This window comes from Malurus melanocephalus, unplaced genomic scaffold (genome assembly GCF_030028575.1).
Source record: "Malurus melanocephalus ecotype Western Australia unplaced genomic scaffold, MMel_1.1 scaffold_634, whole genome shotgun sequence".
Lineage (NCBI taxonomy): Eukaryota > Metazoa > Chordata > Aves > Passeriformes > Maluridae > Malurus > Malurus melanocephalus.
Genome location: NW_026623866.1, coordinates 61,322 through 133,410, shown reverse-complemented (window position 1 = coordinate 133,410; position 72,089 = coordinate 61,322). Strand labels below are relative to the sequence as shown.

Here is a 72,089-nt window from a genome sequence, read left to right as displayed (position 1 = left end):
ATTATTATGAACCTACAGTTGACTTTGGTTTTTCATAAAGCAACAGGTCATTTTCAGGTGGATTTGATTTACTCAAGTATTAAAGCTTGTATTGGGAAGAAATTTTAAGTGTTCCACTGATTTGGAGACTCCTAAGTTAGTTATTTCCCTGCTGCAGGATAAACAGTGTCAGGGCAGTTGTGCAATTCTGAGTAAATTCACCACAAAATCAAAGCTTTCAGACTGGCCAACACTTCTTGAAAAGTCACTGGATGAAATTTAGTACTATATCAAATAATAATGAGCTCTTTCAATATATGCCTGTATGTGATTGGTTTTTAGCTGCATAATTGTAGAGATCTTTAACAATTTCATAGATTCTTTATGAMTTATATAATTATCTGATTTAGTATGCATGATAAAGATTTGTAGCCATATAATAGTAGATATAGGAGTTTACTGACATCAGGAAATGCTAAATGGTCAAGTTAGACTTAAAAGAGAGAATGCTAAATAGCGCCTTATTTCTGTATCTATGTATAAACTCCCTCCATATATAATGGGGATATAAATCCACAAAATAAATACTTATTTTGGACATACTTCTGAGTTTCTTATCTGTGTTGTATTCAGTAGCAYATCTTGACTAAAACTCTACAAGTGTCCCAGAGGACCTTCAAGTAATTACAGTAGAGAAAGACAATTAAACTAATGCAAAAATACTTCCTTCTTCCTGCCCCCAGATCCTGAACTTGCAATTATTTTCATATAATCAGACTTTGTACTTGGGGAAAATTCAGTAGGACTCATTGTAAGACTGCTTTGTGTATCTTTTTGTTCTCTGTTCCACATAAAATGTAGTGGTGTTACAGAAAGAACAGTGTGTATTCAACACGCTGCCACTCATGGTTTTACAAATCATTAAGACTGTAGTGAGAGTTTCATCCTGTTGCAGAGGGAAGAATCCAGAATGACATTGATTCATGCTACATTACTGGACTTGGAAAATTTGTCTTCATTACTTGTTATGTCCACAAGTTTTGTTTTAGAATCTCTTCAGTGTAACAAAAACATCATCTTTCTCTTAGTGTCCTCTATAGCTAGATTCCTATCTATTAAACTGTGAATCTCCTTTTTCCTCACATAGAGGAGATCCCTGTGCTTTGCCTTGATTTCCTGTAGGTGTCAAGTGTTAGTAGTGTTTTGCCCCATTACACAGGTGATATTGCCATGTCAGTATTCCAAGATAGGAATGAGAGGTTCATAAATCCTGTCCTAATGGAGTTAGGCTATAAACTGCTAGTTCTGTCGAAACATTTCAATATAATTCCTATTTAAGGCATTATATGCCATATGATATCATGTATTCAGTCCACTTACAAAAAGCAGCAGTGGATAAATGAAAGCATTAACGTTTTTCAAAATTAGGAACTGTTTGGGTTCTGGTGTCTTGAAGCTGCTAGAGGATAAGAAGCAAAAAATATGGGCTACTAAGTTTACTGCAGATACCCTAAAATGTCAGGGATGAAATGAAAATCCTGTTTTGGTTTTGGTCTCTGTGTATAGAAAAGTGTCCCTGATGCCAGGCAACAATATTTTCTGTGCAAGTTCTCTACTGTTGCATACTGTATCAGCATTGCCAACTCAATGGTAAAGCGTGTGCAAACTGGTGCCAAAAGAGGGGCAATAGCCTCAGCAGTGTTGCACTGTGCAAAGCATTTTGTGCTTGTGGAACGTTGCCTCCTGAGACAAACTTTCTGCATTCATCACAGTTCCCCTTGCAAAGCACTTAGCTAAGCCTAGATTCACATTTTTCACTCATACTGTATTTGATTTACATCAGCTGAAGGAAATGGTAATGTGCAACAGTGACTCTGGAATTTAAACAGAAACCCACAAGGGATCTCCATGCTGAAGGCCAACTTCCAAATATGGGAGAAGACAAGCAACCGTAGTAGCCTGGGAAGCCATCCTCAGCACAGCAAGGGACAAAATATTTGGAAGTATATGAGCTTTTTGGAATTTGTTCAGAGAGGTAACTGCTGCATGTTTTAGTCAGAAGGATAGAATGAAATACAAATACTGTGATTGCAGAAAGAAGCACTATTGTATGTTAACTGTGTAGAGCCTGAACTACAGAAGTGTAGCTATTTTTTTCAATTCTATTTTTAATTATGTAATAGTGCACTTACTCCAGATCCAAATGTGTATCTAGACTCTGCCAATATTAATTTGTTGGGATCGCAGTTTTATCAGGAAGACTCATAAGAACATTTGTGAGAAAATTAGTGGGGCTCAGTGCCAGGTCTGGTTGAAATTTTGCCAGAACATTTTGTCTCAATAGAAATAAATTCACCAATATTTAGATCCCACATTATGCAAATTCTGATTCAAAGGCTTGAGAAGAGCTGTTAATATACACATATTGTAGCCCTAAAAAGGTAAAGGCTCAATAAATTCTACTTGCTGGTAGATTCACTTGTATTGTATCTGCAGATTTTTGAGGGTTCTGATTTCCATGAGCAGCACAAGCTGTGTGTCAGCCAGGCGCATAGAGAAGCAGTGACCTGCAGGCCAAAGGAGTACAGAGCCAAAGCAGCAAGGGCAACTGAGAGTAGGAGAGTTCAACATGGTTCACATTTCTACTGGGCCACTGTTTACAGAATTCTTTGTAAGTGGTACCGTTGCTGACTGCATTATAGACAAGGCTTATGACCTTTTGTTAGCATGAGGATAAATCTGGCTTTTAGAAACAAACAAGGATAATTAAGCCAAAGTCTTACAAATTGGAATGCCATTAGAAAAGCCTTCCTCTTATGGATATGGGGTTTTTATGAAAGAAAATAATTTGTAGGCTATTTTTCCTACTGATTGTGAAAGAACTATGAATTTTCCAGAATAGCTCAGGCAAGAATGGCTGTGAAAGAGCCAGGGTGCTTCTTGTCCTGGGACACTGTCAAGGTGAAGGTGGGAGCAATAGATTGTATTTTGCTTTTTAAACTGCTTAAAGGAAATATCCTGTGTTCTGTTAGCAAATGAGAATTGATTGCACTGTGTTTCAAACTTCTTGAACTGACTCTGCTGTCTAAACAATAATTGAATTTTAGTTTAAGGTGGTATGGTGGTACATATAAAAGTAGATTTTATATGTCATTAGGTAAAATCATCAACGCTTTTCAGGTTCTAAACAAKTTCTTCTGTGCCTTCGTGCCTTTCCTCTACCACAACTACCACAGTAAAGATACCATGTGCAAGCTATAGTGGAGAGGACTCCTAAATTTCAAGTCACAGGTCTCTCAAATTAGGATTGTATGTTAATGTTGAGTCATAGTGATTCTGCTACTGTGCCATCAATGAAAGRTTTAGTAAGAGTGCTACTAAATGACACCTTTGTCTTTCAGAGCTGTTCAAAATAGAAAATGTGGCAACTTGGATAAAGTGGTTTCTGCCTAACTGAAGAAATTTTGGACTTGATTATGTTAGAAGACATTGCTGTGGCTGCTGTTTGAAAGCTGTACTTTACTCCTCAAAAGGCTTAAACCCCAATGCCTGATTTAGTTCCACCTTTCAGCTTCCATTCCTGTACATGACCATGCAGTTCAAAAATTAGTTTGCAATGTAAAAGATTCCTCCTCCTAGTACATGCTTAAACTGTTCAGACTTTAGTTGGAGAATAATTTATTTTAAAAGTGCTACATGTAGCTGTAAGTTACAAAATAAGGGGTTCTGAATGATAGTGCTTGTAACTTCAGTAGAGGTTTGTTTTCACTATATCATTATCAAAAAAAGTTACTGATTCCAAAAGCTTATATGGAAAAAATCTCAAAAGCTATTTGAACAAATTCACAAATAGGCCTTCAGGGTCTTTTAAACACAGAGACACTATTTCTAGCTCAAGAAGATCCCCAGCTTTAGATTTTCCAGCTGAACATATGTACTTTGGGAATTGTTATTTTTTTATTGCCCCCTTTTTATACTCTTTCATAGACATTTACTGTTGGCCACTGTCAGAGTTGGGGTACTGTGCTAGATGATACACATGGTCTGACTGAGCATCTTCATGTTCCTGTGGAATGGTTCTTCTCTTGAATATCTATTCATGAAAGAAGGACCAAAATTTGCGTCAGTGATACTGTGCCATACAAAAGTAACTTGTTATCTGCTGTTCCTGTTACATCCTCTTTTCTGTRACTGTGCTTTTCCTCTCCTAGAATTGACTCATCTCTGTTGCAACAAAGATACATACTGTATAAACACAGTATGGTTCCCTTTTGATAATTAGCGATAATGTAAGGGAAAACAATGCTGCTGTGTCACCATATCCTGGCACTGTGAGCAACCATGGACACAGTGATCTGAGAAGCACAGCTGTGGATCAGATGATGGAGTGGACTTGCATCTAGTCATGTGGCAGGAATTGCTTGCTGAATAAACCTCTAAATGCCCTGCAGAATTTTGTCACACAAAACATGTGCTGTAAGAAGAGAGTTGCACACATATTGAATATATGCACATTATACATTTCATGTATGTACATAAATATCAATGTAYGTACTCCCATCCACCTGATTTACATGCTTATCACCACCACCTTATATTTACATGCTTGGGTTGGGAAAGAATCCCAGGTGAGGTTATCTGGTCCAACCTATCTGCRCAAGCAGTGTTTTCATAGACCGCATTGTGCAGGATTGCATCCAAATAGTTCTTGTATTTGTGAATCCCTCTCTCCAAGAGGGACACTCCACACCCTCTCTGGGGCATCTGTTCCAGTGCTTGGTCACCTGCATAGTAAAGAAATTTTTCATCATGTTCGGGTAGAACTTCCTGTGCATCAGTTTGTGCCTGTTGCTTCTTGYCCCATTGCCCAGTATCAGTGAGAAGAGCCTGGATCCATCCTTTCGACACCCTCCCTTCACTACTGACAGACATGGATGAGTTCCCCTCTCACTCATCTCTTCTCAAGGCTAATCAGCTCCCTCAGCCTTTCCTCATAAGAGAGATGGTCCCATCCCTCAATCRTCTTTGTCACCCTCTGCTGGACATGCTACAGGAGCTCCATATCTCTTGTGTTCTGAGGAGCCCAGAATCAAATRCAACTCTTCAGATGCCCCTCGCTAGGCTGAGTAGAGGGCCAAAATCACCTCTCTCAACATGCTCTTCCCAATGCACCCAACAATATCCTTGGCTTTCTTATTCACAAGGGCACCCTGATGGCTCCTGAGCAGCTTGTTGTCCGCTGTGATCCCTGAGATCCTTCCCTGCAGAGTTACTTTCCCTCAGATCAGCATCCAGCCTTTACTGGTAACAGTATTTAGGCTACTCTCAATTAAATATTTTCCTTGCATGTCCTTCATGTAAGTTGGGAGTAAGCTTGTGGCACCTCTCTCCCAAAAAACAAGCCTGGAAACAACTTCCCATGGCTTCATGCAAGCCTATTTTCAWTCAAAATGTCTCTAACGAATATAGCCTAAAAATGCCATGTGTCTTTAATTAGGTTTGCATTTCTCTTGGAGACTGGGAGCAAAGGCAGAGAGAACATAATGCAATAGAAACCCAGGGAAAATTAGATCTGAAAATGAGGTAAAGAAAACAGATTCTGAACAGGACTGAGATGGATGAAATTTATTTTGGGAACATCATTTAAGCTTTCTACTGACAGGGCTGCTTTTAGCAGCTGAGAGATTTCTTGGAAGGAGAAGATTATATTTTGTCCATGAAATGACAGTGAACAGAGGCAATGTGCTTTCTGTATTTTAATTTCAGATTAATATTAAAGGAGAGGAAAAACATGGGTTAAAACTGAAGGAAAACATTTTAAGAAATTACACACACATACACATCTGAATACATACAGTTCATGTGTCCATAGCACAAACCCCTTGGGATGTCAGCTTCCTCCTGCTGATGTAGAAAACCAGTTCTTCTACAACTTTCAGGAAGAGTTTAAAATAATATCACTAAGTGTATTTCCAAATGTGAGCTTGAGCAGGGAAGGCCATTTGCTGCACTAGCTGTTGTTCAGGAAAGCTCTGTGCAGGCAATGAGTTTCTGAGGACTGATTCAGATTCTCGGTGTTTCAAAGTGTATCACCATGGCACAGCTGCTTTCCAAAGCTTGCAGCTGAGACAATCCTGGGGTGAACATAGTAACCCCCACTGCTCCAACTGGAATTGCAGGAGGTGCATAAAYGTAAGAACTTGGGAGGTTCAGGAGTAAAACAAGAGGGAATGTGTAAATGCAGGGAGCAGAGAGAGAAATCCCTAGTAAATGCAGGAGTAGAAGAACAACAGCTGCCAGAGGCCAAAGGTTGAGGTGCCTTGTCCCAGAAGAGCTATGTAAAGAATCTTGCTCAGCACCTGCCCATAGCATCTCAGACTTGGTTGTTCTGTGACAGCATCTAAAGCTGTTAATATATACTGGGGAAAAAGGAAAAAAAAAAAAAAAAGAGCAAGAAAAGACCAGAAAAAATAAAAAAAAAAAAAAGGTGGGGGGAAAAAAGGAAAAGAAGACAACAATGATAATGATGACATTACTTTGGTAAGGGTTATGTAGGAAAGATTCACCTCTGGCACAAGCTGAGGCCAAAAAGAAGACCTAAGGACAGGAGTAGCCATTATGATAACATAATTTGGGTTTTTTACTGATAACAAAATGAAAGTGCATGCAAGCATAAACTGAGTTGTACTTAAAATGGTGGTAATTGCCTCCAGTGAACTTTGAGCCTGCAATAAACAGCTTTGAGCCTGTTAAATACTCTGATATTATGGGAACATTTGAACATGTGGAAGAATACCTAATGTAAGCTACTAGTTGTATATATGAATAAGACATAAAAAAATAGTGGAGCTTATACCTCCGTCTTTCATCACTTCTACATAAGCCATTATTTGATCCAGATTCCTTAAATAGTTAGCCCAACTTTGCAAAATTTTATCCAAGTCCTAAGTACTCAAGGAAATATTTGTACTGAAATCCTCATGTCACTGAATTAAGTAATAGAATGCACACATACTGTAATAGAGTGAGGAATTTACCTCTGAATTCCAAAGAACTTCTGTGACTTGGAAAAAAAATCCATAGATTTTTTTCCTGTTTTAGCATTACCAGAAGTAATGCAACAGATTTATATTTTTAGGTATGAGCACATTATTCCCAAACACATTTAGTCTAGACTTAAACACTCTTGACAGCCTAGAGGTGCTCCTGGATATTGCAAAGGGAGCTGTGAAGCAGAGCAGAAGCTCTCCTTGGACTGTGTACATAAACACTTTGGACATTACTTAGTCTGGCTAAAACTAAATCCAACTTCTTAAAGCAAAGAAATTTCTTCTTCTGTAGAAGCTGCAGGTAGTATSTCAGCACTAGATATGGTCAACAGTGTCTGACCACAATAAATAGCGCTATGGTGAACRCAGTGCAAAGAAAACAGCACTGTTTGATGTGCCAAGGTATCTTTGTGAAGAGCCTCAAAGGAATAAGTCATGTATAGSAGGCTTTGCAACTGTGGACGGAAGTTGGGGAGTATCCATTCAGTCATGAGTGTTGCTGTGAGTTTTAACATCTTCCAGAATAACTTCCAGAGCCTGCAGAGCTTTCAGACACCCTGGGAGATGACAAGCAGATCACATAGGCCTCTTGGACAGAATTTATATAGTCTGTGACATTCCAACATGCTTTTTGGTAAAAATAGTCTATTACTGTTACAATACTGCTGCATTCTCCTGAGAGGTGAACATATCCCCTTAATTATGTTTAAATCCCTCATAGGAAGTGCCTCAAGAGCAGTTGAGAGCAGTGCAACCCATTTGCTGACTTTACAGGGTTGTCACAACATACAGAGTAGAGCTGTAAACTTTTCCTAGCAGGTAATTTATTCCCTCTCCCCTAGTAATTCTAGGAATAGTCAGCCYGCTTTGTGTGGGACAATGTTAATTTTCTATTTGCTGAAGAACTGCACATACCAAGTAGCAGACAGAAGGCTAGCAGAAAGACAGATATTTCTTCTTTGCAGTGGAAATTGTATAGTGAATTTCAGTAAAGTCAGTAAGGTGRTGTAAATTATTATTTTATTTACATGTTGTCATTTGTAAAGACACAAAAGTCTTGCCTTTGTTTGGAATTAGATCTGCAGACACTGAAGTAGGGAAACATTACAACTTCCAGTTCTGTAAGAGAAGAGAATAAACAAGTGCTTTTCTTAATCCTGGAGTAATCTCTGCTCACACTRTTTATTGTCCTTGTTTCTTGTGAGTTTACTTTGTGCAGGAACACCAGAAACTGTAACTGCAGTTTACAGACCAACCAATGCCCAAATTTCAAAATGATCTGCAGTGTTGCAGCAACATGATCTAATGACACAAAGTTTTTGAAGAGCAACACCCCAAGGTGTGCAACTCATTGTGAATGAGACGAGAGTTCTCAGTAATTGTATGAAGTAAAGACTTTTAAAAATAAATAAAAATAATTMATGTGTATGAAAGCAAATTTWAAATCCTCTTTCAAAATAGATCACCTTTAATCAGTTTAGAAATACAGTTCATAGCTCTAACTGGAAACTCAGTGACAGRCTCTCTTCATGCCATGTGCATCATCACTCCCATTTAGCCCATGGAGTAATCTACTTGTTAATAGCTCAGTCTGAAACAAATTCATCACCCACATCTCTATTTCTCAGGAGGTAGCTTTCTCCAGGACCTGATAATGGTGGTGCGGAAGAAGCTTTAAAACTGAATACTAATGCAGAAAACTCTTCACACCCACAAGCTCTGGGGTCAGCCAGATCAGCTTAAAAGGAGTTCCCCTATGACCTCAGTGTCTTCAGASACTCAGTAGTGTTTTTTGTTTCATGGCTGGAGTGTTGTTGTCAGGCTTTTCTTTTGAGCGGCACAATTCTATCTGGTTGAAAAAACCTGCTTTCATTACATCAGTTTAGGTAATTTTCTAAGCCCACTTAACATTCAGTGTTTCTGACTGCAATTTCAGTTTTCTTCTTAACATTTGTATTAGTACTACCTGAGCACTAGTTCTTGAGTTCTCTAGTTATTTAATGTCATAAAACCTCTTAATTAATTCCTATATCTCCTTTGGGGAGAAAAGCTGAAAAATGGAGCACTCTAATTCTAAAATTTCAGACAATAGTTCTAGTCACAACCCTTATGAAAACACTGCTGATACTTAGAATACTACATTACTTTTCAGGATCTGACATACTTTCTGTTGCCCTCTTAAATGTGGTAGTTTCTAATGTATGTACTTTGTATTGGGCTAATCTTTATCAGTGGACAGTATGGGCCTAGAAATTCCAAATTTTCTTCTATTTAATGTCAAATATTTTTGTACTGTGGATAATGTCTATAAATCTGTTGTAGGGAAAGTTATTGGTGCTCTGGTGGCTTCTGAGACTTAATAATCTCAAAGATGGTGACTCCTAAAAAATACCTTATTATAGCTTGGAAAATGGACTTTTCAGGGCATAATGCTAAAGTTCCTAATTATGAACTCCTGCAGAAGTTCCTGCCTTTGKTTGGGGCCTTCAAGGTCCTACAGTGCTTCCCTTAACAAGAACTGTCAGAGAAGCTGTATTACCTTCTCCATCTTCAATTTAAAGCTGTGTGATGGCTAAATGGCTAAAATTGCATAAAATATATCMATCATCTTTATTATGGCTTTCAGAAATATTTCTTTGAATTGTCAGGCCACTTGATGGTTGAAAACAATTCATACTTTTTTAAGCACTGTTTTATAGTGTAGTTTGAGTTTCAGAAGGAATTATGGCTTTGGAATGCTTTGGTTTTGCAGATTGGTACCTATCTCAAATCTTAYCTGCTTATAAATAAAATGCTATTTCTGACAGATACTCCTACATATTTTGATTGGAGAGTGAAAGCCAAGAAAGATTTTCTTCCTGTTCCTCGCGGTAAAGAACTCAAGTTAGGAACTCAGATTAGGAAAAATGCAACATGAGGACCTTAATAAAGGCTGTCTGCAGCTTTGATATCCAATCAGCAGCCAGAATAAAGAGAACTTTCCCAGAGAGGCATATGGTGTCCAGGTACTATAGCAGTAAAAGCAGAATATTACAACTTTTCTCACCAGCATTCGCAGATCTGATTGGGAATAGTCCTTAAACAAGCAAAGCAAACCAACCAACAAACAAACCAACCAAACAAACCTCCCCCCCCCCCCCCCCCCCCCCCCCCAAAAAAAAAGACACACACACAAAAAATCCAGCAGATGTGCTTGGGTTTAAACTGGTACTTTCAGAAGGAATTTAAGTCTTAGTACAAAAAAAAACAGGTATCTTTTGCTTGGGACACTGGCTGTAGTGGATACAAATACAACTTTAATCCAGCTTTTGGCTTGAAGCTATCTGAAATAGAGCATCAACAATTAGGAGGCTATTGTATTTTAAATTTTGTGGGATACTGAGTTATTATAGAGAATCCCTAGATTAGTACAATTTTTTGAACAGCCATTGATTCTAGCAGCTTGTGTAGGCAACTCACCAAGTATTTCCTCCAGGTTTCTAGCAAGCTTTGTCCTTATCAACACCACCAACAGTGATAACAACATAATACAGTAGTCAGAAATGTTCTATAGTTCTGAAAGCTGTACATCCACACTTGCTGTCATACACAAAATAGTAAGGCTGAAGATTGCTAAAAAACAAATCAAATCCAGTTTAACAGCAACTAAAGCCMCAAGGTTTTTACTATCAGATGTTTTAAGTTTTAATGGAAAAAAGAGATTTGGGATCTTGCAGCATCAAATCCTAGCTTTTCTTTCCACTAAGTGATCTGTGAAAATACTTTCTGTGATCTAAAACCGGACATGCAGACCGGAAGTATAAAGATATTGTTTTTCTGTGGGAAACCAAATGCAGATACTGAATTCCTTGAGTCACGCTTTTTGCATTGTTTATTTGGAAAGACTGGATTTCAGTTGTTTTGTCGATGTAAGTCATACAAGAAGAAAATTCTTCAATGTGMCAACTACATGGAGAAGAATTCCTTTTTTTTGCTCTGTTTCACTCTGTTGTTACTGGCTGTGTAACTGGCCCACACACAAATGGACTGCCCTGTCCTTGAGAAAAGCCTTGAGGGAATAGCTGCTAGAGATATTCAAATTTTGGTTTGTTCCCRTTTTCCTTTTTCTTTTGACAAAAATATGATGCTTGTATCTCTTTCGGACTAATCTATTAAAGAAATTTCACCAGGGTTTGTTGTTGTGCTGACCTGCTCTGACCCTGTGAAAGAGTACATGTATCAGAACTGAACAATTTTTGAAGTTTTAATTGCTATTTTATATATAAACATATATGAATGCATATACATTTTTATATATACATATATATATATACACACACATATATACACACACATATATACATGTACATACATATATATATATATATATATATGTATATGTATATATACACCTCATACAAATTTAAAACATATTATTTCATTTTCACGAAGAGTCAGCAGCAAATGTGACTATCCCAGTGCTCACTGATATGATCCTGTAATAGCAGGAGGGAGAAGCATGGCTTAAACCTGTACAAACATTTTCTTATCTTTGAGAAAGCAAACTCTCCTGCTCCTATTCTGTGATGTCTTCCTTACAGTGACATATTTTTTGAAATTACTCAGAGAACACCARCATTTCTTTCAGGTAAAATAAAAACCCAGACTCCTGATTTTTTGTTATCTCTTTTCAGCTCCACCTCTGATGTCTATTTTCAGACAAATCTGAGCCTCCATGGCTGAAACAGGTTTAGCATTTACAGAGCTCAGAGCAATGAGTCACATCTTGGTTCTGTCCAGTAAAGAACATAGAGTTCATAATGAAATACAAAGTTATTTCCAGACAGGGCTCCTCTCTGAAAAATGTTAACAGGTGGAAGCCCTAGTAGATAACTTAATGTCTGCTCTTCAAGAGAGGGTTATTTTTACCACCAGCCTGAGTTTGGTGAGTGCAAGTGTACCATGCAATGATATACAGAAAGCATTTATAGCTGGAATGCTCTGGAGTGCYATGTCCCTTCCCAGTTTTAAAGCAGAAGAGGCAAATGGTCTGATAATGTGTATGTATTTGTGTATTCATAACACCTACATAAGAACATGATTTGATTTCTAAGCACAGAATTCATTTGAACTCTTAGACGGAGAACTGGGTTATGAATAGGGAGTACTCAATACCAAGATCATATGCTTTGATGAAAAACAGTGTACAAATTTTTTTTAAATGAAARTGCAGCTTATCTTCATGAYGTTACTGATCACAGTAAGTTTACAGCCATGATATCTAGAAYTTCATATGCTTATATATAAGAAGTCATCTAAGGAAAAAGGTCTTTTTCTCACTTCATTCATTTTTTGCTTAAGGAAAGATTATTAATTTGTACCTTCTCAGAAAATTTTGCTTTTTTCCCAGTGTCTAGCTTTGTTTTTTAACACTTGAAGGAACATGCATGCCCACAAAATTGAGGAACTTTATGAAGAAATTTGTGCTGGTAACTGAGTGCAAAACTCTTGTCTGGTGGCTGCTTAGCTGAGGAAGAAGAGATTTGATGACGTGTGAAATTCCCCCTGCCTCAGCCCACATGGATGGRCAGTGACCTGCATGCTCCCTCTGGTCAAGACTCATCATATTGACTTCAGTGCCTTTTACAGCAGTGTCTGCTGAAGTACTTGAGGCACAGCAGCATCCCATGTGAGTGTAGGATGGTAGTGTCTTATAAAAGTATAATGCATTCCCACTGTGCTCAAGAAAGGAATACAGCTTTGTTCAGGTCCAGCTCTGTGGGAAAGGACTGTAGAAAACAGGGCTCCCAGCAACAATGCAAAATGATAAGTCACGTTACGGTGTAAACAGAGATTAGGTTTAGAAATTAAGAATGCAGCGGTGAATCACATGAACTCTCCTTCCCATTTACTGAGTGCATGTTTTTAGAAAATTCTACATTAGTAATACTATAAAAATCTGGTTTTATTGGATTGTGTAWTGTTTTCCTTATCCACAATTGAAAAAGGGATGCTGTGCTCCCCACATGYTTCTAGCTAGGCCACTAATACCTCTTATTGTAAGATAACTGTTCTGTATATTTTAATTTCTTGGTCTTTTCTGAAACCCAGTTTGCCAGAATGCCAAATAGAGGCATGGTTTTGATGAGTATCTGTTCTTTAGAAAATGGGCTGAGAGCCACAGACTTGCTTCCAGTGAACCACCAAACCTTTTAATTTGATGACCTCAGTTACTGTTGTATTTGGATGAACTCAGATAAGTTTATATGTGARAGTGCCTGTCTTTCATTGCTAATCCTTTGAGCTATTCAGTCTTTTTAATTCCTTCTCTTTTTAGGCTTAAAAGGGTTACATCTCTATCCAGACACTTTCAATGTTGTCTTTTCAGGTCTTAAAAAAGCATTTCAAGGCTCTTCCTGTATTTAAGATGATACTGATAATTGCAAAGAATTTTTTTAAGCAAAGAKTTTTGCAACATCAGCCAGCATACARTAGTATTTTTATTGAAGTATAGATGTGCTTAATTAACKAAAGAATATTGTTTGCATATATTAAATCATATTTTCTAGGAAAAGACATGAAGCATGAAGTCAGTTATCTTATGTCTCACTTAAAAAAATTCTCCACCAAYAAAACCTGGACTGGACATGGACTTGCCAAATGTACTTCCAAGAAAGGAGAAATAATTTAATGAATTTCAAGGTTGCATAACTAGAGGTTGGAATACAGGACAATAGCAATGAAATGGAATAATGTGCCTGACTTCAGAACAGTCAATGCTTCATATAAATAGGCTTTGAGATGGGTAGAAGAGGTTCTGTGTCATGGGCTCCCAGAGGCTAGGCAGACTTTGGCACTGTATTCTTCTTTCCAAACCTAGGCATTCGTAGGGGTCACCACTTCTGTACTGACACTGCAGAGAAGTGAGAGTTCTATGAACCCAGCTACTTCAAGCTCTAAGTGTCTAAACTTCTCAAAAGTTACTTCTCTGTTTATGATTAGCTTTTTTTTCTATTTTCAGTTCTTATTTTGTTTTAATTTGAAAGCAAGACCTTTGATGTTTCAACAGCCAAAAAAAGTATAAACAAAGAAAGTGTAAGTAGGGTTATTAAATCTGGGAAGTTCTACAGAGTTTCACTGATACTTAATATGTTCTGGCAAGTATTCACATCTTTATCTTAAAGCTTGAATCAAGATGGTGATAATTGACTCAGCTGAATTTTAAAATAGATAAAGACATGAAAGGGGTTATTTTCTTCCTTTGTTTTTCTTGGTTTTAGTTAAAATCAAGAACATCACAGAACATCATATATATTTTCATTAAGTTCTCAACAGCGAAAATTGCCATCATTTACTGAACAAACTACAGATTTCAGCTATTCATAGAAATTACTCATGGAAATGTAATACATTTCTAAKGTCATGGAGAGCCAAATGTAATCAATTATCCTGGAAATAGTATCTGAGAGAATCTGAAATTGTCTGACTTTGTCAGCATAAGGAACTCTGTGCTTGTTTGGTGTGAAATAAAAATATTCACAGCTATTATGAACAGTAGGAGCTGGAAGATACTTAATTTTTTTCTAAACTTCATAAAGTGTTTTRAAGCACTCATATAGGTGCTGTACTCTGATAAAGTGGCATGGTGGTAGCATTTAGTAATCCTAATCTGATCCTAAGTTATTAGCTAAACACACTCTTATGCCTTACCAGATACTAAAAAGGTATCCAGAAACATCAAAGCTAGGAAGCAGTTCAGCCTTCAACAGAGTGGGCCTGCATTTTYCTGTGGGGGAAATCAAGGGTTCAAAGAAATTACCCTTAACCTTTTTGATTCCAGAAAGAACTTCACTGAACATGGACATGCTTTAGTTTTAAATCCCTTCTCTGACAACTGCCCCTCCTACTACAGTGCATAATGATGCTTGCAGGTCCAAAAGCTTCAATATGCTTTACATCCTGAAACAATCCTCTATGCTTGCTGTCGGCTCTATCACGGAGACGGATGCTAAAAAACTTGACACTTTCCTCTCTGTGAAACACACTATTTTAAATAAAAGAGAATAGTTCCATTTCAGGCTTGCTAACAGATACAAACAAATGCCTGTGAAGCAGAGCATGACCTCTGTAGTGTGTTTTTTTATTTCCTGTGTCTTATTCCACAAACTTTGAGAAAAAGCTTCCACTTATCACAAAGCCTCCCTTGTACAGATGAGGAGGGAATGCCCTGGTTTCCATGCACCCTGAGGGGCTCCCTGAAACACCCCTGTGTTGCCCTGTCTCTCTGGTGCCCTGGAGCAGCCCGACTAAGCAGAACATCGGATTTGTTCCAGGCACTGCTGGCTGCCAGCACAKTGTAGGACTAACTTGCAAGGAATGTTCCCCTTGGCAGGCAGCCTCCTCCTGGCATCAGTGCCAAATGATATCAACCATAATTGTTGCTATTTATGATTTTTTTTGTTGCTTTTATGAATCACAGCTAAGATGGGTAGGTTATACCATAGTTTTGAACAATTCATACAGTGGGAAACCTGGTAATAGGTAGAGGATAGTATGAATTATTTAGAATTGATTCTACAATTTTTTGACTGGAGAGATTAAAGCATATTCTCCTTGAGCTGGGAGCTCCAAATTAAAAAAAAAAAAGTGCTGAGTCTTAGGAGTCCAGCATTGACACTGTCTCACTATGTGCCTTGGAGAAGTTTCTTGAATGTCTCTCTTTGTTTTCTTTTACTTGTCTCTATTTTCTGTTAATTTGCACTTTTTTTTCAGCTGATTTTAAACTAATGTAAGCAAGCAGACTGACATGTAAATAAATATTCCAGCACTGAAGATAMTATCACCTGTGTGCAATAGGTTTGAAAGTGTGTAAAACCCTGAGCTTCTTGCTGTATGKATGAGATATATAGATAAAAATGGTAATTCTATTTCTGACTGAAACTAACACACAATTAAAAATATAACAACTCTGTCCTATTTTGCTTTTCCCAAGTAAGAAAAATGCAAATATGTATTAAATTCCTGAGGTGAACAATGCTGCAAGTGCCCAACAGTTCTGATTCAGGTTTGTACTTCCAGAAGCCCTGGGCATGCTGTCATAGGCATTCTGGAAAATGTTGAGTGAAACAGCTAYGCATGCACAGTAATTCTGGCATGCCCAAAAAGCAGGTGACTACTGTGCAAGTACAGTGTCATATGAATGAAGGCAATTTTTATCAGGAAATCCCAAGCAGAATTTTTGGTGTTGAAGAATAACCTCCTGTAGCACACATTGRGTAGTAGAGACTTCTCTGGAAGTACTTGAAGGATGCTTTAAGTTCTAATCAAGGAGGCTTGTGGTTTTTTTCCTGTGGTTGACCATGGGAGAATATTGTATCCATCTTTTCTTCCATTTMCAGTGTGTTTAATGCCTCTGCAATGATGTTAAATGAATAATATTTCTTTTTTTAAACTTCTGTGCTGTTGCCAATAATACTCGTGACAGAGTTTGAGTTTTTCATTGCTTTTAGTTGCTATTATRCATTTAATTGTAAATGYYGTACTACATATTTCATTTTGYAAATGAGAAACAACTATCRAACATCACTGTTTATAATGGCAAACTTATAAAACATGCTATTCAAGCAAAATATAATGCTTTTTTAAAGTTTGAGATATCACGGGAGGGCAAATTGTAACATGGGCATATAATGCAACTGCATATATCCCCAAATATGTGCATTTTCATGAGGTTACCCTTGGCTATATGAGGAAATGGGTTGTGAGTCAGTGTAACGGACAGACCACAAATACATCTGGAGATCCAAGCAAGGCACCACGACTGCTTTATGCCATCAGGGCTCATGGAGCTGGTACGGAAGTAGAAGGGCTGGTGCTTGGAAACAAGAGGCAGAAGGTTTGAGCTGATTAGGGATGCCCAGCCAATGCCAGTGCTTCCTCTTGCCTTCAGACAGGCATTATGTCAGAGCAGGGGCAATGCTTATCCTGTGTAGAAACACAGGCTATTTCTTAGTACAGAGAGACGTGGAAAAGTGTTGAGGTGTGGGGTGACACTGTGTAGGTCACTCACTCCAAGAAAAGGATAGGGTAACTTTTTCAGTGTCTCAAATAGAAGACCGACTCTGGGGAAGCCACTAAGATGCTCTGAATGCCTACACTGAGGCAGCAAGTATCAGCATTAGAGAGTGACCCCTTGCTCCTGGTGTCCAATGCAGCAATCTCCAGCGCACATTGCCAAAGATGTACAAGTTCAGTTATTTGCTGTCCTGAACCAAGCACATAAATGCACAGAAATAGTTTTCATAACTTGTTTACTTTATTCTGAACTCAAATTTAGTGCAAAACTCTGACAACACCATTTTAGGGACAACCAATGAGATGCTTTACTATGATGCAGTTTCAGAGACAAGAATCAAAGGACTTTGTGGTGTAATCCTGCTTAGAAAAAGTTGTATCACAACTTGGGAAATCTTGTTGTATCACAACTGGGAAATCTTCATGTTTTGTAAACATGAACAGCAGAAACAAGAACCACTGCTTTAGGTTTGAGGCTATTCAGAATGAATGGATCTAGACATACTGGCATTTTAAGTAGTAACCAACCACAAGCTTGGTTTTAGTTGGTCAGGTTCCTCCTTCTTCTTTTTTTTTTAATCTTAGTAATTCTTAGAAAACAGAATGCAGCCAGGGGAAGGATGGCAGGGAAGTAGTGGTTCCTTTGGTCAAYGCTACATTGAAATGTTTTTTTCTGTCTTTCTAGTGAAGAGAAGGCTTTTCCAGAATGTTTCCCCCCCACCCCTGTAGTAAAGTTTCAATTTAATTACCATGTATGTTAAATTTCAGCAGTTGTCTGGCCATCCAGGAATGTGAGTCTTACATCTTCCCACTGATAAAATCTTAGAGCTAAAACTCTTCCATGTTTTAATGACATTATCAAAGTGTGTCTGTGTTGTATCAAACTGCAGATCTATTGAARTGTCAACCATCTAATTATGACTAGTTCTGATTTATTAATTGTTACTTTAAATGTTTTGTCTTCAATTAACTTTCCTCTGCCCTGAGGACAACATTTCCCAGATTACAAGGTGTTGGCTGTGTGATGTTTTTCACTGTCTGTTTGGGTGTCTCTTTTTCCCTCATGAAAAGAGTCTTTCTGCTGCTTTAGACCTTGGATGTTCTGTGCTGGTCATTGTGACAGTTTTGAATGTACCTGGAAGGCAGWGGCCAGAGCGATGATTTTGCTTTAATGGTGTATTTCTCAAAAGCCATCCAAATGCTATAGTGATGGRCAGCTTTGAAATATATACTTAAGCATATAAACTTTTAATTAAAGAGCCTATCTGTTATTTCAGAGCAAGAGAGAAGCTTTAGAAATCAATGGTAGCAAAGTAAAGGTTTTGATTTATTAGCCTTTCTCCCTTCTGCCTCCATTCCCTCGTATGTGGTTCCTAGTGACCAGACTATAACACAACATAATGTTCTTTTTTAAATTATTACTATTTTGGTTTTTCTTGAACTATTGTGTTCTTTACAGAACTCTGACTGTATTCTTTTCCTAATTTTTTCACTAATATAATTTCCTTTTGTGTAGTATTTCACAATATCTGACCTGAAGTCAATGAGGAGGCAAAATCTGAAGTTTATTGGTGCCAAAGTGCAAGATGGTTAGAGCTGTATTGAAAAATATGCAGCCCAGAGCACTRCTGAAAAGCAAATCAAAAAGGTCAAAATTAGAGCATGGATTACAAGGCACAGAATTCCAGCCTGGAATATCTGGCTGATAAATTATGTTGTACACTAATTAGCATGTCATCGTGCTCAATGGCAAATGCCAGGCAACTCTAAAGCAAATACAACATTATTTCTGTTTCTCCAGCCAGAGCACTATCTGCACAGTTATTTGCTTCTGCACCCAGTTAGCTGTAATTTCCTAGTTATCTGGAGAAAGATACAATTACCAATAGGAAGAGTGATTCTGAGGGGAGAAATCTGAGCTAGTTTGGACATTGTAATCTGAAAATTTTCAAAATAGTGTTCATAATTTGGGAAAGATGTTTTTTATCTTGATTAGAATATAATGTTTTTTACATTGTTGAGACAGCATAGAAACTCCAAGTGGAATTGTCTTCTAGATCTTCAGAATCAAGTTATGATGTGGTTATTGTCTGAATAGATGCTTGCTTGGTGCTTGTAGAAGCATCTCTACTTCCATTTCATACAGAAAGTCCAGCATCAGACAGCATGAAAGTGTGTGTAGCACTTGCACATGAAAGATGTGCCTGTACACAGATATCAGATTAAAGCAGGTGGATAAGATCAGTAAAGATGGCTAACAAAAACCARCTAGCAGTGAAACAGAGCTGCGGTTTGTTGTTTTTCTTCATGATTTTTGTTGCTTCCAATGGCTAAAGATTTCTTGCTGTGTCAGGTGCTAGTCCTGGCAAAAAGGAAGAGCTTCTATAGCCCTTTAGTTGCTGGGTGCTCTTAGAGTACTGGTGCAGGTTGTGACCTGTAGAATACAATGTTTCAGTTCTGATTGTAGGAAAAGGACAGAGTTCAATTAGTCAGCTCTGATTTTATATTTTGCCTGGTAATGGGCCATTGTGTTTTTCAGCCACTCAGCAGTGCAATGCTAATTCTGGATGATTGATGAGCAATGCTAGCTCATGTAGCAAAGTTTACAATGATTTTATGCTGAGCTGGGGCTTTCTAGGCAGTAGCAGAACTCCTTTTTGTTGCTGCCTTGTTTACATGCTGCTAGGCAGCAGCAGCACCAAATTTCAGATTTAAAGCTGTACCCACTGAAACACAAGTAAGGAGTGGAAGTCCGAAAGACTGAACGAGGGAGTGTTTTCAGTTTTTGAGAAACTTTACTGTCTCCTTCAATTCTTTTTCTGTTGGTTCTGAAAATTGTTGCGAGCGCTTCTGTTACATGGATCTATCCTGTTGGTAAGGCACAAGCTTGTAAGGAAATAACTAAGCCATATGGTGGCTGGTTGATTGCTGTGGTTAAAGGTGGTGCTGTGTGGATGGGAATTCACGGAAGTACWGCACACAGCTGAGCCCATTGTGGCCTGCAGCTTAATGTCAAAGGCAATACGTGTCAATCTGCTGAAGGACATATAATGAAGACATGTTCATCAGAGATACTGTATTTGTAAAAAAGAATCATAATTGACATTTTGTTTGTCTAACCTTGCCTTCAYTTGCCTTCATTTTGAAATCTCTGAATGGAACTTCCCAGTAAAATCCATTCCATAACTGTTGACGCACATAGATTTATTTTAGATTTTCAGATTTTTTGCTTGTGCTGCCTTAAGTGTGAATCCATAAGCAATAGCTACACCATGGCAGTAGAGGAGAGGAAATGAATTCACTTCAATAGATAATTCTGGCCCTATAAGAATTTTCTTATTTAAGGTATGAGTCACACCACATTGACACAATTACTTGCTCAGCTCAGTGGTTCAGCTACTATTATGTCTGATTTTGAGTGTTGCAATGTCTAATTTAGGGGGGAAAAAGCATTACACTCATTCATGTGTAGGAAATTATTTATGAGGCAACAATACTATGGAGCCTGATCTGAGCTTTCAGGAACACTCTTTAACTTCAAGGACTACAAACATTTGCAAATGTACTTTATAAAAATAATTTGGAAACATGGTTGTCAATGAGACAAAGAAACACTATAAAATTTACTTCAAATCAAGATTCTACCACTGAATTTGTAACTAGACACTCCTTAAAGCTACATCCRTGGAATCTATGTTGTTTCTCTCATAGGGATCTTCAGCAATCACAAGGGATTACTTCAGGGTGAGCTAAAAAATGTTCCTGCATTATTTACCAATGACTCATTTGTAACCATCTGCCACTCCTCTTCCTTGAGTAAATATTGGCAAATGTTATTGCTGCTAAAACAACAGTCAGCTCTACAYCACAGCTTTCTCAGATACTGGCACAATGGCTGTTCCAGGATAAGGGAAAGTGCTTCTCTGGAAGCTGTAAAAACCATCTGGGGCTTTCTCACATAATGCCAGTCAGAGTGACCCGAAAACTGTGCCATCTAATGATGGGAAAATCAGGACTGAGGTCAAGAAATCACAAAGAATCGATCTCTCCGTTGTTTCAGTTGTRCCAGAGGACTTAACCTTGGCTAAGAACAGTTTTATGGCTGGAAGAAAAGAGCAGGGGCAGATGATTGTTCTGATRAATCCATTTGGATTCTCATGTCTGGGAGAAGTTTTTGGAGGCTAATGGTGTTCTTGCCTTCTTCAGCAGGGCCATGAAAGAGGAAAGACCCCTCATSTACATTACTTCCATGCTGTGCGATGCAGTTGCATTTAATTTCTATGTTTTCAGCTTCTCCTTCATTTTCATTGTAGAATTATGAAATCCTGTATGACCTGATTCTGTATATAAATTACTCAAAAAGTAGCATCTTGGTATAAAACAGCAGATAGTACTTGTCCCCTAGTTCTAAGAATTTGTCTGTTTTTTTCAAAAATTACTGGAATATCTTTGCTGCATTCTTCCTCAGTGATCTAAAATTATATCTTCATTGATTTGGCACTTACCAGCTTTCCCAAATAAGACATTGCAAGATCCTTAATGGATGTACTTTTGTGGCTTAATAGTGGACTGGCTTCTGCTATTTGCTTTCAAGGTAACCTTTCATACTTGCTACRTTTTTAGAATACTTTGACTATGTGCCTAAAACCTCCAGAGACATTCATCCTGCCCCATCTAACTGCAAAAGCTATTTCAGCCACTCTCATAAGCAAGTGAGGTTGTAATAAGAGGAAGATTTATCTAAGTGGTTTCTTCCTCTCTACACTGGTACTTTACTCAGTGCACACCAAGTCCTGCGCAGTGCAGCATGGAGTTTGTCCTGCTGGGCAATTCAGCTTGGCTGCTGGAAGCAGTGCAGTTGTATGAGTGTTGTCTTCACCTTGGCTAAAATTCTCAACMTCCTGTTCGGCCTGGTCATTCTGAATAGAGTGGCATTCAAATGAAATGCTGCCTAGGCAGCAAGAGGAAAGAAAATACATTACTTTTTCATATTTTCATGTGTTATCCTGGTGGATTCTGATGGTTGGATGCTGGGTCCTTCCAAACTGGTTTTTCAATTAAGAAGGAACCAGTGAGRAAGTCTACAACATTCTCCTTGCTGCATACAAGCCTAGAAAATAAGGCTTGTATGGCTTTTCTTCTAAGACTTAAAACTTGCTTCTACATAAAGAAAATAGATTTTTAAAACACAGCAGWAATATTGCTGGGTAATATGTAGACTTAGTTTGTATAAATTAGTTCTTCAGTAGAATTTTTGGTTAATGTGAAAATTCTTAGAAATAGGCAGGAGATATTTAAAGACTGAGTTATAGCCTGCTGGTTGACTGCAGTTTGAAAAGTAGGGCTACTGACACAGTGTGTGAAAAAGCCCATTTAAAACCACCTTCTACCAAATTTAGAATTGTGTAGGATGAAAATTCACAATAAATATTCAAAATCTATGTTTAAATATTAGAGCAGGGACTTAGATTGTCTTGAACCCTGGCATTGTTACAAAAATATGGAAATTATTTTTCTGCTTTCRCTGTAGATGGAAAATAACACTAATTTTGGGAGATTGAAAGATTCTGTTGGACAGAATTAAGATATRCTGCWCTAGTTCTGTGGKTTTTTTTTATTTTGGTCAGCATGTGAAAGTGAAATGCAAATGTTAGCAATCTGAGAGCCACTCACAGATTTGTCTTCTGTTTGCTTAGGCTTCCCTGTGGATGACCTTTAAAATAAATTGCATTGCAAATACAGTTATACAGGGTTCAAGTATGGTAATATTGTGCAAATCCCTTCTCTCCCATTTCCCACCATCCTGTAAAATCATGGGCTTTTTTGTGTGTGATCCATGGACATTTTTTCATTTATTTCTTTCTGTTGTTTAAGGAAGCACCTGAGTCATGCTTTTACTTTTTCTCTCCAGCTATGAGGAAATACGATTTTTCTTGTGGATGAAAACTTTGACTCTGAGGTCTGAGCAAAACAACATATATCATTACAAGTTCTCATAGCTTTCGTTATTCTGCTTTGGATGAATGATATTATTTCTAACTAAAGACACTGCTAAATATCATTGGTATTTCACAAAAAAACTATTTATCTTGTTCTGCAATACAGAATTCTTGTTGACCAGGTGCTTGCTTTAAATCTTATCTAAGGCTATGAAAGAGGTGCTGAAGTTAAAGAAGACAAGAACATTGAAGGTTCAAAATGGGGACCTAATTTTAAAGTTATTTTCTATATTTGACACGCAAGCCCTGGGTGAGAAATATAGTTCAGTTGATTTAATTGCTGTGCCATGATCTTTGTCAGTGGGGTAATAAGCATTTAGCAGCTTGGTGACACCCTCATAAAGTTATGTCAGGAAGGACTCCAAGGTTTCCTTTATCAGGGTCAGGGATGCAGAAGCATCTTTTCACCTCTTTGTACACTGAGAATAGCAAAAAGAACCATATATTTGCTGCATATCATTTCTGACATCAACATCTGCCTGTCCTGTGATCATGAAGGTTTGCATCACAGCCATTTCCCAAAGCTGTCATTATTCTAAGTCCACTGAGATCAATGTCTGTGAAAGGAAAGACAACTTTCACACTCAGAAGTTGCCTTGATTGTTGGCATGAAGTCTTGCTGTCTCTACACAAGAATAACCACTCATGAAATCTAAATACCTCATATACCTTATTCCTTTTGGTTTATATAGGTTTTAGCTGTTTTTTTTATTTAAAAATATGTCACTAGTGGCTAACTGTGTCAGAATGTCTTTATATGAACATCTATCTTCACAACCAATATACTATTTTTAACACATTAACTGCAAATTAACTGCATTAACTTACAGTTTCCAAGTGAACACTCATCTCCATGCCCATTTCCTTTGTGTTGGAATTACCTGTTCTAGTGAGTTTTCTGTCTTTATACATCACTAAGCTTAGTTTCTTTTTGAACATAAGCAGCCATCTAGGTACCAAATACATGACATTGTAATGTTGTTCATTTCGATTAGTAGTACAGCTTTTGCAGAAAATTCAATCAAATGATCAATTTTAAGCTCTGTTGATGATAATAAATTCCCTATTTATTGGAATTTATACTTTGATACTTTTTCACATGACATTTTAATTAATCAGTATAAGTGCTAATGAAATAATGAAGTGGTTCGAGCCATAGAAAATAACTATCATGTGCTAAATACGATGTAAGAAACTATAGCTGGACTTACCAGATGGATGTATAAATTAATGTGGCTTCCCTGAGTTTATGATTTTCAGCTTTTTTAATTTTTTATTTCCGTTTGTCCGAGAAATGTGTCACACAATGAAGTAACATACAGCATGGAAGACCAATGCGGCAAGTTAACACGTAAGTTGTGTAATTACAGTCAGTAAAGGATGTGATTAGATTTGTAAGTATGATTAATTCTTTCTGAATAGTCTTCTGCCATGCCTTGAAATGGGAGTCTAGTCCAAATGRGAGTAAAGATGAGAACCTAGACAAGATGTAGCCCTTTGATTCAGTCATGGTTTTGAGAAACAGAGATGATGTGCAGGGCTTCTACTCTCCGTCAGTCTCAGAAGCAAAGCTGGAACCACAGGCATTCCTCCCTCAGGAGTTCAGTGACTGAACTCCATTTGTTGCTTAGAGCAGGAGAAAGTTGCAGTCAAGTTGGTGACTTGTTACCAGTCTGCATGAATCTGGCAGTGTTGGCTTTTTACTTCTGGTAGGCTCCAGTTGAGTGCAAGCACTGTCTAATTAGACATGAAGAGATTTGTTGAATTATATTCCCTTTGCTCACTCGGTCGATGCTCTGAGCATGAATCTTTTAGCAGATGCTGCTGCTGACTCATGGAACTCCAGCTGATGGAGGAGAAGGTTGTGCGTCTGGCATGCTCAAGGTCGTGTCATGGGTTTGTGGGAAAGCACAGAGCTGCAGGCAGCTGCCCGGAAAATGTGCACTGTGCCACGTGTGCTCCTGCTGGAACACCGTGAGCAAGGCACAGCGAAGATCTAGAGGAGAATCCCAGCCCTGCCAATCCCTGGAATGCAGACTGAGGCACAAGTGTGGAAGTGCATAAGCTGAGGTCTAATTGAGTGAGTCATCTACTCAGAGCAATGAGACTTGACAGCTCTAAGTGAGGAGAGGCCCGGAGGGGCACTTCAGAGAGAGAGCACTATTGCTGCTACAGTTCAGTTCCTTGTCAGCCTCTTGCTAGAGCTGCAGCCTAGCCTTGAAACTATGACTTGCAAATGTTTGCAAAATATAAACTGCATAAGAAACTCATACTTAGGCATTTTGTAGTTCTGAATCTCATGAGTGAGTGTTGTCCTTGCAGGAGTTTGATCTTGCTGCTGTATATTTTTGTTTCACAACAAACTGTACTTTAGRGTAAAAGCAAGTTGCCAGATTCTGCCTCTGGAAAGAGTGCATGGTGCCTGTCAGATTCTGTGGGAGCTGCTGTCTTTGAGGGCTGAATATTTGGGCTTGATCCTGAAAAACAATTTCAAGTCCTGCTGTTTTATTCATTRGGACATAATCTAGACAAACAGGATTTGCAGAGGATTTTATTTTTTATTTCATGTGGGATTCTTTATGATGTATTTTATATTTGGTAAAGTAGTTGTTTGAAAAAATATGTGCAACATAAATACCATTTCTGAATTTGGCTCCAGCTGAGGGAGACACATGCAGAGGAGATGGAAAAATTGCATAATGAGGAATTTGACCTTAACCTACTCCCTTGCTGGGTTCATGCTCTTTAACTCAAGAGATACCCATAAGTAATAAAATTTTAAAAACATTTAACTTACATTTTTTAAACRCTTAACTTAAATCACCATGCATTTGAATAAATATGTTCAGCCAATTCTTTTCAACTAAAGACTGCCATGGTGTTTGGTTCCCGAACACTGCTGTTAAAGCTATTGCAGGCTAATTTATTCTACACCTACCTGAGTCTTGTCAGTTCTGAGTAGTCAAGCAAGTCAACAACTTAATTTTATTCCTTTCCTGTCACAGAGACAGAGAAATAGCCCTGCTGCTGGTCTTGATGTATCTGCTCTGGAGTCTCTTTAATATAGYGAATCAATATGTTCTCCTGAACTGGCATGTTTTATGTACTTAGTCTCTGCTCCCTAGGACCATGCTATTGTTTAGGAATCAAATCTACCCAGCAAACTAAAATTAAGTAATTCCCCCCCCCCCCCTTATATATTTTTCTAGCTAAAAAGTATTCCAAGCAACATTCTAAATTATTCAAAACTCTGTAGCCTGTGGAATTTTCAATCTGATGGAAACAGCTGAAAAATAAAAACCACATGCTCCACTGGCTYTGCATACAAGAGTCTGCATTTTAATCCAGAGCTGCTGCAGACACTGTAGCATGTGCCTCTATCATTTGGTGTTGACATCTGCATTATGATGAGGGGAATTATTCAAAGCCAAATTACTATTCAGGGTGGTAGTGTGAAACAATGAAAATGAGATTGCTAGAGGGGAAAATATATGCAACAGTTTGTATAGCTAGGAAAGAAAATTGGATTCATTTGCTKAAGTACTGCTTTCCTCTTTAGCAGAGTTTAGAACAGCTAAAATCAAGCTGTGAAATATTTCATGACAAAATTCAAGTACTTTTTCAAGTGATACAGTTGTAATATTTATGGACCTAATCAGAAAATGTCCTATAAGGTAGTAAATCCTTGTTTAGACACAAYGCTACACTTCGTTGGAACAGTGGGAATAATTTGCATAAAGACAGTGAATAACCAGATTTTTTGAAAAATCTTCTATTCATGTGTAGCACCTTTTCTTCTAATGGAATTCTGCCCTTTCTTTGGAATTTTGCAGCTTCCTTGCAAGGGGAAGCAGAAGGACAGGCACTGATCTCTTCTCTCTGGTAGGAGACTGCCAGTGATGAGACCCAAGGCAGTGGCATGGAATTGTGTTGGATGAGGTTTAGGTTGGATATTAGGAAAAGGTTCTTCACCYAGAGAGTGGTTCCCCAGGGAAGTGGTCATAGCACCAAACCTGCCAAAGTTCAAGAAGTGCTTAGACAATGCTCTAGGGCACATGGTGGGATTGTTGGGGCTGTTATGTGCAGGCCCAGGAGTTGGACTTTGATGATCCTTGTRGGTCCCTTCCAACTCAAGATATTCTGTGATTCTATGACTGTAGCAAGAAAATCTATTCTATATATATTTGCATGATATGCCTCTTCATGTAAGGTGGACATACTTACCCAGTGAATAGAGAAATGATTCAACTGTTAAAACCTATTTTTTGAGCTGGACAAACACAGAAGCAGAAAGGGAACACACAAGTTAGAGTAGGTTCTGTGGTGARGAAACCAGGAATTCATGCCAAAGAGTGCAGGAAATACACCCCTGGCTCTTGTGGTGGCTGTAACTACTCTTAGACTGAACATCTGATGCTGAGATTTGAGAACTGAATGTTTAATAGGTGAAGAGTGATGTATCTGCACTGTGTCGCAAAAGATCTGAAGAAGTTATCAGCTATGTCTGTGCTTTGAAAGGCYCAATAAGCTTTGGTTTCAGAGAATTAAAAAATCAGGTGCTGTCCATAATGAAAGACACTGATGGGAGTCAATAAATGTGTGTTTGCACTAAGGTGCAGAAATCTGTACATTCATACATACACTAGAAGATATCTGTTCTCTGCCCCATGTTCATCCCAGTGATACATGTTAMATATCTCCCATTGCTGTGCCTTTAATAACCTTCCTGCATATRTTGGAAGGCTGCCACACAGAGTGCAGCCCGGGCAGTAACAGTAGGAGCTTCTTCATTAAATTCCCTTCTCCAGCAGGGCCTGGAAATGACAGCTAGTTAATTCCCATCTTTTGCGTGAAAGATTTTTCCTGCAAATGCAATCTTGAGTTTATGTAGCATAAGTTAATAGGTCAAATGAATCTTGTTGAGGAAATTGATTAYTTGACTGTTGGCTTTCACTTAATTCATAACTGAATGCCCTAGAAAGATTTCTTCTATTCTGCATTATCTTCACTTTCTCAGCTAGAATTTATCCCTTAAGCAAAAATAAAAAAAACCCTACTTATCCTTAGCATTTAAATCACCAATTTTTGCAAAAGGTATGAATTCTGCAAATGATTTTTGAAATCCCTGAAGATTATGCCATTTATTTACCTCCTCTAACATGTGAATCAGTACTGATTGCTGCAGCTTAACCTCACTTGCTCTCAAAATGGGGTACAGCATATATCTGTAGCAGAAATAACTATCAAAGGAGTGGAGAATTTGGCATCATTTTAGAATTCARTGATCTGTAAGGAAGATCATAGTGACCTCAAAACAGAGTACTTTTATGTGCTGTGCTCTTGTAATAGTCCAACAGAGTAAGTAATAAACCTATTTAAATGTCACAAAACCCATTTCTAATGAGGGTGAGTAATTTGTGAGAAATACAGAATATCTGAGCATTCTGACTGATGTCATGGTTCCTTGACATCTGCAGAATGAAATTAAATAAGTGTTCAGTTTTTCCCATTTGCTTCTTTAAGTGATATTGAGGATCATTCATGTGTCAAGGAGAAAATAATCTTTAAAGTGCTCTTTAATGGCATGATGAATTAGGATTCCTTATCATTGTCTTTTATCTTATATTTCTTAAAAATATGTTAATTTGATAATTCAGAGCCTGAAGAAGTTTCTTAATCTTACAGTTTTCAAGTCACAGTTGCTTTAACAGCTTCCTGTTTCCAATGTTCGGAATGATAAGGTTTGGGTCATGGTCTTCCTGAAATTTGGAAGTAATATCAGTAAGTGATAACACAAATCAGGCAACTCTAGAGCAAAGGGGTGTGCAGACTTATTTGTTAAACACATTCAAGTGCTCTCTGGCTGGATGCTCTGCTAATCTTTGTACTACACCTATTTTGATATTCTAATGTCATTTTTACTTTCAGAATGGGACATCTTCTTGAACAAATTAATAAGATTTGTAATTTTAGCTGCGCATTGATGCCTGAATAGATGACAATAATTRGTCAATATAAGATCAGTTGTGTTCGGAAAATGTTGATGCAGCCTCTGGTGGCAGCACGTTGTCAAAAATCACTTAACTGTGCTTCGCTTCCTTGCCAGGTCAGATGCGAAGACYCATGAAAAGTAAATTATAAACAAACTTCTGCCTGTCACTTGAGTGTGTTTGCATTACCGTAAGAAAGGAGTTAAGGACTGAGTTTCCCCAAGCATTTCTAGAAACTTTGTGTGCATTGACTTGAAGTTAAGACTTCAAACATCCAAAATCCAAGTGATGAAACCAATTCAAAGCAAATTGCGCTATGTTGTTCTAACTCGGGTACAGCAAAGTACTTGTCTTTGTGTGTACCATGTGACAGAAGCGGTTTGGAGAAGACTCTGCAGCTCTCAGGCCAGAGCAGCCAGCTGGTTCACACTTAGAGGTGGCCACAGAGCCTGAAGTTAATATTTTAATAATAATATGAAAATTGCTATTTGCATAAGASGTGGGTACAGTGTCGCAGCGCTGCGGGTGCCTTGGGGAAGGCACCATCCCCTGTCCGCGGGGTTTGTATTACAACAAATATGCCCGGCCAGCCAGCCAGAGCCTGGGCCGCCCGGCTCTGTCTCGCACGTTCCGCGGGCCGGGGACTTCCTGCCGGAGCCGTCCCCATCCCCGCCGTCCCCATCCCGGCTGCCCCGGTCCCGCCGKCCCCATCCCCGCYGTCCCCATCCCKGCTGYCCCGGTCCCGCCGKCCCCATCCCCGCTGTCCCCATCCCTGCTATCCCGGTCCCGCTGGCGCAAGGCGCGGGCGCCCCCAGCGGAGCCGTCAGCGCTGGTGCTCGCAGCTGACGAAGCTGGAGGAAGATGCTCGCAGCAAATGCTCTCAAGCGGCAGCAGTTGGAAGGCACGTTTTAATGATCCAGCGCTTTAGAGCGGCTCAGGGAGGATTTCTGTCAGCGCTCCCACTTAACACAATTATAACTGTTACTCTTCTTAGGTAAGATTTAGTATTACCGCGTTTGCTCGTAGTTTGTGTGCCAGTTTATCTTTTCCGGTGCTATTTCAGTCGAATTCATGCTTTGTTGGAAGAAAGCGGTTATGTGGTGTACAGCGCTGTTTCAGGTTCTTAAACRCTTTCCCCGATGTTTCCATGCCTTCCACAATTTCCTGTGAACGCGACATGAAATAACTTGCTTTTGTTTGGTTTTGGCTGGTTTTGGTTGTTGGGGGCTTTGTTTGGATTTTTTTTTTTTTTTCCGTTTGTATGGTTGTTTTCTCGTTTACGAAGTAACTGTCTTTGTTGTGGCAAGRGGTTCTCATAAGGACAGCATTCTGTCCATTCTGCTGCTGTAAAGTGCACTAGCATTACCTGAAGTCTAGCTAGGTCAGGAAAACGCAAGATTATAAATGTCAGMGAGGAATCACAGACTTGTCCGGCAGGGTCACAGTTAGAAGTGCCGGGTTCTATACGTAAATGCCTGAGTAACTACTGTTTATCCCACGCTCACCTTTTTATAAGTACTAGGGTGGAAGGGGGGCAAAGGTTACGCTATAAATAAAAGCACTTCACTGKGATTTACGTGCTCAGTGCCCGTGCATTGGCTGCGAGCTACAGCATCTCCTTTTCCGAGGCTGCTCCCCCATCTAGCGGCAGCTCTGCAGCTCGGCTGCCTCCAGAGGGATGGAGATGCTGGCGCCTCGCTGCCCGTCCCAGGCACATAACCCACACGTGGATTTGAACAAAAGCAAGTGTGGCTCATCAAAGTTTGAATGTATCTAGACCAATCAATAAAAGACATGCTTACTTTTTCTTCACATTTCCATAAAAGTTTTAACAGAGAATAATGTGATTTAAATCAGGGAAGCTRCTTTGTCTGCTGGGAGCTTTGTAGGTGTGAGATTATTTCATGTAAAATAAGGTTGGCCCAAAGACGTAGTACTAAATCTGGAAATAAGAATTCAATCACTCTAGTACATAATTCAGTATAAGAATTCAATTGCTCTTGTAGATCATTCAGTTTTGAAGATGTGCTTGTCAGTGMTGTATTTACATTTTTCCTTTAAAACACTATCTCTCTAATAGCTCACAGGTTTCCAAACTGATCTGATTACCCATATCTTTCAACTGAAGGCTTAAATTTCTTTTCTGTTGCTTAATCTATAAAGTTCAATGTGTAAAGCCTGTCTTGATGCATTCTTGTTTCCATGGCAAGATTCTATAACTAAAAATACAAGACTAAAAGTTCTGTTTGGCAGTGGGTTTATTATTAATAAAAAATGGCTCCTGTACAATGATACCAACAACAAGGTTGGGTTACTGGTAATCGTCTGTGAAAGCTCCTTCAGAAATACTCTTTGCCATTGGAAGAGCCCACAGACTGTAATTTTAATTGTAGTGTCCAGGCAAGTTTAACAGATACCATTCAAAGAATAAATTTTGCTTTTAAGCTTTGCAGTTCAAAGTGCTCATAAGCTAGCATCATAAGTTACAGGATATAAAACAATTCTCTGATTTGTCTACCCAGGTAATAAACAAAAGATGTCTTGRTGCTGTATGTATTAAAACGAACCCATTGTAAATAGATGATATAGTTAATGTAAGACAGTGTTCTTAGAGGGCAAAAGATTTAATGTGTGAGRTAAATCTAATTGCAGTTATTTTAGATGAAACTGGGTTGTTCTGGAAAAATATTTTTAATTTATCTCTGTGTGTACAGTTTGAAATTAAATTAGCTATTGTTTGTTCTTAAAGAGGATACAGAAAATGTGATTCTGTAATCAAATACACCTGATCCCAAATGCAAGGTGTCTAAGGTAAATAATTTCTGATCAATTTTAAATGGCAGCTACTTAAAGCCCTTGCTGTCCTGCAATGTTGGCTCAGGGACTGTCTAGCTAGTTCTAGAGCTTTTATCTGAGATGGTTGCAGGYACATGTTCAAGCCATTTCTTCACATGGCTGGGCTGCTGTTAATATAGTACACAAGCATGTTTAAAAATAAAAGTATTATCTAACCACACAAATTTGCAATATGTCAGACTTTGCAGGTGCATTTGAAGATGAAGGAGTTGGAACATGAGTGAAGATTTTTTTATCATGGGTGCTGATGTGCTGTACTAGTGCCAAGTACAGGCTGTGATCTTCATGGAACAGCTGCAATTTCAACAGCTGTAGTGATGTTCTGATTTAAGTCACTTGGGGATGCTTTGTTTTAACTTAGGCTAAACTTCGGTACCACAAGGCAAGAAAATTTAGGGAAGAATTAGTGGTAAGTACTTCTTAACTTCTGTTGTGGTTACTAATTTACTGCATTAGAACATCCCACCTGTAACCAGCAGAGATACTTTGGTTCAGTTCTGATAAATGTGAAACTGCCTGTGGATCTGTAAATGTGTCCATCTGGTTTTTCAGCAAAAAGGCATCAAATCCCAATTTACAATTGGCATTGCAAATCTTGTGGTTGCCCGTGATTTYCATCTTCTTTTGTGATTGGCTCCTTACGCTAAAATTGTGCTTTGGGAGATTTTAGCACTCCCCGAGGCCTCTAGCTCGAAGYGTACTGAGGTAATTCATGTATATGATGCCAAATCATAACATTACATACAAACCACTTCCCAGTTATTCAGYAGAAAAATAACATTTCCACTATCCAATAGGGGATAATAATTTTACTCACTTGCCAGCTGCACATGTTCTTCGTTGATATTATTTTGCCCAGTGGGACATGGATACAATTAATTGGATTCTAGTCCTTTCTGGAATATTTTTTTTGTTAAAAGTCACTGAAAAGTTTGCTCAAAACTCTTTGTAGTTATTAATCTACCATTAAGAGATTTGCCTTTAATTGTTAAATCAGAAATACAGACTATTTTCTCTCATAGGAGCCACTTTTAAAAAAGTTGGGTTAACTGTGTAATACTATTTCCAAATATCCCTGTAATGTCTGTATTTTCAYGCAGACATCTCAGTCACTGAGCATGTTCATTGATTTCATAATAAAACCTGAGGGAACCTGAGGTTAGATGATTTCTCAAAATATCTTTCACTTGCATTGCAAGAGCCCAAACCAACTATTTTATTATGTTTACATTTTTTTCTGAAAAAATCCAGTGGATAAGGCTCACCACCACTCGATTTCATTTATTTTGTGCTTCTCTGCTTTTACCAGTAGGGAAATTTCATAATATTTCAGTTCAACTTCCCTTCCTGCCACCAAGTTTATTGCTTTTTACCCCATCTCCGGAAGACGCAGAGAACAATTTATTCCCTTCTCAGCTTCGGCTGTTTCCCTTTTGAAGAAAATGTCCCTTGTAGATGTTGCTTCTCTAGATAAAATAAACTATTTTCAGTTTTTTATCCCTGTCATGTTCTAGACCACTGATTACTGTTGTCTTCTCATCAAGAAGAATGACACTCAAAACAAAACACAGCTGAGTGTTTGCCTTGTCCCGAGGTTTGCAAACTGTGCTCTGATGTATGTGTCAGTATGTTTACAGTTTTTTACTCAATACCCTTGACTTAAATCCAGCCTATGGTCTGCAATGCCTTCTGTGTCTGTTTYAATACCAGTCATCATTCATCTACTTCTCTGTGTTCTGTTATGACTGTGTTCATTTTGATGACTCTGGATTGCTTTGCTCACTCTGAATTCTGTTTGGATGCTGGTACACTCACAGCCCTTTCCAGCTTCAAAGATCATTGGTGTATCCTACCAGACAGAGGCAGCCTAAGTCTGAGCTTGTTGGCTGTAGCTCTGGAACTGGACACAGGAACTGAGCACACTGCTCATGGGGGACTGCATGTGTTTTCATGCTTGACTTGTGGGTCTGCATCTCATTTTGTTGTTCATTAAGTACATAGTCCTTGTTCCTTCAAATTCATGCATTTCCACTTCTTATAGCTCCATTTAATTTACTTGCCAAAAGATTAAACACAASCCAAATTCTGGACAGATTTGTATACTGCATGAGATGTGATGGATTTGGAAGGGTTATGTCAGACCAACTTTGAACCCAGACTTTTTCTTACATGAATATGTAGTGTTTCAAGTATGCCACTTTTTTTACTTCAGTTTAAGATAGAGGTATCTGAAATTTGAAATTACAAGATTGGTGAACACAGAAAGATTTTATTCTCTTTTTATGAATAAGTTCTGTACTCACTAGGCCTAAAAGAAGATCTGTGGTTAGGTGTCAGAAGTGAGCCAAAAGCTTAGTGACCAAATAGTCATGTTGGGTTTTAGTTTAGGTTTCAATATGCACAAATGAAATCCTCTCATGCATACATTTCAACATGGAAGTGGTGCAACAAATAGCTGACAATGTACTACATTGCCTCATCCCTTAGTTTATTTTAAATAGATTTTATTTTTAAGTACTTTGAGTCACATTTCAGTTTCACTTCCATGAATAAAGCTCCAGCTATATAAGGTCAAGTGGCCTGTTCATCCAGGATGCATCACTTCCTTCTAAGAGCTGACAGGTTAAACAAGCTTCCTATGTGTTCTGGATGCATCAGATAATGCTTTGTCCTCTTTACTTAGTGTGTTTCTTCTGTGGAAGTATTGAAGATAAGTAGGAACTTGAATTCATGTTAGTCATGCTTCTAAGGCTTCCGAGAGGATGATCTCTTCACTTGGGCTGATGCYCACTTCTCAGCTGTTTCTAAATACTTGTAGGACTCCTATTCTACTCCTTGCTGTTGCCAGCAAACACCTGAAATCAATGAACAATATCAAGTAAGCCTAGCTTTATGATACCAGATTTTTGCATTTATCCAATATCTTCCAAAACCATTCTCTCTCTGGCCATTCTCTTATCATTCTGCAGGGGTGGTTTGCCAGCCTCCATGCACAGCTCTCTAGGCTGCATCTCTTCATCTTCACCAGCACCTCAATCTGGATCAACATCTGCTCACTCTCTGTGACAGGGAAAGAGAATGTATCCTGTGGATTCTGTTGCAGAAAGAGGAAGTTTTGCACAACTGCGCTCTCATCTTCTGCCCTTAATTTTCCCAGGCCTGGTAACAGTCAGGCAGATGATATTGTAGCTGTGAGGCCAAAGTCATGCAGAGAACATTGAAAGAGACTATATGAAATTGTATAGCCAACATAGCAGAGGTGTATGTATACTGTATGTTAGCTAAAAGATTTCATTTTTGCTGGAATAGCTTATCCAGCATAACCAAAAGAACGAATAAGATTGCAGACCCCAAACATCATGGGGGTCAATGTCCAAACGTTGATGCTCTTTGGTTTCCAGATCYTTTATTTATTTATATTTTGTCTAGAGTTTCCTAGACTTCAAACAAAATGAGACCTAAAAGCAAGTTTCATTTATCACTCCTTCTCATTCTTATATTCATAATAATGGAAGTAAGTTAAAATAACATTGTATTGACTGCCTGCATTAAAAAAGCCTAGAGAAGTCAATGACAAAKGTGCTGTTCATGCAATGAAAAACAAAAGCAATTGCCCTGAAGGTATTTAAATTCTCCACCTGTTGAAGATTTGTCGATTTGAGTATTTTGATAAGTGTTGAAGTGAAATACTGTAGTATGCCAAAAGAGATTCTTAAAACCTCATATATTTTTGTCTAAACCTCTATTACCCTTGCTTACTTTGGGCCTGAAGTCTTCTCTGCTAGCACTGTTGCAGCTGTCCGAGTAGTTGCTATCAAAATTAGTACTGAGGAGGTGTGTTCCTTCTCCCACAGTCTCCAGCCTCCCACTCTTTCACCTGAGATCTCCAACTCATTCTCCAGAAATCATGCAATTGTAACTAACTCTCTCCACCAACTTTGATCAGAAGTCCAGAAACTTGCCMTGACTAATTCTAGCACCTGCAGTGGTTAACTCTGCTCATAAATTTCTTTGCAGATCTCAGCCACAAATTGTATTGCCTAACAGTTTGCAATCCAGCACTGTTGGTAATCATTTAATGTTGAAGTAGTGCTTAGTATCCCTGTCCATGTCTGGAATGTTGGGACATTAGTCACAGTAGAGTCACATGGCTGTCAACTCTCGCTCCTGCCAACTCATAGCCAGCCAGAGCTGTGGGAAAAGGGAAGTATTGTTGAAAGGGTATTGAAGTGTAAGGACAAGTGACTTAACAGTAACAGCACTGTCAACAGGAGAGATGGTACCTGCTTCACTCTTGAGGCTCAAGGACCAGCCTTGATCAAGATTCATTCCATCACCCATGGGCAAGTTGCATATACCCAGACTACACCAAGCTACAGTTGGCATAGGCTTTTAATGAAGGTGTAAGTGTTTTTAAAAAAAGAAAAATTAGCTTATGCATATCAAATATTTCAGTAATTGGGAAGGTCAAATATTTATGCCGTACTAACGAAGGTTGTCACATTAGAACTTAATGGCAATTCTCTTTTCAGTCATACCCTTCTATTTTCCAAAAAGCAAAAACAAACACATAAGAAGAAGGTGTTTTTAATGTTATTTAACATCCATAATACAAAGAATAAGTTAAATACAGTAAAAATAATTAAATAAAGCTTGAGGTTCCAGCCCTCATACAAATAATTCAAATCTATAAAATAATTCACATCTACAAAACAAAGACAAGTTTAAAAAATAAAACCAGAATAAGTCTTGGGGAGAAAGAAGTCACTTCCATATAATAKCAGTTAAATGAATTTCTGACTTTTGACACCTGCACCATTCAAGGAGTGCACAGGTAGATGAAGAGAGATCACATAATCAGACTTTCCAGGGGACTCATCTTCACCTGTGATCTGGAAGTCCACTTTACCTTTTTGCAGCACATTAAGAGTTTGTAAAGCTGACTCAGCTACTACCTTCTTTTCCTCCACTTTTTGATGCCAAGTCTGATCACTCAGTACTGATCTTACCGGGTTTGTAGGACTTGAATCTTAGTATTAGTCAGTAAAATGAGGGGAGATTTTAAGACTCAGGTCCATGTATAAAATGAATACTTGAGTTAAGTAAGTTGAAACTGTATCACTACTTCCAGAGCAAATGCTGGTCCATAAATGAAGTGGACAGATAACTTGCTATGCATAGTATCGTGCATGGGAATACTCATTTAAATGTTAAATATTTTAGCTTCCCAACTGAGTGGTTTTCCAGGTAATTCATAGTAAGATAATATATCAACCATCTCTCTGTCTCATGCCTCAGGAACACCAATGTGAGTGACTGACCACACAAGCATTTAAAATGAAGCCTCTCATGACATTCAGGTCTTCACTGTCCTGGTGTCAGCACAGCTGTATCTTGTTCATTTCAGTCCAGCTGTAGAAAAAAGGTCACTTTGGTTCAGGAAGAAAACGACTCTTGGCAAGTAGCCCATTCATGTTGGAGTCAATCCAGTTAAGGTATTGAGTAACTCTGGTGTAAACACCAGGCTTGTTTTCCTTTGCACAGCCATCTCCCCAGCTGACAATCCCATAAACCATCATCCTGCCATTGTGCTCACAGACCATGGGGCCACCGGAATCTCCCTGACAACAGAAAGAGAACATATTAGGTCATTTTCTGCAGATGGAGCCTGTGATTGTTTTTCTAGAGTTAAATCAGCTTGTAAGGAGCTATGAGCTAAAGCTTTGATCTTGGAGAGCATTGCTTAGATGGAACAGAAGGCTTGGCATCTGCTGTGACTTGAACAGTCTCTAAAGCTAAGGAGTTCTCTAGTTCCTTCTATCAGGATACAGGGAGAATAGTTGCCTTGGAAGACAACCCTCCATCTTCATACTTCTTGCACCTCCAGGAAGGGCTGGAGGGAGAGGGGGTAAAACCTAACTCTTGCTTCCTMCTTTATTCCAGATGTTTGGCCACACTACAGGCCAACTCCATTTGATATAGGAATTTCCAGTTACATAACAGACTCTTGTGACTAGTGGAACTACAAGATGCCAACAACAGATCCATATAGTGTACATGCATTTAAAATTATTTTAAAAATAAACCAAACCAATTTTACCTTGCATGCATCAATCTGCCATGTGGGATCTCCAGCACAGACCATGTTGTCAGTAACTCTAATACTGTCATAGTATTCATATTTGCATTTTCTCTGTGATATTAAGTTCACAGGGGCTGACATCAATCTCTGAGCATARAAGATGTCATCTGGAAATAAAGGAGTATTGAATTATTTTCACCATCCAAGACCAAAAAAGAAGAAACCACTCATAACACAATTTCTGCACTTAGCATAACCATTCCAGTTCTGCATTGAGGTTCTCATTTCCATCTTATGCGGTATTGGTTTGCTTCTACTATTAATAAATAAGTTTCAAAGGGGAAAACATATGTTCCAAATACAAAATRTAACTTTGAAATGATTTTTGAAAGAAATTCTGCACAAATGCAATCCTTTGCTAATCCTCCCACATGGCTTTAATTTTTTTCACTCATCACATCAGGAATGATAAAAATTGTGTTTTACTTTGTATGGTTGACAAGTGATAGAAGCATCAGATAGGAAATGCCATGGGCAACTAGAGAAGATGACAGCAAAGATCATCTTCAAGAGATGCACATGGAATATATACAATAGAAAGGAATTAATTTTTTAATACTTCATAGATGATGGTGTGAAAATCATCCCATTTCCACCATTGTGGAAGACCAACTTTGGAAAGAGAAGTCATTCACTTACAAAAATCTTGTTTTCCATAGCCAGCTATTTCACAATAGGTATTGTCTTTTAAGTAAAGGTTCCTCTCTGGCAGGCAGACAGTTCTGACATACTTGGATTCTACTGCACACTGTCCAGAAGTTGTCCTTATCCTTATCAAAGCTATAAAACAAGTCAGAAAACAYACAATTAGATTTGTAAAGCAAGTTTTCCCCCTCAAGTTCTGACAATAGGAGTATTTGGTACTTSATAATAAATGGGAATAACTGCAATTATCTCTGGTTCTGGTTACACCTGACTCCCCTCATTGCCTTTGGAATGACTATCTTTACTTAATACCAACAACATTTATTTCCCAAMACTAAATTTCCAATTTGAACTTGCTTTCTCAAAGGATAGGGGCTGATAGCTCAGGGAACAGAGTCTGCTGCAAGAATATCTTCAGGTGTTTCAAAGAATGAACTTTCTAACTGGCTATAGAGGGTGGCATCCATCACCCTGAATGGATTGCAAAGCTATTCTAGGATTTTCTTTAACAGCAGCAGCAGGAGGAATGTGGAAGGGGTGGTAGAGTTCTCAGTGTCAACTGCAAGAGTAGCAAATCTGTTCTGTGCAAGATGCAAAAACCCATCTCTGACTTAGGTGCTTTAGGAGTAGGCTTGTGAAACCCAGACTTTTATAAAAGTCTGAATTAATTCAGGATAACCTTCAGCTAATGTGGTGCCTGATATGGCATTCCAATTCTGTATGATTAAACCTACTGTGCATGCATCACTTACAATAGATACAGTGTGATCTGTGTAGACACATCATAAAATGGCAGAAATGCAATGCTGCCACCAGTGCTTATGGAAAAGCCATGTCTTCCACAGGTCCAGAGACTGCCTGCCAGGTAACCCATCTGATATGTGCCMCAACCATAATTTATACAAGTGCAAAAACTGTCAGCACAGGCCTGATTTTCAGGCTGTTTTTGTTTACTTCATCTAGAAGTATTTAGTTCCTATTCCCTTCCTTCCCATCTCTGGTTCCAATTCTTTTAGAAGATGTATGTCCCAATTATGTAGCATTCACCTATCCCAGTTTTTAAAGGCTCATATTAAGATGACACTTACCAATATCATTCTCATTGCCACCTGTGTCATCTGTAAAGTCAGGGTGAGAGATGATCTCATCAACCATGAATACTTGTTCCTTATCATCAGTAACATTCAGTATGGACTTTCCAAGGAAGACTTTGTAGACAGATTTGTTTATTGGTCTTCTTGATCTGAATGAGATTAAATAGACTGATTAAGACTACTGATTTCAGAGAGTAAGGTYAACAACTGAGATCCAGTCCCAGTTATGTTTCATATTTATTTTGATGCTGATAAGGAAAACTTAGTCAGCTTTGAAAGTTAATCCAATATTCTGAAGGAAAGCACCCTGATTTTCCCTTTGAAGGGATTAAGATAAATATTCAGACATTTTAAAACACGCCTAGCTAGTTGCTACTAATGCAAGGCGTTGGTCTCAAGAATCCTCTGCAGGATGCCAAAAGGATCAACTTGCCACAGAAAAGCCAACAAAAACCACTCATAAACGTGTTCTACAGCTCATCACCATCAGTACAATTATTAAGTTTGGGGGATGGTTAAGGTAAAAATGAAATCCTGGCACCAATATACATTAAATTGTTTAAATTGCATCCCACCCAACTGTCCACATCTTGCTAGCTCATTCTGCTAGATGAGGACTCCCAGAGGCACAATTTTTTCTGGCTGCTCTTCTTGTTTTGTTCAGGCAAAAGAACATTCTTAATCTGGTGCATTTTGACGGGTTGCTCAGTGAGCATTGCACTAAGAAATCAGTTGAAAAAAGCTGCAAATAAGCCCATGGAACTGGAAACTTACGGAGTGTGGAAACAGTGAGCTGCTGTGAGCACCCAGCAAGGGTCGATGAGGCTGCCACCGCACAGGAACTGATCCATGCCCCTTACATTTTGGAAGATGCCAGCTATCCAAGGCTGAGACTCAACCTCTGCCTGCCTTCCACCAACAATCTTGAAATTCTTGCTGATACTTCTTTGACCACATGTGGGCCCTGAAAAAAGAAAAATTTTGTTCAGACATTCTTACAAATGCACAGCAACCTCATGCTATTAAAAATAAAATTAAAAAATCAACCAAGCAAAAACAAACCCAATTGTGTTGAAACTAATAATACTTACCACACTTCTCTATGTTGCAAGGTGTTTCTTGAATGGTATATCCCCTTTTGGTGTAACACCAGGGCCTGCTCCTTCCATTTGGGTTTCTAAAACATAAAGAAAGTGTTTCTTTCATAAAGGCCATCTTAAAAACTTATAGTATCTTAAAACTCTAAGTGATCTGAAAAAAAACCAAAACATTTTGTTGCAAGATATATCAGAAAAAATAATTAACAACTGACTACTACTGTTCAATATTGTGMATTTTTGCAGCATGATCAGCTTCAGTGGGTCCCATTCCAAATATTTTTAGTCAGTAATTCAGCTCTCTAATGTTATTTGTTTAGAACATGTTTCTCACTGAAGCACCTCTGGGGCTGTGATAATAGAAGTCAGCACAGGAAGAGCAATGCTTTTCTTACCTGCAGTAGCTGTGYTTGCCCAGTCCAAGCTGCAAAGCATTCTCTGAGTAAGCATGGTAACGATCCCTYCTGATCAATGAGGGCAAGTTCCATGGCAGACATTTGTCCTCTGTTGCCATCCCTCTGTAGTCCTTCCCATTTTCAGTATAGCAGGTGCTTTCAGTATCTGAGAAAATAAATAATTTATTAGCAGCATGTTCTTGTTTATAATTATTCTGTGACAGGGACAAATCCTTCTAATGAGGAAAAAGTTCTTGCATTACACACAAAAACAGATGCAAAATCTGGACTGATGAGATATTCTTATTAAATTTRCTCTATGTGAATGATGTGCATCAAGTCTCTTACACTTTAAAGAATATGTATTAATGCTTTAACAGTTTAAGTGAACTTCTAAATATAATAAATTCTGCTTCTCAACACTCACAAACTAGGTCATTTTTTTCCACTCCAAAATAAAAGTAAGGTTGAGGTAARCAACCTTAGTGAGGAGACAGGGACAAGAAAAATTAAGACATCCTGATTTTGCACCAACATTTACTTGTTTCTCCTCATTTAGGCTAGTAGCATAAACTACGAAAGGCTATCCAGTCATGTTTATAAGTAATAACTTTCACTTGGAATTTCATATTAATTCTTTGACTATCTTTTAGACCTTTCCAACAAATTTAGTGAGCATTAAGGAAGATAAATACTCTACCTAGTTCACAGTGAATCCCCATGTATYTGTCTGGACATATGCAACGACCAATTCCACTGAAGAGGTAATAGGTAACGCATGTTCCTCCATTCAAACAAGTGCAATCTGCAAGTAGAAGACATCACCAATTATAGGCAAAATATTTGAACACTGAGGTGAAATGTAATTGCAAATTTTTAGGTGTTTAAGTATCATTAAGGGTCTTCCTTCTAGCATAAAGGTATAATTACAGGATAATAAGTTCTTTTTAGGTTCAAATAGAACAGGCAGATGCTTACCCTTGTAATCTGATCTGCGTTTATATGGCCTGTAGTACTTCCAGCTATAAATCTAAAGGAAAAGAAAAAAAGGATTTTAAGGAAGCGGCTCCTTTTATGTGGTTTGATSATCTTTTACATGCCCAAATTCTGTTCCCTACTGCATACATTCAACAGTTTTGTTTTTCTGCATGTAGCTACCAGCCGAACCTGCTCTGTGTAATCTGTGTATGAATGAAAAGTGGAGCTCTAATGAAGCAAAGCAGAATAGGGAAGGAAAAACATCCATGTATCATGCAAAAAATAACCCCAAAAAAAAAAAAAACCCAAATCTCAGAAAAGCCTCACTTAGCTGTGCCACAGCATCAGGTCAACATGGCAATTATTTCTGCTGTAACAACTGAAGCTCTTAATGGTCACTGTCCCTAAAACAGGGAAAGAACTTCACCCTCTCCACCAAGCAGTGCAGCAAAGACGCAGTATTCATCAGCTGCCCCTGTCATTTTGGTGACCTTGGTGCTTCACATTTGTGCCACAGAATAAAAGTCAGTAAATTCATACAATGGGTTCTTGTTCTGTCCTTCAAGGCATTCTCCCTGCTTTGCAGGCTGGATAKGCCTTTCTCCATTAAACAAGATTAGGCATTTGAAATACTTAAAAACTTACAGACTCTAGTCCCGTGACAAGWGTGCCCAAGGTTACTGTGAAGAAGATGAGTAACTTCATGCTGTTAGTTCACTTCTCTCTTTGCTCTTCTTCTATCTGTATTATTTGATTCTGAAAATAAAAGAGAAATTTAATGTCATGCCATAGCTTGCAGTGTCAGTTTTCTTGCTTCTATTGTCTTCAGTTGGTTTCAAAATAAATCACAACAAAACTGATGAATTAAGCATTTAATTATAGTACATTGCTTATTATTTCCATATATTAAATTAGAAGTTATACTTTGTAGGTTTTTTTTTTTGTACAATCAGCAATACAAGCAAATTTTTTTAAAGATTGTAAATGAAGCAGGGAAAGATAAATTGGAAAAATCCATACTCAGTTTTTGCACTATGGACTAAAAGTTGGAAATTGGCAGATGTATTTTAGCTGCTGTGCAGCTGTTTGTGCCTATTTAACTGATTGTTCCTACCTTCAAGGAAAGCACTGAGCACGTGGCTTCGGGGTATGAAAGAGAAAGTTCCTTGTTTCAGTACCTCTGTAGTTACCAGCTGCACCCTGTTGATGCTCAGCACTTAGGTAAGACCAGATGCCTAAACCAAGTGCCTCTGACCATTGCAAACTCTAGAAAGTCTGCTCATGATGCTGCCTCACTTATTTACAATATTAGAGGCTTACAACATATTCTGTCTTATTTTCTTACATGCAGCTGGGTCTTGTAGCCAAGTATGAATAGCAATCTTACCAATGGTAAATAATTATCTTATAACAACAAGGGGGAGTACAGCAGAGTCCTGTGTGTCTTTTCTTTAAATTACAATGCAARTCATGGGAGTGTTTTTAAAACCATTCTCACTTCTAGAAAACAGTAAAACTTGATTTCTAAAAGATTCTACAGGGATCTCAATTATACTTACTTTGGCAAAAGAGAGAGGAAAAATAAAAAAAAACAAAAAAACAAAAAAACATTACAGTAGAAGAGATGTAGATAACTAAGCTGGTACTGAAGAYCTGTTCCACACTGTACCTGTTTCAGGTTTCTACACTGGACTATGTCCAGTTCGGTCCTGCAGACTTAATGTCTGCTGATATGTGGAATGCACCTTACAGTTAAGCTTTCTTTGGAAGAAATGGAGTGCAAGTACTCTATAGGTTGTTGTTGAACACTCTAAGATTTACACTCTGGTGTGTAACAAAACACAGGGTAAAGAGAAGATCACTGAATTGATTTGGAAAATAGACATTATTGACCATTATACAAATGAAAACGCTAACGTAGATGCATTAACAGCAATTAACCACCTTGTAAGGGTGTCCTAATGCAAGAAAACAAATTATGGCTCAAGYACTAAGCTGTGCACACTTTTCAGATTGCAATGCAATTTCAGCAGATATACTTCCCTTAACCATTATTAAGAMAATTATTTTTAGTATTTTTGGCAGTAATGCAAGTAATGTATTCTTTGGCGCTATAAATAGTTTCTTAGGCCCAGCCTTCGCATCACAAACAGCAATACTACTGATTCCTTTAAAAATTCTGACACACCGTAGCAAGTGTGACCTTCCCCACTGCTGCGGTACTGCAGTACAGTAGATTTAAATTTAAAAAAATAAAACAAAACATAAAATATTAACGTAATTTAAAGAGCAAATGCTTCATCCCGATCGACTCAGAGGCGGCACTTGTGCCCGTGGSTGCCCGTCGGGTGTCGAAGGCACGGCACTTACCGAGAGCAAAGCGGCGGTGCCCGGGTCCGGGGCTGCGGCGGTGCCGGGGCCAGCGCGGTGCGGGCTCTATAAAGGCCGAGCCGGGGCGGGGCCGCCGCCGCTGCCTCCCTGGGGCGGCTCCGCACCGCCCCCTCGGCGCTCCAGAGCGCTGCAAACAAAGCTGCTGCCGTGACTCAAAGAGGAAATTTCTTGGGCTGCTTCTTAGTTTCGGGGAAGGGGGGTACAGTCAGGGCGTACGGGGTAAGATTTTGTGAAGGGGCTCTCTGGCTTTCCCGCGGCAGTCGGCAATTCCTTAAGGGTATTAATAAAAACAAAAGAGAAATCAGTGAGAGCTATGAAAGGAATGAGTAGAAAGGTGCCTGGAGTCATGACAGAATGATAACAGGGGTAGCATGTATGTATATCCATCAGCAATAAACACAGAGTGACTATGAAGCATGCCTGGAGATACAAGCAAATGTGATGYATTTTATTCATATGGTGCTACTTGGAGAATTATAAGTGATTTTTTAATTAATAGAGGATTAAATTCTTTCAGGTGTGGGTTAAACATAGCCCGCTGGGAGGGAGTATTGGGCCAGAATGTGCGCTTGAAGCACTGGGTGTGTTTTCAGAGAGCTGAAACACAGGACATTGATTGGGGCGAGTAGGACGCAGTTCTCACGCCAGCTGGAATCTATTAAGACACAGGGCTTACAGCAGGTGCTAAACTCATCTGCCTCAAATTACTTACAGCTCTCTTGCCCTTGAGCAATCTTCAGCTCATGAGAAATTGGTCATGGTTTTCTTATAATTCCTGYCTTCCAAAGAAGTATTCAAAGCAGTTCATTTCATGACATGACGTTGGAGATGTGAACTGACATATATCTAGGAATGCAGACCCAGCACAATAGTCTTTCCCAGGCCAGCTGAATGTGATATTTTCCACATTATGCTGCAGTATTACAGCATGGCAGTGAATAACAGCAAACCAGTATATGATATTTGTGGGTGTATTCATAGGGTTTAGCTTCAGGTAGTGCAGGTCACTAAGGTGAGGTAGGTGTCCACAGGCTGTGTAGCTGATGAAGAGGAGTTTCTTTAGAGGTCAGGTCAGAGAAGGAGTTGACCTGAAATTCCCTCAAGAGAAAAGTTTTCATAGCTTGATAATTCAATGCTTAAGAAGACCACCTTTCCATGTTTGCCATGTAACAACCAGTGTGATCATGTATGGCTCAGCTTTCTTCTTTCCTCCCCACCTTTTATTTTGTCAAGTCTGGGGTATAACCATATCTTTGTTTAGGTAGTGTCTGCATACATTCTCTATTCATTTCTGTTCAGATTTTCAGGCTCCAGTCAGAACAGATCTCATGTTTGCTGGAAGCACACTGAGTTCATTGAATGGGAGAAACTGAGTCAAGAGAAACAGCTCAAGCTGGAAGTCTATATGTGAATGTAGGTAAGGAACAAGCCTTTCTGAATTTCAGGAGAGAAATTTGTCTCACATTCTGTGGTAACTTAATATGTCAACATCACAAGCAATTAGATCCTCTAAGAAACAGGGCAGAAAATATCGAGGTAGATATGACACTCTCTTCCTTTCAGAGGAACAGCTATTGATTAAACTTATCCTAAGGAATCAGTTCTGGAGAGAGGGGAATAATCTAGATTTTAAAAGCAGTCTGGACCATTTACTCAATTAATTTTAATACACCAACCTTACATATAATAAATGAAGAAAAAGGTCATGGTTTGATTCAGCTGGGAGAACAGGAAAAAGCTTGGATGCAGGAAGAGGAGGGCTCCTCAGGCCTGAATAGAACCTCTCCTTCCTCCTCCAGGCTCCCAAGGAAGAGGCTCTAGCCCCTCCTCAAACTCTCCTTCTGGAAAAAGAGTCAACCCTAGAGGAACTGTGTTTCCTCTTTCCCATTTCTTGTTCCCTGAGAAGCGTGATCAGTTATCCTCTCCCTGACCCTTTGACAATGTTGTGCAGGTGCCCTCCGTTCCTCATTTGCCTCCTAAAACCTGAAGGTTCATACTTGTTTTTCAGATTTAAGAGCCAAAAACTTTTGCTGTCTTCATTCAGCCACAAGATACAGCAAGATTCAAATCTCCCTTTTTCTATCATTTGCCATATACTCAGATCTTACTGGAATACTATACTTCTCAAGTACATCTAGTAGACCACCAGATGAAGTGACTTGGGCTGTGGTGTCCCTCTGTTTCAATGGTGGCAGCTACTGATCAGAAATTCTGACATGTTTGCAGTGCTGCTTTAGAGTTATCAAATTCCTTTGGTCTGAATATTTGTACTACCTACATAGGCAAATGAATTACAGTTGAAACTGAACTGGACTGAACTGAAAATGTGGTTTAGTAGAAAGACATCCAAGCCAGCTGCAAATGAGTTTGTTTTGGTATTCCAAGTAATCTCACAGCTGCATCATCTCTATGAGCATCAAGTGACTCCTAGGGAAACAGAAATGCATGAGATAATTTCCAGTGCCTGGATTCACTGAGCTGGCTAATGGCTGACACAACAAGATCTGAAGTTTCAGGTGAAATAGATCCTTGGACCCTTGTTATGTGCACTGCTTAAGGCAGAGACCTTGGAAAATTGTAGCATGGCACTTCTGCCATGTCCTCCATCTGACCTCAGAGCTGGACCTGCCTKCACAGATGGGAAATGCACAGGCTCAGGGAGTGGGAGGGATGATACAGGACTGGTTCTGCTACCAAGGGATTTCTGGTTGCTTCAGGGTCAGCATTTTTTCACTATTGCATGAGTGAAAGAGTTTAGAAGGGCCTTGTTTTAAGTCATGTCTTCTCTCCAGAAGATTATGATAGGACAGAGGAAAAGCAGGTCTATGTCACTCAAAATCAAAGTTGTTTGGGAGAAACAGTGAATAAAGTTAAATGCCTACTGCAAGACTCTCAGTGGAACTTACTTGCCCATAGATRTTAAGTATGAGAAGCCATGAGGCTTAAGAGAGAAATATTTGTACAGACTCATGGACAAGTTTTGTATTTTGAGAGCCACTTCGTGCTTTCCACTGTTTATYTCCTTTTCCTTATACATGGCTGTGGTTTCATCACTTTGGGCACTTACCAAAATTTGGATGAGGTGTAGGCAAGATGGAAGAGGAAAGACTTCTGACGAAAAAGAGGTGGTCTGGGAAACGGTCAAGGGACTTGTAGAATACATTTTACCTGTTTTGTAGGAGTACAGTGTCTACATTAGAAAACACTGCTCTCAAAATCTCAAGTCATTTGCTCATTTTTGTAGTCATGGCTATTAATAATAGGGCTTTATATACTTCTCTTGTCTGCACCTGGATTATAGCACAGAGTAAAAAAAATTATACACCTATTATGAGCTGCTCATGTGATTTGAGTCTGCAGTCATATAGTTCTTATCTAAAATAGGAGTCAGATGCAGTGGATCCAGCCCTGAAGAGCAAGTAGTATCAGACCCAAAGCCAGGCTGTTCTTGGGTTTCTGTGAATTTTTGTTTTAGTTTTCAGTTCCATATAAAAATCTTGCTGATTCTTTAAATTTATAGTTGAAGTAACTTGAATGTTTCAGACTAATCAGCCAGCCTGACTTRGCAAATTTAGGAAAGATAACATTCCATTCCAAATAGATGAGAACACTGACCCTCAGAGAAATACAGGGGGTTGGTTTATCTCATGGTGGTACACTGAAAGAGACTGTGAGGTTTGCATTGTTCTGCAGAAGTTGCTGGGGTGGAGGTATTATTAGTTACAGTGTTCATTTTCACAGCTGATGATAAAATATTAAAAYTCAAGAGAAATACCATCCACCACTCTGGTGGTCCATTAGTAAATCCCAAACTCACAGGGAGTTAAATAAACCTACAAATATTAATAAAAATTACAGCTAAAGAAATGCTKTTCTGTAAGAAAAAATTATGCCTGAGGCTTTATATTGGTCATGTGGTGCACGTTTTGGTTTATATCATGTATAAGTAACATCGGAATTAGTGCTTTAGCTAGTAAAATGTCTGGTTTGCCAACATGACTTACCATGAAAAAGAAAAATCATTTTCAAATCCTCTCTACTCATCGTTTAATATGAATGGAGAAGTTTAAATTTGCATATGAGCAGTATGTGTGCTTAAACCTCTGTCATCTCAAATGAAAGAGCAGGGTTAAGCCACATGTTGACTGTTTTGATAGTGATTAAGAGTACAAAAGCTAAGAAAACACCTGAAAGTCATGCCAAAAGATTGACATGACCTGTCATCTCTTTAATGGTAATAGCTTATTGTTGTTAGGTTTTTTTTTWAAATAAATTAGTTTGTCATCAAATTAAGTGGCCCTGGCAATGGTTATAGAGTTGAAAGAATATAGCTACATTTATAACTGCTTTGTGTATTGGCAGCTTCAAACACAAACTGTGTTGGGTTAATTTTGGATTGTAACAGAAGGGATTTTAAGGCAGTCAGAAAATGTGTTACAAGTTTAAGGGAAATTTTCCACTATAAAGTTGGTTTAGATTATTTTATCTTCCTCTTGAAAAACATGGGTACTTTTACAGTAAAACATTTTGTATTCTCTCTCTGATGTTATCCAAGTCAAATTTTTTAATCAATTTACTTCTAGCTCTTGAGATAATAACAGGAATGATTGAATAAACCATTAGATACTGAAATGTAAACAAATAGATTTCAAATGTTACATTATCACTGTTCATAAAGTTAAAAATATAAAGTCACTCTTTAATCTTATTCCCTCAAATTACAGTTTGTATGAGTCCCAGGAATTTCCAGAGTAGCTGATTTTAAGTTGAATGTGATTCATGAAAATTCTTGCAGTTTAATGACTCTTGATTACTTGTCAGTTGTTTGTGGTTGGAATCTGAAGCAAACAGTGATCTCATTTCCTTTAGGTACAATTCAGCTACTCAGGTTTCTTTATTTATTTATTTTTCCTTTTCCTTGCTGCCTACTGCTTTTGCTCTGCTCTGTGTTATCTGTGTGCGTAGAAGCAGCTGAGCATTATCACTTGAGGGCYGCTGGACTCTCTCGGATGCTTGTGGGCACTACTTGTGGCTTTGCAAGCAGCAGGAGTAGCCAGGCTTTATCTCTGAGCTAAGCCAGTGTCACCTTGAGTGCCTGTGAAATCCCCGGCCACTGGGCCTTTCTCATTTGTGCGTAGAAAGCAGCACAAGGCTTCTTYTTCTTGTATACAATGATTTGTTGTTTCAGTGAGCTGTCCGGATACGGATATTTTTGAGAACAGCGATGATCACATCTGAGCATTTCTTCATCAGCTTGATGTGCACCTGCTTCTACACGATGCTTTGTATCTTGTTTAGCATTTATGAGAATTCATTGATTATGAAAATTAGCAATCTCTTTGGCATTTGTTCAGATTACTCATTTGAGACAGCGGTTATCTAAAATCTAAAGATTAGTTGAGCTATGGATCTTCCATCCAGATTGTAAATAGTTGAAAATTAAGTTTGTGTTTCCGTTTAAGCCTGTCTTTAGTCAGAATCAATGTGCTGGTAGCACTAGGGCGAACACAGAAAAGGTCTGTGAGTCTGAAAATAGAAGGCAGAAAACAAATACCAAGGGTTCTTAGGGATTCAGTTGTGCTTCWTTTGATGATCTTAAATCCTGGAGTAGAATGTTTTTCAAGGGAACCCTTTTTCTACCCTACCATTTACTGGTCTGGAATAGCACAGTGAAATCCAACATTGGAAATTTTCAGAAACTGATTTGGACTATTATTTCTGCAGTGCATCAGTCAATCAGATGTACATTCCACAGGAAAACCAACAAACTGAGAGCACGCCAGTTAGCATATTTCTAAGAGAAAAAGGATTTGCTACAATCTTGGAAGAAAGCAAATTTTAGGGTTGACCTCTGAAAGCTGTGTTTTACTGATGGCTTATCCAAGGAAGCARCATACCCTAAACCCCATGTGCAATACAGCCCAGGAGGGAAAATTGGCTCCGCTCATCTCTGTGAAAGGCTGYCTGGAAAGATCATTTAGGATTCCACTCCCTCTAAAGCAGTGACTGTCTAAATAAATGCAAGCTATAAGAAAAATTACTCTCAAATCTTGGCATTAATGACATTAGTAATGGACTGTTCCATGAAGTACTCAAGACATTCTGAAGAGCAAAAGTGAATTTATAGTTGAAGGAAAAGGTTACCAAATGCAGAAAAATGCTAAAGAGCCCATAAAGCAGTACTGCCCAGTGTGTRAGGCACTCTCAGTAGACTTGCAAGTGAACAGCTGTTGACCAATTCAAAGGATTAAGAGTTTTAAGGAGAAAAAAGAAGTTGCTTCCTGGGTGCTGTTGAATAAYAGCATTCTTCCTGCATAAGGTCATAAAGAAACTGTGCTGGGAAGAAAGGAGAAGCAGAATAAACTTGGGTAGTCTTGGCTAATAATACTTTGTATCTCGGGTACTCTAATAATAGTACTTATCTTCCCCCCACCACCACTCCTTTGGATGTTTTGGCTACATTCTTCCTTATTTTCTGGTTTGCTTCCTGTAACTTATTTCTAATATGGGCACTGTGCTACTTTCCCTAATCTTTGTTTGCTGATTGTTGTTTCAAGTTTATAGGTTTTAAGTAAATACATCTCTAAAGAAAGCTATGCTTGCTCCCCTTATCCTTTCTAGAGCAGTTGCAGATTTTATGGACAAACAAGGAAAACAAAAAAAAAAAAAAATAAAAAGAAAAAGGGAGATTGCAGAGCCTTCTCATATATCATAAGCCCAACAGAAAAACAAAATTTTAAAAATGTTTTGTTTGTAAAATCATCATCCTTTTGCTGAGTCTTCCAGAGGGAGGTTCTGACAGAGTAACCTATCATCAGTACCACCAGGAGTATTCCTGCCAGAAAACAGAAATACTTTCTGTCTTCCCCATCTCCATGGCTTTTTCTTGGCCAAACTGACTACTTATGCCATTCTGTGATTTTGGTTAGAACTGTTGGAAATGACAATGTTTTCTTTCTTTTGAAATCTATGTGTGGTTTTGTCCAAAATATCTCAAGTTTAGATAAAGTCTCCATCATAGAGAGTTTTGGAGTGAGTCTTCCCATTGTTCCTCAAGAGATGCCAGGAGTATGCTCACTTCTTTCTAAGGATCAAGCAGTGAGGGAGAATCATTTACATGGGAACTGAAGGCAAGGTGGAGAGCAGACTGTCTGCTGATAAATGTGTAAGGCTCAGCATCCTGGGCTGCAAGCTGGGACTGTTGTAGTCATGATCAGAAAGGTAGGGAGGGAAGTGGGGAGATGGGGAAAGAGGCAGTGTTAATGTGGRGAAAAGGGTAAAAAAACGTGTTGTTGTCAGAAGTGGAAGAGCTCACTGCTGTAAAAAATTGAAAGATACTTATTCATGGAATTAATATCAGAAAAATTATTATGTGGACAATATGGGTTGGGCACATGAGTTATTCAGGAGGACTCAGCAAAGGATGAATGTGAGAGGATAGGCATAGAAGGCATAGGTCATGAAGTGCTCTGAGAGTGAAAACAAATTATGGATAGTTGACTCAGTAAAGAACAGGCAGAAAATTCAGGATGATTTGATCAAAGAGAATTCCACAAAAGATGCCTTTGCAGAAGCTTTTCTGAGTCCAGACAAAAGAAGAGTAATTGTAATTTTCAAGGCTTCTCTCAGGCAAAAAAAGTTGCATTTTTTTCAATGACAGCAAGAGAAAGTGGAAGACACTCATTTGGGACCCAAAAGGAAAGATGGAGCTCTGTTATAACTGAGTTGGGTATTATGAAACATCTTACAAAAAGGTGGTACGAGAGAGATGTTTGAATTTAGTCTTTGAYGGAGTTCACAGAAAGTTTACAGTAGAGGTGTAACATTACCCACATAGAGATAGCAAATCAGTTTGTGTTTCAAAGTGGAAAAAAAAAGGAAACCAGAAGAGAGACATTTCCAAGTTAGGAGAGATTCAGTGAAGAAGAGAATTGTGGAATGTGGCCAGTGTAAAGGAAGCTTCCCAAGCCCAGAAAAACAAGGACAGATCTCTGCCTCTGGGCTGTTCTGGTGAGAATRGTTTGCACTCCACGCAAAGGACAGATGATGATTGGAGGAAGCCTGAAGTGGAGCTGGAGGAGAAATTCCACTGCTAAGTTTGTATTTGGTGAGCTCTGAAGAGATCACTATGTGAAGGAATTGCAAGTAGAGAATACAGTGGGATATTGTTAAGGTAGGACTTATAGGAAAGAACTGGATTTTCCCTCATGGCACCTGGTGATGAACATTCACRTTGCCATCCAATAGGAAGCTTTTGTAGCCCATGTGAATTCCCCTGAGATGAATGGAAATTTCTAACATAGCCTGTGTAATACAATTCATTATATGGAACTGCTTCTATGAATAAGCATTACTCAGTGGGAGTAAGGAGCATCAGGGCAAATCCTGGGCTACTGTATTATGCTGTACTGAATATTACTTAAAATCACCTTGYGCTGTGCTGAATATTGTTTAAAAGAAAAATAGCTTAGGGAGATGCTTGTTTTCTGCTCTTTTCAATGGAATGGGTCCAGGTACCGAAATATCTGCTAAACCAGAGGTCTGAACTCTCTTCTGAAATACGTGTCTATGAGCTCAATTGCTCCATAACTTCTTTATACCGCTCTAACAGGGATCAGCATTTTGCCTGCAATAACTCACATTGTTTTTCATATCCACCAAATTATACAAAAAGTCCAGTGGGGAACATAGGTTCCAGTGGAACAGCTCTTGCTGAAAGCTACCTGGTTATTCATTGTCTCCCGGGCCTCCAATTTGTTTCTCTCTGTAAGGTCTCATCAGAAAAAGGTGGAGATTGACTCCTGCCCTACACCACCCTTTTCACAAAAGCAACTTTTTTTTAATGTTTCCATCCCTAAGTTTGATACATTTAGAGTAATGTCTCCTACAAGTGATGATTTTCAAGCTAAAGTCCAATAAAGACAATGTGGGCTACTAGGTCACTTGCTTCAGATAGTTTWAGGTGATTAATTGCTGTTCCTCTGTCTTTCATTCTTCCCCTTGTGWGATTCATAATGAAAAAGGAATTTATCTTGTCTTTCACAGTATGGTGATACATTAGTAGGTGATTCCACAACAGCATTCAGTGCCAGGCAGAGGTGTTTCCTTTGATCCCCAGAGCATGCTACCACATTAACATGAGATAATCCCTTAAAGTGAGCTTTATTAAACTTACACTGCTGCCAGTTGTGGTTTCACAGATCTCAGTAATTTGGCACACTTGGACCTCTGTGTTTCTCTGCCTTGACTTCTATAGGCATGTTTGATATTTTCTCTCTAGCTGTGCAGACTGATTCCTAAAAACAAAAAAAATAAAAAATAAATTTAAAAAAAATTAAAAAAAGAGAGAAAATACAGAAAAAGAGGAAAGACAGTCATTTAAGGAACATAAGAAAACCACAGTTTGAACATGTGACATTCTAGTCTGTGCAAGCATATAAATGCTATAAATTGAAACAGCTTGTGTAAGTAACTTCAGACTAGACRAGGGCAAACTTTACCTTTAGCATCTTCAAAAAGACCCTATTAAACTATTAAAATATAAGTATAAGCTCTAATACAAATATATAAAATACAGACAATTCAAAAGGCAAGAGAAATATTATAAGCTATGTTTCACTTGTTAAAAAAATGACATGGAAATTTTACAGCATTTTCATATTTTTGAAAATATGACATTTTTCATACAAATGAAAATAAGAGTAGATACCTAAATATCTGATGTGACTCGTGTTATGAGAGGATTTCTTCAGGTGTCAACTGGACCAATGCTATTAGAGCCAGCAGAGTCCAGGAGCTGTGACTCATCAGGAGTGCTGAGAAACCTTTGATTTGACARGTCTTTCTCTGAATCTTAAAATTACCTTCTGAAACTCCTTTTAARGAAGCCTTTCTAGAAAAAGGAGGCAAAAAGCTAAACAGCTGGAAGTCACATCGTATTTCCTCTTTAGCTTTTGATAAAGTATCTATAAGCACTACTTTGAAACAGGTGATTGACAATAGGAGTATGTCCTTACTTGTCCATCTCTTTCAAAGCCTTGGGATGGTAGATCTTATGGATGGCTGAAGGAAGCAGTGAGCTCCTGAGTTCATGTAAAGTGTGATTGTCATCTCACCACTACTGAAACCTTAATTCTGCAGCAGGGAAAATATTTGCAGCACCATGTTAGGTTGTGGCTWTGGGAAATTCCACAGTAAATACTTTTGGATGTATAGGAATATTGGGAATCCTGTGATCTATTTGGGGTGCCTGTGTAAGTTTACATTACATTAAATTCAAAAGATTTGGTTCAAYTGTTAGTTCCTGGCACATATGCAGCTCATCTTATGTCATCTGAGRATTTCTGATTTGAATATTCAAGTTTCCCAGTGGTTTTTACTTTCATCATTCAGGTACAGAATAAGGTGCCAGTGCTGTTGCTCTACTGGCAAAAATCCTAGTTCCTCGTGCATTGAATTTCAGAAAAATCTGAATGTGTTAGCAATTCATTGTTAGGCTTATACAATTGTTAGGCTTATACAATTTTCTCATTCCACTGCTCTCATTTCAGACAAGCTTCTTCAGAAGTCTAGTAGTTAATTGAGAATCAAGACCAGTTAAGCCTTCAGTCCATTTCAGAACGAAAAGTGACTTACTGCAGATTAAAGAAGATGTGAAATATTGGCTACTTTGGCAGACATGCAAGTAGTCAGATATATTTTAAACAAGCTCTCAAAGGAGAGCTTACAACTGCGCTAACAGTGARAAATCTAAACTGAAGTGTCCATTACTTACAGCATTATTTCTTGCRTATGCCTAGGACTTGACAAACATCTAAGCACAACTTGCCAAAACCTTTGGTAATGGAAATCATAGCAGGAGAGTCACAAAACTGTAGGAGAGTGCCTAAGCGTGGCAGAAACAGTGCTGCTGTCCCATGTGGGAAAGCTGAAGTGGTTTGGACTGGCACGCAGGTATGACCTCATKATAAACTCACTGATCCTCACTAGGAATTAATCATTTGGCTGCTTGCAGCCAACAGTCTACCAACAAGAGGAAGAGACTGCTATCTTCCTYTTGCATATCGTAAGGGCGAATACATTTATCAGCACTGTTGGCCAGAGACTTAGCAATGATTTTATGAGCTGATTTCYGTAATTTCTGATAATAGTACCATGTAAAATTTCCCCACTGGTAATTTATTTGTTTTGAAGATGTGTAATATTACTGTGATTTAAGAGTTGCTTGTTTTGGTTTCTAGAAGTGTACAGCTGAAGATATGGAACTCTGATTCTCAGAAAGTTTGAGCTATSATGACTTCCTGATAAGGAAAAATTATCCTATTCAATAAGATGCCAATTCTCTTATAATGAAATGCTTTCTTGTGCCATTGAAGAAGGACRTAAAGCAAGAGAAGCATAAAGATAGACATGCTTTCTCAGTTTTCTTTTGAAATCAAACCCTTATCTTCCTGAGAAAAATTAGCATATAACACTTACGAAATGCTACTGCATTTGARTAACCTCATTCAAAGACTGTGGGATGGAGCAGTGTGTTTTGAGCAAATGCTACATAAACGGTGTGTGTTCTGCAATGTTGTTGTCTTCAGTTGTGAGACTGATTTTCAACCAGCCAAGTAGTCCTTGGAAATACTACAGGCAGAAAAAGTCCCGGAGGAAGTGGTATTTGTGAATCAGTCAGCGGCACCTTGCCCACTGAGTCAGTGTTGAGCCAGGGTCCAAAAGCATTTCTAGAGTGTGGAATATAAAACTGAAGTCATGACTGCTGCAGCCACTGGGAAATTCACTGAACTATTGACGAGAACAGGGATGTTAACCACAACATCCCAGATTCCAGACAGGGATAATGAAAACTTTCCCCCACTTACCTCAGTGGGAGAATTTTCTCTAATTTTCTCTTTTTTTGCACTTAACAGATCACCATCTTCTAGGCATGTTGGAAAGATGAGTGCCACAACTTGGATGTGTAGTCTGTCTGTCTGTGGGCACTGCTGGAAATGCCCGGTGTGGCACCTGCAGTTTTGCAGTTCCATCACTTATCCCACTTGGAGAGTTCAATAGACACAATCATTGTAACCTGCCTGAGCTTTTCCAGCTAATTCAGTTTTTTTAGCTAAAGGGATGTGCTGAGGCATTTGSAGTACATTTCTTCTTCAAGCTCATGACCCAGTAGATGTGCACAATGACTCAGAGCAGCCTTTTCTCAATTCAGTCTTAATTCATGGRTAGGAATTGAACAAACCTCAGCTAAGTTTAAACTGAAGATGCTCTGCATATGTGATCTTTCCTACTGGCTTTCACATGTCCAGTACAGAACTGTTCTTCATTCATTAAGTTTTCTGATGCTTTCTCTTTTTTTWAWYMMAWTKKTWWWWWAAMYTTWAAAWTKWAMMMAAAAAAAGTYTTCAAAACAGATGTTTAAAGTCATCCACACACTAATTTATGTGAGGGTTTGTGGCAATAAATTTTGGCATCCACATTTCCAAAACAACACCAGAAGAGTCTGTGAAAAATCACAACTACAAATCTGGAGTTGTCCAACAGGGGGATGAAGTGCTGTGACCCTGCATGTAGCTGATGTCATAGTGCTTTGAATTGTAAATATTTTTCATGTCCGTTGTTCCCAGGAATATTTTTATCCTTTTCCTGATACTCTTTTTTTGTCATTACAAAATAATATCTACCTGCTTTTGATTTAGAGAAAAATCAGTAGGAGTTTTGGTAATGCTTGTTTTGGACGTGCTAACATTTGGGTTAAAATCATTACTTGCTACATGCAAATGGGTCAAATTTTGTAGCAGGTAGATGTGGTTTGGAACATTTAGTTAGATGCTGCAATTTGTATGTAATGGCAAATCAATTTCTAGGGTTATGGGACATAATAAATGTTAGGCAGCTCCTTTAGCAGGGGGATAAATTTGTGGATATGTGAGTTCCTCCAGTAAAGTTGGGAATGTGTTTCAGTGTTACATGTATCATCTTGACTAGAAGCACCTCACCAATGGGTGATGCAGCAGCTTCCACAGCAGAAAAKGGACCAAAGCATGCAAAATTCACTTCCCTGGACATAGCAGTACTAACTCTGAGCACCTGCTGGATCTGGATTTGCAGGTCCAAGCCTCTTTGTTCTTCATTCCATTGGAGTGAGCAACAGAGGATTATTCAATGTGAGAATGAGTGACCAGATTTCACTCTGAAACATGATCAAGAATTTCATCTGGTGTAGAATGAAGAACACAAAGATCATTCATAGTGCACTGATCAACCCTGGTCTCTCCCCTTCTCCTTCCTTTATCTTTCCCCCACTCTCAGAATCAAATTTTTCTGCTTGGTCATGAAGGAAGGGAGRGACCCGGGATGCTACAGGATGCCCAGGAGAGAAAGCTGGAGGAAGGGCTGGGTGACTTAGTCAAGCGAAGGGGAGGAGAAGGAAATGGTCATTGAAAAAATAAGGTTCTAAATACAGGGCTTTGCATAAGAAATATGTGGAAACACATCTTTAGAAGTAAGGAATGGGAATAATATAGGCAAAACAATTTAATCATATGCAATTAGTAAAGAGAGATTTCAAGGCCTGTGGTTTTGTGTGAGACCAACCACCAGGAACATGAATTTAGAATGTCAGTTCTCACTATCTATTGTACAAGAAATGCCTATTTCTATGCAATTCCTGGTACCACTTGGCCCCTGTAGCCTACCCACATAAAAGTCTGTTTGACCATAACTCCATTTTGACTGGAATCCTTGGTGATGCCTTTACCTGTCKTATCCTGCCTGTTGCAGCACCTTTCTTTGTGGCTTCTCTTCTCTCTCAGATAAGATGATTTTGGCTGTCCACATTCTAACACTTAAAAAACCCTCAACAATGCAAGAAACCAATTGTGTCATATCCAGTTACCTTATTGGTGTACTTTGCATATGTCTGTTAATATYGGTTTAATTAGAAAATCAAATAACTATTGGTGTTTGTCCTATGCTAATATACACTAATGTATTTCATGTTAGCCCATCCTAAGTTTTTTTTTTTTTCCCCTCTTTTTCAGATCTTGCTTGGCTTGAGTGTTGTTATTAAAATATTCCTTCAACTAGCACATCTTCTGTAGTTATGTGAGCATCTATAGAAGCCAGGCAAGCTGCTTGTGAGCATGCTGGKCTTTTGGAGGTGCATTGCTCTCATTTTATAATGCTGAAAAGACTTGCAAAGTGCAGAAAATGAAAAGCCTTTACAAGTTCTTCAGTCAGAAATGCTGGTATCCTACACCTGTATTGCCATAGGATGGAAGCTCACAGAGTGCAGCTGATGAGTTGGGTTAGTTGGCAGGAACTGTGGGATCACAGCCAGTGGAGCCCCTTTGCGAGCATGCAGACTTCCGGACAATCTCTGCTCTTAGGAGCTGGCAGAARAGAACTGAAAAAATAGTAACATTGTTGGTTTTAGATTTCATTGCTTGACTACCTCATTCTTATCCTGAGCTTCCTTTCGGATATCCTGTCACATCCTGAGCTGCATCAAAAGYGGTGTGGGCAGGAAGTCGAGGGAGGTGATTGCCCCTCTCTAGTCTACTCTGGTGAGACTGCACTTGGAATGCTGTGTCCAGCCCTGGGGTGCCCAGCAAGGGCAGGACATGGACCTGTTGGAGCAAGTCCAGAGKACGAACACCAAGGTCATTRGAGGGATGAAGTGTCTATGAGGCAAGGCTGAGGAAACTGGGATTGTTTAGCTTTTCAAAAAGAGGAGACCTAATTATGGCCTGCCAGTACCTGAGGGGGTCCATAAGAAACATRGAGAGGGACTTTTTTAAGACYATGTAGTGACAGAATAAAGGGGAATGGCTTCAAGTTGAGAGTAAGTTTAGATTAGACAGTAGGAAGAACTTCTTTACTGTGAGGGTGGTGAGGCACTGGCACAGGTTGCCCACTGTAGCTGTGGGTGACCCATCCCTGGTAGTGTTCAAGGCCAGGCTGGATGGGGCTCTGAGCAATCTGATCTGGTGATCAGTGTCACAGCCCATGACAGTGGGGCTGGAAAAAGATGATTTTCAAGGTCCTTTCCAAGCCAAACCATTCTATAATTCCTAGCCTTTGGGGAGCTGTGAAGGTATCGATACGTGCTGAAGTAGTTCAAGTTGCTGGGAAGAGTTAGTAGTTGAAGATATTATGGGAAAGTTCTTGCATTGCCAAGTAGCTAAGGCTCAGTCACTTTAGGGAGAGTTTTTACTGTGTATCAGTGAAAAGTCATGGAGTGAACAAAATGYGTTGTCCTTTCCTGTACTAGGCCAGGCTCATGAACAGGATTTTTTGCCACTTCCTGCACCCTGCTGAGCCTCATGGTGTTATGAACAGGCAAAACTGTTGTTTTCTGCTTAAGAATTGAAAGGGCAGAATTATTTCACCCTCCCCTTGGAAATTCGTTGAAGATAAAATGTTAAGAATATATAAGATGAAGAGCAGGCACTACTTTTTGATGTCTGTTTACACTGCACTTATGTAACTGATTTTCTTACAGTGGGCTTCTTCACTTTGCCCAGCCTGATCAGCAAGCAAARATTAGGTGCTGTCTCCCCTAACTCTAAGATTATTAGCCAGGGTATTAGCTCCCTGTAATRAAGATTAAGACAGGCTGAAAGTCAATATTGAAGAGAAACAAGTCTCTGACCCACAGATTTTTTTAGGTATATCAGGACAATTTCCCCATTTCCTTCAGACACATAAATAAGAACACCATTTTTACTAGCAGCAGGAAATTAGTTTCTTTCACTTCCTGGGAAAGTATTTTTCTTAATTCTTGTTTTCCTGTCCTAAACAAAGCTCAGCAGATTTGTCCCCAGTGGTTCAGCCTGGTGACAAATGATTGTCAGCTCACTCCCTGAAAGCAGCTAATAGAGTKGTTTCCAGGTGCAGGAAGATACTACATTTTCACAAGTCCCATTCTARCAGCGAGATTTCTTTCTGAAGTGTTTGGCAGTAGGCATAGCCATCACATGAAGAGCTCTTTCAGATGCAGGCTCAGTACACCTGGACATTATCTGTCAACTGAAGATGTTCATACCACAGCATCTTGCCTGTCTATGCCTCACACATTCATTTRGCTTAACTTCTTACCTGTAAATGCAGGGGGAAAGTAAAGTAAGTTTTTCAAGGTCATAAGCATTCAGATTGAAGAGCAGGACAGAGACCTGCCCATTATTCTTGTGCTTGAATTTTAAGCCAAACGTTTCCCAAACTGCTGCCTGGAGAGGGCTGGGTTATTATTTAGTATGAGTCCTCATTCTGCTATTTCCGGTGATCTAAAAAAACCCTTAAACTTTTTGACACTTAGCAGTGTGCAAACATACAGAGCAGTCAAAGAAGAAGAAACACTCAACATCTCCCCTCCAGCCTTCCAGGGAGAAGTAAAGTAATTTTCAGGCCCTCTGGGTCAATGYACCCATCAGCAATTTTCAGGAGTACCACAGACAGCCAAGACTGATGCTGGGAACAATCATATCTTTAGCATTACGGCCAATTATTCATATAAATTTCTAAACTTCCCTACTATTTTTTGAGTTTCCATGGCTTGCTAGCAAGGTCACGAATGTAAATGATAGGTGGGCATGTGTTTGCAGCTATGAAAGAAAGTAATGTAGGGCAAGCTTCCTGTCTAAGCATGAGTCACTTGATCAGGGTATTTCTGAAGAGTTTTTTGTCTGTGTTTCATGGACAAAAAMCCAAATACCTTAGAATGGATGATATTAAATGTTAAGACAAGATCACTGTCTCAAATGGAACTTCATACAAATTTAGTTCCTTTTCATTGTTCCTGTTTCAAAATAAAATGTTAGAAATGAAAGTCCAGGTTCAACTCTGTTTCTCTGATTTGGAAGAATTGAGTTCTGTTTTCCAAGTTGCGTTTTTAAATGCTTAGGAACAGTCAGCTTCAAAACATGAGAACAAAAAGTTGATAGTTATGACCTTATAAGAACTAGGATGTACCAGACATGCTAAAGTAGGATCTTTGGGGAGGAAGTGCCTTTTCTTGGAGTTACAGATAAATCAGTAAACCAGTTCTTACCTGAAAGTAAGGTGCAGCTGGATATTGTCACTCAAGCAATAAATGAAACAAGTTTATCTTTCCCATATTAATTCTAGAATTTATCTGACATGATAGAGTGATAGGTTGAAATGGCATTATGTCCTCACAGGGAAAAAATTCTGTGTTACTGCAAAGATATGCAGAAAGCAGGGTTTCTGTAATACGTTTTAAAGGTCTCTGTGATAACAGAATAAAAGAAATTGTCAAACTCTAAAGCAAGGGACTTAATTACCTGATGTTGTATTGAAAACCAAGGTGTGCTGCATATTCTTTTCTGTCCTGTTACAGAAACTTTATTTTCACTCTTCCAAAGGAGCCAAAATACATATGTTTCAGGGAATGCTAACAGTATGATTTTCTCAATAAAATGCCTTGTGTGTCATCACTGCTAATCTGCAACATTGTAGAATTCACCGGTACATCCTGCTGCATGAAATTGCATGGGCATTTGTATTTGAACTAATTTGGGATGAACAAGAGGAGGCTGTTCAGTTTTGTTTAATTTTAAAAGATTTTTTTAAAGTGTGATAAAAATAGTCGAGTGTGTTGAAATAAATTCCTTGTGGAGTTCAAAATCATTATCGGCTTTTCTTGTAATCTGGAATTGATCCCGACGAGAAGTATGTAAACACAGCTGAAATGGATTAAGATATTTTCTTGGGTGAAAAAAGGAAAGAATAAGGTTTGGGTTGGCTTTTAAAAATATTTTTGAAATAAAATAGTAGCAAACAAAAGAGTTCTTAAAATGGTTTAATTAGTAGCTGAATAACCAAAGTGACCATTTAAATATAAGAAAATTGAGGCAGGTAAATTCTTTAGTATTGTGAAAAGTAATAAAACAAGCAGGCTTTGGAAGAAATATTTGTAGCTGTTACACACCACATCCAGTTCTTTCTAGATTTAACACACATTAAGGAACATAGCTATTTTAGGACAGAACCTAAAAAGAACTAGCTAACTCTCTACAAACTGTGTGAAATGTCCTGCAATCCAGATGGGAAGCACAGTTAGTGTAGGTATTTCTGAGGCAGCCTTACACTTGCTGACTTAGCTCCATCCATCCAGGGGCAATGCTGGGCCTGGAGCCCCTTCTGACCATACAGAGCTCAAGCTGCCCCAGCTGTGCTGGCAGTAGGGAAGAACCTGTGCTTAAATCTTCTTGGGATATGTTCACAGAAGTTGTACTGCCGCTGGATTGCCCCATAGACCGATCAAAAGTGTGAACCCCACTCAAATCTCTGTTGCACAGCCAGCCAAGCTACAGCCATTTCTGAGCTGCTTTTCTGTGGGCTGCACCACTGTCTCAAAACCATAGGGCAAACCTCACTGATCCCCAGTTCTCTTGCACCTCTTTTATGGCAGGGCTTGCAAACCGATCCTCTGAGCAGCACTATCCTGCTCTCTGCTCAAGTGCTGACTCAATGATGCTCTGATCCAACTTCCCGGCATAAAGGCAGTGGGATAAATTATGTTCTCATCTAAAGTATGTGTTTCCTTGTCCTATGTAATGTTTGTATCTGAGTTCTGAAATTAGTGAAGCTGTTTGTACTTCTGCCATTCTGTTGGCTGAGGTGTGTGTAACATACTGTACTGAGGAGGTTTGTCATAAAATTGCTCGTTGGCTTAAAGAGCAGGAAGCTCTTCATTGAATCACTTACAAAAGGAAAAGCAAGGTAGTATGAGCAAAGTAGCTGACGGATGGAGGGCTATGAATTACTCATATTTACTGTACAATATCATATTTACAGTAGGATGTGTTCCTAAGATAGATGAGGGTACTCTGAGAAATTTGTGTGAAAGGTGACAATGACTGTCCATGACTTACCCATTTTCCTTCTACCTCCATCCTGTGGACTGTTATCTTACMACGTTCAGCTGTTTTCCCCAACTATCTCATGGTGGGCAATCTTTCCCTGAGCAAGCCAGAATATCCGCCCACAAAGCTACCCTTGTACCATCAGAGGCATGTCCAGCAGACACTTAACCCAACTCCCCCTTCCATCAGCTTCCCCTCCACCTCTTGCGGTTTTTGCTTCCCTCCTCTCATCAGACTGATTGCTATTTGAGGCAATTGTGTGGTTATTGAAATAGATTGTTTTTCTGGTCTGACTTTCTGTGTGGAGTTGTGACTGGAAGGTTGTGTCACTCCACAAGACTGGGGCAAAAAAGAAGGGTTTTCTTTAGTTATTTTCTAGCAGTATGTTAAATGCTGCTGATTTGAGTATGTGACCCACCAATTTATTCAGAGTAGAGGGAGACTACAAGAGGGGATCATAAATTGCAAAACTAGTAGACACCTTTCAGCCTGGTTTTGTAGGTCAAGTTACTGTTTTGTCTTAAATTACAAAAGAATTTGGAAGTTAAGACTTCCAATTTGTCTTGGTTTTCCTATCTTTAGATAGGAATGTCTGAGCATTCCTATCTAAAGATAACTCTGAGTAACCAGTGTAGTTCTCTCTATATAATACCAGTAGGTATTGTAAGAATTCTTGCTGCTGTTTTTTTAACTGCTGTAGTACAGGTGGAACTCAGAAATGTCTCACATTACCAGCTGGGCTGAAAACTCAGGCACACCAAAGTACCCAGACCCCTGATAGGATTTCAGTGAAAAGTCTGTATTCACAGATAACTGATAAAGGAACTGTCACATTGTCCTCGCTCTTGAATTATTGCATAGACTGGACCAAAACTTGTGATCAAAATTAGATAAACAGCTTACCATTTCAACTTTCAGGTGTTTCAAAAAGAACTCAAGCTGTTATATCTGCAAGTTCCTGCTTATTGTTTCCCATGGGCAAAGATACAGCCTAGGGCCGTGCAGTCCTGACAACTGACAGCAATTTTGGAAAGATACTGTGGCACTACCAGATATTGTGCTTGTCAGACTATGTTTTAAAAGTAAACTATTCAGTGCATATAGGAAGAAAACAGCATTGCATTTTTGTTACTAATGTATGAATACTACTTAAATAATTAGAAAAAATTCTGAAAATGGTAAACATCTTACCCTGTGATGAAGTAGCTAAGTTTCGGACTGGTCATTAGACTGATCATTTACAAATAATGAGTCAAAACATGTCCCAAGCCACACCCTTACAATGCCAATGATGTCACAATTTGTGACCTTCGAACAGTTGTATTCACTGTTCTCAATGATGTAATTAGGAAATGTAATGGTGRTGGTATTGTATGCTGCTTCTACAAAATCATTAGTTGTAACAGTGAGAGCTYTGATTTTAAGAATACAATTAGTAGGAGGAAGTAGCACATGGTCAAAGCAACCAAATACTTTTCTGTGTTGCTTTCGGTCAACAGGGGCTTTTTTTTTTCTTTTCTTATTTAAGGAAAAGGGCCAAGTWTTTTTAGTCATTTGAGATGAACTGGGAAGAAGGTCATCTAATTTTCAAGCAAATTTTCCATCGTCCACTAAAAAATTCTTGCTAAAAATAGACATAAAAGTAGCATTTTATTTGCCTTTCTCATTAAACAAAATTTRAAGTCTTTAAATGCTTCCTAGCTAGTAAGTCAGCCCTTTTTAAGAACAAGAGACAAAAAATGAAGCCCATGTCCATAAAACTGGTATACAGAATTTAAAAATGGAAGCRAAACCAACTTGGTGGTTTTGGTGCTCTCAAGTGTAGGTGGGAAGTGGAAGGAAAGCTGTGGAGGCAGCTAGAGCTAAGGGTATATATTCCATTCAGTGCCAGCTGGAGCTGTCATTCCCCACACCCTGGTCCTTCCTGTAAAGGCAATCACAGGAGCACATTTGATTTCTTGCAGCTATGATCGTTATTCATTCCCATTTGTGCCCTGGGAATCACCTGCTCTCAGCAAGTGCTGGCATTTTACCTGCACYGAAACCGATCCCACTCAGAAATGTAAGACCAAGTCACCGTGCAAAGTTTTAAAGTTCTCCTGAATGGTCTCAAGAGTTAAATTTCCGTCACGCATGATCTGGACTAGAAACCTTAATAAACATACTACCTTTTAGGGGAAGATCAGCTGCAAACTGCAYCTGGTAATCTGTATAAATGAATGGTTTAGYTGCAGCAGGAGGCACCAAAAGTTTGAATTACACGGTTTATAGGTCAGTGGAAAAACAGGGTGCAAATTTAAGTCTTGAGTTCCATTCCAGGGCTCTATTTAAATATCTTCAGTGAAATCATGTGAGCATTGAAGTGCCCTGAGGGCAGTGTGTGTGACTGTGCATGATGTTTTTGGTTTCATTATTTCCATTTTTAATGGCTCCACAGTGTTAAATCCCCTCAACTATWATTTCTGTCTGTCAGAAGAATTAGGAAAACTAGCCTCCTGTTCTAGAAAATATAAAGTAATTATTTTTAAAAATCATTACAAAAAAATGAATTCTTTTTTAAATAAGACCTTTTCTGATGCCCATAATTCTCTAACTCCTGTATCAGTCCTTCCTTGAAAATTTTGATCTTACAATTTAAAATAAATGATAAATATTTGTATTTTTATGTTGTTGCATACCCCACATCCTTTCTCAGCATTTAATGTGTTCCAGTTTGTAAATACAAGCCATTACAGCAATCCTTAGTACGTACTAATTGGAACAGATTTGTTTATTCATTGAGTTTGAAATAGTGGCCTGTCAGCCCGAAGTATACAGTGGTCCCCCAGCACTTGGGACATCGCATTTGTTCGCGTGCCTGCTGACTCAAATGGAGTCAAAGGAGTTCTGGGTCATTCATGGTAGATTAGTTTAGTTTGGGTGTGGAGTAATTTTTAAGATTACATAAAGGACCTTGATATGTGTGTTCTATATTTAGAATAAAAAGCCTAGCAAAACTCGTGGCATATTAACAGCTGATTCAAGTCCATAAAAGTGTATAGAATTATCTTGAGTACATTGAAGTGTTGAGGTTTTTTTAAAAGTGTTCCTTCAGTTCACCCTTTTAAAGATTTTTTTGAGTTGGCACTTACATTTGGTGTTGACTTAAGCATCTTAAGCTGATCRCCCCGAAACTTCTTTTTCAGGTATTTTTGAAAGCTCTTGCAATCTCTACACATTTTCTTTATTAGCTCTTCAAAAGCCTRCAATAGAATAGGATTTTGTTGTTTTAAGCGTTTTATAGATGCACAGAAAATAATGTTTTAAAAAATTCACAAGTTAACTAGTACACCATTATTTGGTAGGAAAGAAAATGAGAATATAAGTTATGGGAAGTTCAGCTGGCAGAGCAAGATCATAAAATTGAAATCTAGAAAGAGGAATCAATGACACTAAAATAAAGATTTCCCAAATAATTTTCATCAGCTGCCAAGTCAATTCCTGTGCATCTCTGTCCTCTTAACTCATAGACATCTGCCCACCTAATAGATATCACAAGATGTGTATTGAAATRTTGACAAATTGTGATGGTCCATCTCAAGGGTGACATGTCTATCACAARCAGTCTTTGCTGTGGTGTGATATGGCGGTAGTTTTGTGGAGATTAGGGGTTTGGGTTTGACTGACTGCTCCATTTGAGACATAGTAAATCAAGAGCTGTTTACTTTCCACTGATACATGGTATTGGCATTCTAGCTGGAACGTTTATTGCCTGCCAAAAATGTGTTTATATGCCAATTCTTTACAGAGCACAATACTTGAGAAGTGAAACTTCAGACTTAAAAACAATATATGCGTACTTAACAGCAGGAATCCCATCTGCTTCTTCCCAGCTGTAGCACTATTATCAGCCACTCTCTGTCCATTCCTACAATTAGTTTCTCCACCAGATGAAAATCTGGACTATTATTCTTTGAAATATGATCCGTCAGTACTGGTAATGTTAAACTTTTCCAAGTCAGATATTTTACAGATCCTATATTTTTTGAGCAAAATGTTGTTTAATTTAAGTCAAAATGTCCAAAAAAAGAGAGCCCTGTTAGGAAAACCAGTTTCCTGTGTGGAAGGCAAGGTGCAGCAGCTGGTAATGGTAACAGTGTCTTGATCTGATTACTGTGAAATGAYGAACAAATCTGTAATTTTAGTTATTTGGAATAAGGACTGTCACAGAATACAGATGTTAGAGTAACAAAGGCTCATGTTCTAAGAAAATTACAAATGTCTTCATATGCTGGTTTATGATGATAGATGTTGTGAGTCAGCAGCAAAACCCCCTGAACTTCTGTAGAATTCCTGCCCCTGAGCTGGAAAGAMGAACAACTTCTTCCTGCCCATAAATCTCCATCATTACACCCTTAAAATGATAGAAAGTTAATACGACAAAGATCACTCATCTGCCAAATATCCAAAGGCATGGATAGATTTTAACATTCTTCTGCCATCATTTCCTTATTTTCATTTTTATATTTCTTGGAATGGAAGGACTAAAGGCTAAGGATCTGCTGGCCTTTCTCTTGCCCTCAAAGTGTAAACGACTGAAGACTGCATTTTTTTAGGTCTTAAGGGCATAGCAAACTTGATACTAATAGGAAATACTAAATGAACTTCAGAATGTTTTCCTTTACAATGAAAACACACATCCCCACGCACTTGACAAGGGTAATACAAGGATAATTAGGAGATAGAAAGTGAGCAGCTTTCCTCTGCTCTACATGCACAAAGACTTCTCAAAGTTAGTGGGGATTAAGATGGGCGTGTTGGAAAAGGCAAATATGTCCTACTGGGACAAGCAGAGCTACAGTGGAGATGTTAGTGCCTGCTAGAAAGAGKAGACCTCCTGAACAAGTATGTTTGGGAGGAAGTATTTTAATTAAGTTGCACTTAATACTGATCCTCTTGCAACTCTCAGGGAGGAATAATGAACAGTTTTTCTTCACCAAGAGCACAGGATTTATGTATGCTAAAACTTCTTGGTTTCTGAGAACAATCAATGCTAATTAAACTTAAACCACTTATTTGATGCTGCAGGAAAGTTCTTACTGACTTGAGTATTATGAATTCCTGTGTTGCTTGGAGATCTGTATTCTGCCCATGCAACAGACCTGTCTCTTCTCTTTAACAATGTTGGAAGCCTGTGTGCTTTATTGTTCTTGTCAGGAGCTAATCTATAGGATTATTTTGTTGTCGCTGACATGCACAAATAGAATCTGATGCTTGCAGCCACACAGCTGTGTGAGGTTTACCCACCCAAAATATTTCAAGGGACAGATTTTTGTTCTTAAATGCATACATTGAAACCTACATTTGAATTTATTATGTATAAAAGAAGCAGAATTAAGTTCTGAGATTCAGTCATATGAATTGGGGAAAGTAGAAAAGTATTCAGATAAACTCCTTGCATGAATTTCTTTTGATGTTTCATAGATATCTAAATGGATAGTGAGGGTCTACTGTGTGCCATCTTTTAGTACTAGTGTTTCTGTGGATGTTGAGACATATAAATCAGATCTTGAAGTGCCTATTTTAGCAATAGACTTCACGATATGCCTGATCTGGATAAGAAAATTGGATAAAACACCATGAAAGTACAGCTCAGTAAGCAAGCTTCCCCAATTTKGTGGGCTGAGTGATGATAAAAATCAAGGTGTATATAGATACACCTCTTCTCATAGTTCTGGTGCCAGAGTGAGAAGTGACTGAGTTTCCCATCCCATTCTCAAAGAATTCAAAATCCAAGTCTTACATGAATGAAATATTTAGTTGTACGGAACACAGGGTCTGAAAAATAAGGTTTCCCTTTGAAGTACTTCTTGGCATTTCAAATATATAGGAAGCAGCACAGCTCTCCTGAAGCATGTCAGTGTATCTCCTAAGAAGACAGACCATATAACTTCTTCTCAGGTGTCACCTTAYCTTGAGTCCACACAGGAGTGAGTATAGGCCACGTGCCTGCAACTCATATAACTCATTCCTCAGATTCAGCAGAAGACTAAGAAAAACTAAGCTTTCYTTGCATGTTCAGTGTTTCTGATGGCAAGGACCAATTTTTAGACATATGTGCCTCTATGTGACTTTGCTGGTCCCCAGAGGAGTGAAATGGCCGCAATAGCGTGAGCAAGAGGACTGCCTAACCCCAGTCAGATTTTCAACATATTTTTCAGCTGCTTCCTTTATTTACGCTATTGTAAATAAGTTTATGCAATCGTGACTTGACGCTAAGTCTGTCTTGCTTTACATAACCGTGAGCTGTTTCCAAACAAAGTAGGATGTGACTTAAGTAGCCTTTTAGACTGAATAGATTGTCAGCCTTGTARGGTCATCTTTATTCATTTCCTCTGCACAGATACTGCATTCCGTACATTGGGGCCTCTCTTAGTCTGTTACGTGCAGTTTTTTATTGACTTAACCACCAGCCCAATGGCATTTTTTCTTTCCTTGAATTTACRTCTCAGGCCTTGACTGATATATCCACACTCCTTTATGAATATTGTGGGGTTTTTAAGGTTTTTGSCCTCTAGTCTGCCTTTTTTGGGTGCCCCACTTCTACGGCATTGAAGCCTGATTATTTGACASTTGTGATGTGATGTTGCAAAAAGTCATTGCATTGGTATGATGGATTCTGTTTGATCCTGTATCCATATGTGCTCAATTCCAGTTAATTTAAATTCATTTAAAATGAACTGGAGCAAAGTTCAGAAGTCTTCAAAAACATCTGCTCCGCTCTGTTCCAAAGAATTGTTTTGGCTACATGGTGACRTTTGAAAACCCACTAAAGTGACACAGAAGCTTTTGATGGATRAAATTGGTAAATTGCAATAAAAATTATGACAGGGATTAAGAGGTAAGATATTACAAATAATTCAGAAAAGGGTTAATGTTGTAAAATCAAACAAAAGAATCACATGCCAGCTTGAATTTATTGGAAAAGAGAAGCCGGTGACTGATTTGGTTAGCCTAGTGGATCACAAGATGTTAGGAAATATGAGGAAATGCAGACAATTGCTGTGACTGCATTTTAGCTTTCTGTGTCTGTCTTCTCTATTAATTTTGGAGATACATCAGTCTTCAACATGCTTTCTCCTTGGAATGTACATCAAAAAAAAAAGAGATATCAAAAAGAGGTTTGCCTCATCAAACCAGTAGATAAGAAAGAAAGAGTGCTGTTGGGAGGTTTGCARTATTTCAAACTTCTGAATGAACTTTGATATGAAGTATAGGGATGTTCAAAACAATGCTGCTGCTCAATTACAATTGATGCTGACAGGGATCAGAATCAATAAGTAGTGCTCTTGTGTTGAAAAGTATTCCAAGGTTAACTCAGTATTGTATACCACAAAACCTTACCTTTATTCCCAACAATTATTTGAAACTGTAGCTCAAATAGGGAGAACATTGGAAGATGATATTCTCAAAGTATGAAAGAAAACAGGTAATGCAAGGATAAATCTTGCTTCTCTTACTTGAATGTGTCAGTGGAATGAGGAATGAATATGAATGAGATGATACAGTTTTATGGTTTAGAATTTTGATTTTAATATGTGGAAGAAATTGAATAATCTTGTGGTAAGAACCAAAAAAAATTTGGAATGGAGTAAAATAAGTAACTTTTTGGACCTTCTGTTGCTTTTCCTCCACACTGGCAGGGCTACTCCTATGGCATTGATGTGGAACTGAACCATGATTACACTGGTTTGTTCTATGATGGAAATAGTCTTCCAGATTTGGCTTCAGCTGTTGGTTTTTCTGTTATTTTTGTATGGAATTCATGGCAAAGCTGCATAATTCAGGGATATGTTCAGAGACTTAGCCTAACCTAGGAAATAAAATTATCTTCCCATAAATTATAAATATATGGAGAAGGCTGTCACATTGTTTTCTCAACTAGTTTTAAAARCTCAATAATATTGATCAGACAGGACTTTATCTTTTTTATGTTAAATACAATGTGATGGTTTGAAGTACCTTGATTGCAATTCTGGCACTATGCAAAGTTAATGTATCATTATAACAATATGCTAGAGAAAAAATATGTTGAAGAGGACAAATGGAGTTTGGTGAATCAACATTGCAAATACTGTAACACACAGAAACTCAGTAATTTGTGAGATCTTATTCAAATAATTTTCAAGTACTTGTGAAAATGTTATGATATGTTCACATGACCCAATGACTAGATGCAAAGAAATCAGAAATGACTCATGAAATATTTACCAACCAAAAAAGCCTTCAGTGTGAATGTTAAAACCAAACCCATTTACGGTGTAGTCTCTCCTTTACTGGGCCAGAAGAGACCTCTTGCTGTATGCAGACACATGGGATTTTTGTGGTGGCCGTTGTTACAGTTMATATGATAAACCACTCTGCAGCGTCCTTTGTTCTCAGATACTGGTGATGTGCKGGAAAAAATAGAAGTTTCAGGCCTTTTGCATTGAAAAGGCATTTTGGGAATAWTCTGACCAAAGTTAAAGTATGCTCTTAAAAGTCTGAGACAAATC

At 38.6% G+C, this 72,089-nt stretch overlaps 1 protein-coding gene across 1 annotated transcript; it reads right to left on the bottom strand.

Moving 5' to 3' along the window:
* Positions 1-36,513: 36,513 nt before the first annotated feature.
* PLAU (plasminogen activator, urokinase) lies at positions 36,514-44,695 on the bottom strand. Its single transcript, XM_057383451.1, has 11 exons — positions 44,648-44,695; positions 42,923-43,033; positions 42,278-42,329; positions 42,000-42,104; positions 41,300-41,465; positions 40,899-40,984; positions 40,582-40,771; positions 39,802-39,956; positions 38,708-38,848; positions 38,027-38,175; positions 36,514-37,547 (listed from the first exon to the last, which is right to left on the bottom strand). The coding sequence occupies exons 2-11, from the start codon at positions 42,980-42,982 to the stop codon at positions 37,353-37,355; spliced, it is 1,299 nt and encodes a 432-aa protein (XP_057239434.1). The 5' UTR covers positions 42,983-43,033; positions 44,648-44,695; the 3' UTR covers positions 36,514-37,352.
* Positions 44,696-72,089: the final 27,394 nt, after the last annotated feature.